The sequence below is a fragment of the Spinacia oleracea genome, chromosome 6 (assembly GCF_020520425.1).
Source record: "Spinacia oleracea cultivar Varoflay chromosome 6, BTI_SOV_V1, whole genome shotgun sequence".
Classification (NCBI taxonomy): Eukaryota; Viridiplantae; Streptophyta; class Magnoliopsida; order Caryophyllales; family Amaranthaceae; genus Spinacia; species Spinacia oleracea.
The window spans coordinates 133749741-133821829 of NC_079492.1; the positions used below are offsets into that span (position 1 = coordinate 133749741).

General features: G+C 35.3%; 2 protein-coding genes across 4 annotated transcripts; both read right to left on the reverse strand.

Annotated features, from left to right (window-relative positions):
- Positions 1-5103: 5103 nt before the first annotated feature.
- LOC110785341 (protein RRP6-like 2) lies at positions 5104-18586 on the reverse strand. The gene is made up of 14 exons (XM_021989779.2): positions 17715-18586; positions 15671-15826; positions 13721-13879; positions 13500-13583; positions 12578-12657; positions 12432-12482; positions 10272-10380; positions 8776-8858; positions 8603-8648; positions 7920-8007; positions 7640-7809; positions 6714-7007; positions 6509-6607; positions 5104-6170 (listed from the first exon to the last, which is right to left on the reverse strand). The coding sequence occupies exons 1-14, from the start codon at positions 18405-18407 to the stop codon at positions 5373-5375; spliced, it is 2910 nt and encodes a 969-aa protein (XP_021845471.1). The 5' UTR covers positions 18408-18586; the 3' UTR covers positions 5104-5372.
- Positions 18587-34784: 16198 nt separating this feature from the next.
- On the reverse strand, positions 34785-55984 carry LOC110785340 (uncharacterized). Of its 3 annotated transcripts, none has more exons than XM_021989777.2 (28): positions 55621-55984; positions 51286-51380; positions 50794-50872; positions 50198-50302; positions 49842-50004; positions 49453-49573; positions 49057-49101; positions 48893-48973; positions 48615-48709; positions 48362-48512; positions 47056-47142; positions 46799-46918; positions 46598-46726; positions 46422-46519; positions 46210-46333; positions 45799-45906; positions 45493-45634; positions 44192-44302; positions 44043-44106; positions 43856-43931; positions 43164-43346; positions 42962-43072; positions 41033-41191; positions 40789-40947; positions 39578-39802; positions 38695-38865; positions 35602-35711; positions 34785-35515 (listed from the first exon to the last, which is right to left on the reverse strand). In XM_021989777.2, exons 1-28 carry the CDS (start codon positions 55781-55783, stop codon positions 34972-34974), a joined length of 3819 nt encoding a protein of 1272 aa, XP_021845469.1. In that variant the 5' UTR covers positions 55784-55984; the 3' UTR covers positions 34785-34971. The 3 variants fall into 3 exon arrangements, with proteins under 3 accessions (XP_021845469.1, XP_021845470.1, XP_056689939.1); XM_021989778.2 differs by having other exon boundaries at positions 35602-35708; positions 55621-55979; XM_056833961.1 differs by lacking the exon at positions 55621-55984 and having other exon boundaries at positions 50794-50868; positions 51286-51367.
- Between the last annotated feature and the right edge of the window lie 16105 nt (positions 55985-72089).

Below are 72089 nucleotides of genomic sequence, written 5' to 3' on the forward strand. Positions count from 1 at the left end.
AGAAAGAATAAATAACGTAATAAATAACGCAGAGAATTAATTTAACGTGGTTCACTAACAATGTGTTATCTATGTCCATAGGCAGAGGGAAGGAAAGTTTTATTGATCTTGAGGAGTTCAGATTACATAATACAACTAGGTTATGACCTAGAGAGTTTATATAGTACTCTCTAGACAGATGCGGAAAAACCCACAAAATAGGCCCAAAACAGATAACCCTAGTCCAGAATAACAGATACCGTAAAGTTAGCGAGATTCCCGTGATGTGGCGTAGCAGTAAGGGGCTTGACCGATTCAAGGCATTATCTAACATATTCCACTTCTTCGAAAGTTACACTTCCCATATTTTTTCAATTTTCATGTTAACCAAACGGCAACTTACTTTTATACAAAATACTTTATCCGTTTATGAATAAAGTATCACATGAATTTTAGGCTATTCATATCCAAATGCATGTACTTTGACTTATTTTTTTTTACTAATATATACTTCCTCCGTTCCTAAATAGTTGCAACATTTTTACTTTTGACGTTATTCACTTGTCTTGCTTTGACCTCAATTTTCTACTAATAAATAAAATTAAAAATTAGTATACAAAGTATTATTAGGTTTATCTTAATATATATTTTAAATATATCAACTTATAATTATAAGTATTGATGGTCAAAATTATGCGTTAGAAAACGTAAAAGTCAAAAACGGTGCAACTATTTAGGAACGGAGGAAGTATACAAATAAAAACCATATACCCTGCAATATATTGTTGAATTAGTTACAATATATGTGTATCTCATATTATATCACTTCTAATAATAGAGCATTCACATGACATGACACGTCGTCATTTTACTTGCCAAATCACAGTGACACATGACAACGTGGCATTCCTTGCTTTGGAGATTTAATAATAGTATAGATGATTTCTATAAGAATGACATCGGTGACCAATCCGATAACCATATGTCCATATCGGTTAAAATACCCTATGTTCTAGGTGGGATATTTGATCAGATTTTGGGTTTGTACGTACTTTTTTAAAACCCACTTTGTAGCACTTGTTTTACATAAATCTACTCTTATATGCACGCGATACGTACGAGAGTATATAAACAAAAAATTAATTATTGTGTTACTACAAACAATCACCACAAATAACCGTAAAAAAAAATTGTTCACAAAATTCATCTAAATAAAAGTTAAAACTAGTATTGTTTGCAACTAATCTTGAAAAGTGAATACTACCTTTTTAGTTTATAATTTGATGCATTATAGTACTTTGTATTTAATCTTAATCTTGAAAAGTGAATACGTGTATTGTTTGCATTTTTTACAGAATAATTGTTGTCACTAAATAATCTTGCTTCGACTTTTTTTTTTCCAATTAGATTGCTTTCCTTAGGAAAGTAGCATATATAGGTTGTAAATTTGCATTGAACTTCCCTAAATCTTGGCATTAATTACTAATTTCTTTATTTAGTACAACTCGATTAATTAAATTGTGAATCAGGGTACTATATACTCCCTCCATCTCTTTTTGTTCTTTACGTTTTCCTTTTTGAGTGTCCCGAAATGTTCTTTACATTTCTTTTTATATTGTCACATAAATTGTTTAATATTCTTCAAATTTTGTGTCAATGATTATTTTAACCAATTAAATTCATTGGGTCATTTAATCTCTCACACTTTTTCATTGGGACATTAAATTTTTCTCCCAATATCATAACTTTGATAAAAGTGAAAATATTATAAATAAACGTAATTTGCCTTGTTTAAATTAAAAAAAATAGAAGAATCTTAATGCACATTAATTAGTCGGTAAAACGCGTGCAATGTACCAAACATAAAGAACAAAAAGAGACGAAAGGAGGAGTTAAGATAAAGAATGGGGTCTCACCTTTGCAAATTTTCACCGTTAAGGACCCAAACATTTTTTTTTAACCGTTAAGGACCCGTAAAGTATATTCCGGCCAAAATTAAATAATAAATATGAAAGTTTAGTCCCCATGGTTAAAAGGTTAGTACTCATGGTTAAAAGGTTAGTACTCATGGTTAAAAGGTTAGTCCTTACACGTGTCAATATATTATTTGCGGTATAATAAACAAGAAGCCAATTAATTCTTGACACGTGTCACAACAAAAGGTTGAACTAAATATTTCTTTTATCTTGTAATTATAAATTCAATTAGAAAATATAATATAATAATATATTTTAGTGTAAATAAATTTTAATAATGGAGTAATATTATTTGCTACGGAGTAAAATTCTAATAATATATTTTACTTTTTTTTTCTAATAATATATCTTTATAATCTTAACGGACCAACAATCTTAACAATCTAATTTTAAAAACAATTTACTTATTTTCTTAAATCATCAGAGTCACTCGTATTAACTCATCGTCATCAAATCACCTAAGTAACTCATATTAACTCATCATCATCATCATCAAATTGAGGATTTGTCTTGTTGTTGGTTAATGGTTGTTGTTTATGGTTTTTATTTTGCTTTATATTTTTCTTATCATTTATTTTTGGCTATTGCTTGTACTTTATTTAAAGGTTTTTGCCTCTCTTATTCACCAAAAAATTAAAAATTAGAAAAATAAAGTTATGGCTAAATTTTTTGTGTACAAATGGAAAAAATATGACAGAAAAGTGAAAATTAGAGTACATATGTACGTTCTTTTGAAAAGAAAAAAAAAATCATACGAAGTATAAGAATTAAGTGAATGTACTTCTTTTAAAAAAAATCTTATAGAAAATATATATATTTTTCAAAAATAAGTAATTACATACGGAGTATTGTAATTTACAAAGTATGATATTAAAGATTTCCTTTCTTTTTTATTATTTCTAATAATATTGTAGAGTATATGTTAAAAATCTAATAATTTCAAAACAAATACAAATTACAAATGTAGGAAGTATTAATTCAATGTAAACTTTTAAATTTTATTTAAATGCTTTAAATTGTTTTTATTTTATTTTTATTTTTATATTATTTATGATGTGGTTAAGGGTGAGTTAACTTGTCGGAAAGTGAAGTTGAGGTACCAAATGGTGGAAAAAAACAGATGCAGGTCCTAAAGGTTGAAAAACTCAAAAAGTGAGTCCCCAAACATTAGTTTAACTCACGAAGGGAGTATTATTCTATAGGGGACATCAAAATATCATGTACTATAATGACCTCAAGAGTTCCTTTATAGAATAGAGATGAAAGTAAATAAATAAATTCTTGTTTATATATTGATGTATAGTAACACATAATTTATTTGTTTTTACTATTGTAGTCATTTTATAAAGTTATTAAGTAGGTTAATTGTGTTATAAAAAAATTTAAAAAATTAAATAATGTGAAAATCATACTCCGTAATATTTAATCTTGCTTTAAGTAACATATTACATAAATTCTAGAAAACCAAAATTAACACAACAATTATTCTCATCATATATTTTCAAATCAGTGTTAGTATATTATTTTAGATTCTCGTCATAATACGTGGAATCAAAATACTTTTCATCATATATGTTCTATTACTCCCTCCGTCCCGGAATACTCGCACCGTTTTGACTTTTCGCACTATTCACATAATTCACTTTAACCCTATTTTATTTCTAGTATATAAATACAAAAATAAGTATATAATATATTGTTGGCTTCATCTTAATATATATTTTCAAAATATCAATATTTCATAAGTTTTTGTAATATGTAATTAAAGATATTGATGGTAAAAGTTGTTGTAGGGGGTTGTTTTTCCCGCATCGTGGTTTTGTTTTCCCCTACGTGTTTTGTAGATTTTGAATTTCGAAGGAGTCGCTACCAAACAATATTTAAGGGTCCGGTTTGGAAAGATCAAAATTGGCTCCTGTGGATAAGACATTGAATCTCAGAAACCGAATGGGTGAGATTCGGGCACGGGAACGAACCGCTTATTTGGCAAGCTTTAAAAGTACATTCGAATTCAAGACAAGGATTGTTTTCGAGAAATCCTAATGATGACACTAAGTTGGTTGGAGCATGCATATTAGAACATAGAAATTGCTACTTTTATGTGGTCACTTTGCTTTAAAGTTAATTAAAGGAACCTAAGGCCGGTTTGTCCAAGAATTATCTTTGTTAAGCGTGATGTAACCTTTTGTATGTTGTAGAATTTAGAATGTGAGGTGATGAAAGCAATAAACATGTAAAGCATCATCACAAGAAATAGAGGAATTATTGAAATGCGTACAAAACCACATCACCTTAAAAAGGTGAGTAAGGAATGCGAAATTGAAATTGCAAAAATAAAGGTGCGATATTGAAAGTGCGTTATTGACAGTGCGATATTGAAAGTGCGATATTGAAATTGCGTATTGAAAGTGCGACATTGAAATTGTATTATTGTACTTGAGATCCGAACGCCAAACAACTACTTAGTAGTAATACGGCATAAGTAAATTTTACTCTAAACTTTACTTTTTTTACTAATATATTATAAATAAAATATTAATATGTGAAATGTTATTAACATAATTTTTAATGAATATTTTCAAAATATAATTTCTTTTTTATTTTGAGAGATTCAAAATATAAATTCTTAATTATAGATAATTAAAAAAAACAATGGTAAAATGTAGGTATTTTTTTGGTAATTAGTAAAATATAGTTGTTGACAAGCGTGAAAATCAAAACAATGCATATATTATGAAATGGAGAAGAAGTATATTTTCCATTCCATTGATAGTATTTCCTGAACATCTTTAGATCACAACAATGTAAGACGTTGCTTGTAGTTCTCTTTATACAAGAAAAACATACGGAAGATGAACAATTTTACTCGAAAAGGAAACAACACACAATATAACATAAGGTAGATCATGACTTTTGCAATAATAATCCAAAAATAAAAACAAAAACTCGTATGCTAAACTTGGAACATCGACACATCGTTCATGCCACACACTAGTTTGAACCTCATGACTCCTGTATAAAATCTGGACACAGCTTTACGGACAGCTTGACCTTAAAAGAGCATGTAAACTTGCAAGTGAAACTGTGAAATACTACTATACTAGTCACAGTTTTGTACACATATCAACTTTCAGCAGTTCTCTTACCCTAAAACGTAAAACTTCAATCCTTCCTTGAATCAATTGGGACTGTCAGTAATCAGCTGTGATAAAGTGTAGTCCAATAGCTGAAATGTTGGGAATTTGAATTGATTCTTATTCCCTTTAAAAAATAAAATTATATAAAGGTACAACACATTCTCAACTGAAATTTTACTCTTGCATATCTTCGAGTATCCAACATTTGGTCTAGATTTTACAAATCCAACTATATTTACCACATTCTCCAATCACAGGCCGTTTTAGATAAGGAGTAGAATTAAGGAGCCTTAAATGTTGAACTGCGATTCCCACTAGCCGGGAAAGCTTGACGTCTTTTACCTTGGGGAAGCAAGTCTTCATCGTTACTGCTTCTACCACTAGCAGCGCTTTTTTTCTTCCCAAAGCGATTATTATTATCACCAGTTTTCGCTTCTTTCTTTGCAGCTTCCCCAAACTTCACCTCTTTCCTAGCAGCTTCATAATCAAATGGCTTAAACTGCAAGCTACCTGTTTCTTCAGACATGTGTTCTTGTTTGCTGCTACCTTGGTTCTCATTTACGGGTTGCAAACATTTCTGAAAACTGGAGGATAAATCTGAAAGAGAAATTGGCTCATTATCCTCATCTTCATCCTCGTCCTCATCCTCATCCAGAACCACCACCTCTGGTTGATAAGCTACTTGATCATCATTTCTGCCATCATGATTTTGATCTTGACCTAAACTATCAGCTGGTTCTTCATCATCACTGGAATCACTATCCAGCAATATAATATCATTTAACTTGGTGTTTGACCCTGATGCAACAGGGTGCTCGTCAGAGGGTGTAACTTCGGTAGTTCTATTTGATTCTTCAGATGCCTGGATCGACTGTTGATCACCATCCAACAATATTACATCTTCTGATATGCTGCCCAAATCTGGTTCATATGAGGGGTCCCCAATAATCTGAGCATTAGATATTCTGTTTGCCTCTGAAGATTGGTTACTGGCTTGTTTCAACTCTTGTTCGCTAGAAGAAAATGAGTAGAACGGAAGATTGACAGACGACTTAATCTGCTCCAATTTGTCCTCATCCTGCAATCAAATAAGTATTCTGAAGATGGAAACAAGCGGCAATGGCCCAAGTGAACAAGTGGTAAAACTTATTGTGTGACTTAAGCAATCCAACTATACAAACGCAAAAAATTTACCAATCGCAAGGGAGTACAAGAAGGTAGAGTATAGATAGCCATGGGATTGTACACCCACATCCGTAAGGATACCAACAAAAAAGGATACCTTTTCCAAAGGAAAAAGATTACAGAAGGGTACAAGTCTACAAGACAAATGGAGCACATAAAAAACAAACATGCACATCATTATACTGCAACCATCTGATGATTTTAGTTCACAATATCATCTACACAACATACCTTTTTAAGATCAATTTTCTTTTTGGAGGCAGAATTTCCAAGAAGTGCCCCGAAAGCACGACCCGGCTTCTTTAACAGCTGGACAGTAGTTTCAGCGACCTGAAAGAAAGAAAGAAAAAGTAAATTCTTCACAACAAGCACACAAGGGAGAAGAAATTGATTATGCAACTTCATATACAATCTTCCCAAAGGGCATGACACTTACATTTTTCTGACTAGAAAAAGCCAGCTGTTCTCTCTGAGACTCGAGAGTAACACTACCATTAGTGTCCTTTGTCATAATCCCGTTCTGGCGAATATCTTTTACCAACACCCCACATCTATCCTTGCTTAGGTTTGGATCATGGCCAGTGAGCTTCAAACCTTCATCTTTCAACTGCACATGAACTGGTGCATGTTTATAATGGCTACCATCAGAACCTTCAATGTTATTGTCACTTGCAGTCTGAGCCTCAGAGGGCTCAGAGATGTCAGTTCCTGCATTATTCAATTCAGGTGCCTGAAATGAAACATGATGTCACAAAATATGACAAGAAAAACTTCAGAGTTCAGGTACACTGAATTTTAAACAGGACCAGTTTCATCTAAAGCTCCTCAGAAACAGCAACCTCATTCAAAATTAATCATAGCTACCATGTTCAACAAAGCGATAGCTATTGTCAGACCGGGATACCAGTCACAAAGCACCTCCACCACCCCAAAATAATAAAAAAAAAAACTGCTTCCCACTAATGTACAAAGGAAAATATCACGCCCATCTGCATAATAGAGCAGAGTTTCCTAATTACATGAAGAATACCAAAATTCAGGCTAACCATTTTGAAAGCTAAGGCCCACACGTTTAGTAAATTATTGTACATGCTTGGCTAAATTAAACACAAAACTGTCACTCACGAACTTCAGAGAGTAAACCCACAATAGTTCAATGCTTCAAGCACTATGCAAATTCAGTGAAACATTTTCATGAAGTTAAGAACAAAAAAATAGCTAAATTAGTTGCAGAAAGTTGCAAGTCAGTAGAACATTTAGTTCTAAGCTTTAAAAGACAATCACAAACACACAAACAGACACTCATTAATAATTTGCCAAAGATGTACATTCCCATCTAATCTTCCACTAATAAGACCTCACCATCTGAATTCGAGCCTCTTTCAATTGTTGAACTACTGCTTCAAAAGAAGAAGAATTCTGAACTGAATGCCTGATGATGTTGACCACAGAACCAAGATTGCGCTCCACATAAGGGTGCTTAGATTTAACCAAATGTCGTAATTTGCTAGTAGTCAAAGGCATCTGCTTGGCTTTTCCATGAAAAAATTTAAGAAGACCAAGTCACAAATATTTCAAGCATAATAGTTACCCATACACAAATTGAGCAGATTGGTAAATATCAAAGTGTGCTTTCAAATACCTATTTCCAAGAGTACTTTATTAGGCAATATATAACCAGTGCTTTCATCCTCTGCCCGGGCAATGGCATCCCTCCACTCACAAAGACCCTGCAAATAGATATCCAATTTGAATTAATACATTACAAGAGGTTGAAATGCTTTTGGTATATTAGCAGCTCTTAACTAGGAAAGAGATAACATTCATTACAACTAAAAAAGGTGCTTTCTGGATGAAAAGGTGCCTAAATGCATGGGTATAAAAATAAAAAAATAAAAATTCACATTGGTTCATGCAGGGAAGTGCAGCAACAGGGAACATAATTTGCCTCTGGGATTCTTTTTTTATAATTTCAGATACAGGTTAAAGAGCAAGATATTGATTGGTAAGATGGTACAGCGTATCTTTTCACAGGACACCAAAAGGAGGAATGATTACATGGCCTAGATCTTTCAGATTGGTGCCTTCAGCGAAACATATCTCGACTGATTCACTAAGCTTATCGTTTTGATGGGTAATTCATTTTAGTGCATGGTGAAAGCCCTTCAGAAATTATATTTCACACCTAGAAAACCGTACAGATCAAACTCCTAAGAATTTTTCTTAAATGCACTTATTTAGGATTAGATTGTCCTAGAAATGACATCAAATTAGGATTAGATTGTCCTAGAAATGACATCAAATTACTATGCTACTCATACTTACGGCGGCAATGGAGAGCTGCTGAGCATTTAGATTAGCTGCCTGCACACTGTTCATCAACATATACAATAATTAAGCCACCAAAAATCAAATTGTGCAAAATTTATAGCTGGACCAGTAAGATCTGACAATATGCATGTTCTTAAGTTCAAACTTCAAAACTACAAGAGACTGACCCGTATATGTAAAGATATGAAGTTTCTGTTAACAGCTCCTTCTCATAAAGTTGCATGCATAGGTCGTAACTGCGCGTGTAAACCTGCAAAATTATAGCATGAAGACCACAAAAGCACGAGAAAATATTTTTACACAAGATTTAACTATATGACAGCAGACCCAAAAGAGGGACAAGTTTGTATCGAGAAACAAATTGCATAATAATTAAGAATCCCTGAGACCGACCTTCCAACTAACAGAATCCACACACCCTGATTTAACTATTCTAGAAAATTAATAAAAAATCATATAGACATTAGAAAACAAAGAAAGTTAGAAATTGGACAGGCCATAATTGGTAAATAGCAAGATAAATAGCACATTATGTACAGGTAGAAGTATTCGGTAAAGTAGGAGTTCTCAATTTGCGGTTTACTTTTCTTTGTATAAAATGACACATAGGGGCGTGTACTTTCTGATGTATACAGTAGCACAAGATAGGATAGTTAATATTATGAAGATTAGTTGGACATGCTCCTCTTATTAGCATATTATCATAAAGTATACGCACCATAATCTACATTTACCCGTACACCACAAAAGTAGGTTGAATAATCAAGTGTTATCTCTGGCGCTCAATCTACTCTTAACCAAATACCCACTAAAAGAGACTAAAAAATGACGTGAAGCTCTTGTTCCAACTTGAAATCCATCACAGAGAGTGCTGACTAATACAACTGAAGATCCACAACTACAAATTCTATGTAAGAAAGCATGTTTTAACTAATTGGAAGACCATTACAGAGTAACCTCCATCAGATTAAGTTGACTATGTAAGATTGCATGTTTTAACTATATCAAAGAACAACTTCCCGATTTAAAATACAGCAGCTGTAGACCAGAAGTCAATGCAGGTTGGGAAATGCAGATCATTCTAAACACCGCCAACAAACATATGGTTAACACCATAGAAAAAAAACGCGGATGCGGTCCGCCTTCGAGGTAACGGTCACGTTGTCGCGGAAACCGCTTGTAACGGGTGAATAGAACGGATAGCGGCTGACGCGGTGTGATTTTTTTGAAAAAATTTACATTAGCATGTCTAAGCCTAATTATTACATTTTATGTCCAAAAAGTATTATATTTTGTTAACAAACAAGCACTCGAAATATCATGTTTCATAAACCACATAACTAATTACAAAAAAAAAAAAAATTGGTCAATTTGTGTAAAAGAACGGTGTCACGGGAAAAAAAGACGTCTAACGCGGCGAGTCAGCATTACATAACGGACGACGCGGGGAGAAAGACGTGATTTTTGTCGCACCATTATGTAACGGGGTTTCGCGTAACAGAAAATCCAAAACAGGTTACAGAACGGCCGTTAGTAACTGAACGGCGGAGTTTTAATTCCATGGTTAAGAACTAAGACTGTGGAGTATACCACTAACTTTATACAACCCCAAAAGTTAATGAACTACATATGTCCTGGCTAATACCTCTACAACACGACGTACCTCTGAAATAAGCGCTTTAGAGTTTTCAGGATCAGGACTTTCTGAAAGCAGCCTGATTCTCATTAGATCATATATATATAATAAGTAGTGGGTGTCTTCTCTGGCATACCTGTGACAAATAATGAAAGAAGAAAGATGTATAAAGAATCAGTTTGAGTACAAGAAAGCTAAAGAATCAAGATAAAAGAGAAAAGCAATATAATATAAGCAAATCAGCTGACGCACCAATTTTCATTTACACAATAAGAAATATGCACCCAAAACGTTAGGAGAAATATAAATTTTGCTACCTATTTGGGATCTACATAATGCTACCTGAAATTTTGAGAAGAAAAGGTTGCCTCTCTGCACCCAGGAAAGTTTTTTTTGGTTTGATAAGTTCTCCATCCATGATAGGAATAACAAACTAACAAAGACTAAAATCATTGCTAAATGAAATAATTTTAAGGTGCTAGCATCTATGTGTCTGAAAATTGCTAGGAGTCTGGCACCTCAAGGAAGTTCCACGAACAACAAGTCTCTGAGTCTTTTAGACATTCTACTATTCTAGTAACTGAAACATGTTGGTGTCCTCTAAATAAACCGAACAAATAAAAATTAAAGTTAAAAAAATACAAGAATAGTTCTAATACGGTTGTGGGCTTGCTATGGCAATCTCTTATTAGTATAAACTAATTGATAAAGACAACTCCATTAACAAAAGTGTGCAAAGTTGATACTTCCACATAACTTTTAGTCCAAATCTTTGAAGGAAGAATGAAATCAGGGAATCAAAAGAAATCATTGTTTTTTTGGCAAATAAATTGATTTTATTAACCAAAAGAGGTAAAAGAAAGATCATAGTCAACAAAATCACAACATCACTGTAGCCTGTGTATTTTTTTGCAAAAACGATCAGTATGAAACTTTGAACATACTCCTACAACTTTTGTTCACATTATACATACTTGGGTATAATGTGTATACTTTCTTAGTTGGGTATATTTTGTTTAGACCAACCATACTAAGGTATAGTTCTGTAAACCCATAGTTCGGTGTTATTCTAAATCAAATTTTTCCTCGTAACTTTGCTTCCTTCTTGGGGATTGTCCTTGCTTTTAAATTTTTTCAGCTGTTAATAAATACAAATATTACATGAAAAGAGAAGAAAAAAGACAAAACCTATACAATTTAGGTTTTCCATCTTCGATTTAGGCAATTATTTAAATTGAAACCTTTTAGCTGTTAATTGACAGAGAAAGCAAATAGTTAATTACACTAACCCCCCACTGGATCTGCAAAATAGTCTTTTAACAAACTCACGAACATATCTTATGACGATTGTCTAATCCTAAATGATATGTTAACAATGGGACTAATCCTGGGAAATTCCCACCAACTAAATCAATAAGTCAATCTATTCCATTAAGAGTTTTCCCTAAAATTATATGCCATTCATTTGAACTAAAAGCTTCTGCTACAATTTGAGTTAGAAAAAAGAAACAATAACCTCCATCGCAAAAAATAAAGGCACACGGTGTGATTGTTTGATTTTTGGTGCCTAATATTGCACTTGAAATCACATAATTCCTAGATTAAATAGTATTTAGTACTTATCATCAGATCATATTATAGTGATTGGTTACATTTCTGGTGCTTTTTAACAACAAAAGTAAGGACCTACTTCTTCCGTTTACTTTTAGTTGCCATTTCGACATTTACCTATTCACATAGACACATACTCTATACTTCAGAAAAAACAGAATCATGTGAGATCTTGTTAGGTCATCTCAAATGTATACTTTCAAAATATCAACTTTTATAATTTTTGCATTTTAATAATGAAGGATGTTAAATGGTAGAAATTATGCATTTGCAAACATGACAATTGAAACGTTGCAACTAAAAATAAAAGGAGGAAGGAAGTATATTGCACTTGAAACTCACATAATCCCAAGATAAGACAGTAGTTATCATCGGATCACATATTGTTATTGGTTAATATTTTGGTGCCTGTAACTATATAAGAAACAAGTGTATTTCACAACTCGGATAAAGAAACTGAGGGGATAATACTTAAACAAATAACTAATACCAAGCTATATGTATTGCTCAGATTGAAGTATAAACTGCATTTTCTCAGAATTTTAAAGGACAAATTGCACAATATTCAGCATGTACCTAACCATCTCACGAGGAAGTGGACGCAACCTCCAATCAGCATTCTGGTATCTGCATGAGGTTAAGAAATCATCCAGCTCATGTTAACCTTCAAATGGAAATTTGTTTTTATGTAACTAAGGTCAACAAGGTTTGAAGTAAATTACTGTTTATTTGCAGTAACTCCGCAAAAATGCTGAAGAAGATGTTCCAGACTAAATCTCTCCATTTGCAACACTCTTGAAGCCTAAAATTAAGTCAAAACCATGTGGGCATTAAACAATACAAGAAACCAAAAAAGTGTGAAGGTAATTGATGTCTCACATGCATTTTACACTACAGAAATGCATTTGAAACAGGAAGAAGCTGATTGCAGGAAAAAAATGAAAACAGCATATCAATTTTGTGGCGGAGACGTAATATGTTGGATATTGCACATTTTCCCAGAACATTTCTCTTTTGTTCACAGCACGTCATCCAGAAACCAATTCCCCCTCCCCCCCTAACAGATAACAGGAGAATCTTAATTTTTTTATTCAATCAAAAAAAGATTAAGACATAAAACCCACACATTATCTCTCCGGTTATCTTTTTCAGTGATTACACAACACGAACCGACAAAAAATTTCATATCAAAGAATTGTTTATGTTTCTCAAAAAAAGATAAAGGAACTGTTTTACGTTTTCACTTAAAAATCAATATCAACACTTGTATCTATAAACATAAGCCCTTCATCCACGCAAATTCAAAGGGGTATTAAATTCGACACTAATACTGTCACTCAAAAAGCAAGAAGCATTAAAGAGGGCACAAGTCCGACTACAACCAAAACAATTATTAAAGTAGTTCACATAATTACTGATGCCAAGATAGAAGTACAAGGGGTGATTAAATTGTTCCTAGAACATTAGCAAACAGGAAGCAAACTATAGCAGCTCAGAGGTTTCCTACTCTCGTCAGAAATTGATGAAGTACTTTCAGAAGCTGTCAATTTATATTTAGAGGGCATGATATTCAGCCCTAATTTTGCTCAGGGTGATTCTTGAATGATGGGCTGAACCACAAAAATACTAATATCTGCAGCATACCTGTCCTGTGTCAAATAAATTGCATACGTAAATGCCAAAGTCTCTCTGAAGCCATGCAATATCCCTGTCTGCTCCATGCATAACCTACCAATTCCATTGATCCACCACTGATTAGGCTTACATATAATAGAACAGTCATCCATCATGAAATGCCGGATCACTAAAATTCAGGAAAACAACATAGGAGATCGTTGAAGGTAGAGATGAATGTGAAAACATACCTTTTTCTTTGAAGGATCCTTGAAGATTTCCCTCAGATATGGACCAATATGAATTCTCAATTTCAAAGTGTCAACAACAAAATCTTCAGTTCTGGTAGATATTTGCATTAAGCAAGTTAGCCCTTGAAAAGACCGGTACTGATTGTGCTCCAAATCAACCTAAAGTACAAATATGTTAAATAAACCGAGCATGGCATTTGACAAGTAAGTTATGTACAATAACACGAGAGCGTAAAGTCATAAACCAACGACACAATTTTTCTAAAATTAAAAATTTTGAAGCCAGGAAACCAATGCAAAAACACAGATAAAAGAAGCACACATTTCAATTAGCAAGAGAGCACCTTAAATACTCCTATAACCGTCCATCCTTATTGTTTTTACCTAGCTAAGTCTTCTCACTATGCGTTCAGGTGAAAATATGAACAGAGGGGCAAGGAGGAAAACAGAGAGGGAGAGAGGAAAAAAGATAGTGATTAACGCAAAGATCAGGAAGTAAAGGATGTTTGATGAATGGAATAATTTTACTATTTTCTAATGATTTTAGTTAGTCATTTAATTTAGGCCCTTAAGAGAGTTGATGACCAGATGAACTTGTCTAATGCCACGATGTAATCCCTACGTTCCACAATACTCGCAACACTTGTGTTTGTGCGTAGTTTTAGGAAGATTAGTGCTACAGATCAGCAAAGAAATCATCACGTGACTGTCCTCAAAAGAATAGCAAGCTTGAAATGAAAGCATTCATAGACATCAAGGAGTGAACAAGCTTGACAATAATACATGCCATCTCACAGAGAAGGTCCTCAATCAAGGTATCACAATTTAGACTCTTAAGGAAATTTTCAATGGTTAACCTTATACTACCTCCTTTTGAGTTTTTCCCATTTGCTTTCATTCTTTTATTCCAATGAAAATTTTCTCGTTCACCCTATGTACCAAACAACATGGGTCCACTTAATCTATATAATAATACTCGGTCTCTAATCAACTTTCTCTTTCCTATCCAAAAAGCAAAAACTGGGAACCACTTTCACTCACTCTCTAATTTCCCAGGGTTATGTTGCTACAGTAACACGACATAACTCAAACAAATAGAGAGGTGCTTTAAATTAATTCACAAAGTACTCCCAGAATCTCAGTGTTTCAAATATTCACAAGGTACTTTGAATAATATTTCAATCAGGATTCTTCCCTTTTTTTACTATCGGGAGAGCTCAAAGTAATGAACAAATACGCATGCAGCCAGTTGTTTTACGCTAACTCACTAAGCACACTACGGCTCTAAGTGCACTGCGAGAACAGCTAATTATGCGTCAACAAACAGGTTTAAAACATTTTTAAATTCTCTGTCAGGAAAATGACAGTTTGAACCAGTTTCCTTTGTGTCGCCTAAGATAGCGGTTTTGACATAAGCCAATTTTAGGCTGCAAAATAGTAAGCAATACGAACAGTGTTTTGTCAACCAAAGAAAACGGTTAAGGGCAAAAAAAATCTTTGAGAGGCAAAAGATGCTGATTCAGCTTATCATGTTCTCTTTGGTCAAGCAAAGAAAACAAAAGAGAACATTTCTGAGCAGCACACTACTTCTCATTTTCTTTCCTGGGTAAGGGGAATTTTATTACTTTATTGCATATTGATAAGTGTATAATATTGGTAAGGTGGAACACTTCTGGACTAAATTAACATAATTAGGTAGCGAAACGCATTCCACGTACCCGTTCTAAATATTAAAGGCATTAGAGCAAATCAGGTAACACTGATTTAGTCATTAGAGCAAAATAGATTTTGCTGAACCGTCTAAAGAGGCTTGCCACTTCTTGCAGTAGTGACATTTGTAAAAACAATCAACTTTAAACAGAAAAACATCTTAGAAAAACCAGGGGAGTCTGCTAAGAAGAAAACAAATACTAGAGCAACCACAGGTACTGTGCAGAAACATATACTTACAGCAATTTCATTTGCACTCCGTAGTTTAGCAGCTAACTCCTTTAAATCCTTAACTTCTTCTACCATTTTAAATGGAGTAGATTCCAGTGGTGGCGGCTTCATTGGCTCAACACTCTCAACATCACAATCCACGAAGTCCTGAACTGATAGCTTTTCCTACAAATCCAGGAAAACAAATAAAGATTGCTTAACATTTATCAATCAGTTTTTCATAGATAAGAAAGAGTTCTATGTAAAGGGAGACCAAGGCGCTGTCACATCAATACAAAAATGATGGCTAGAACTGAAATATACCATGTCCCTAGGGCATTCACAAGTATCCCACTATTAGAAAGATATCTATAAATAAAATACACCAATTTCTCAATCCACAGACTCATGCAGATCACAATCATCAAGCTTCACATCTTTAGCACCTACTACCTAATTACTAAAAACAACAAATCTACACTTATCAATTTCACAAACAAAATATGCACATTAGATCAAGATACCTTTTTCTATAACTTCCACCAACCCAAGAACACCTAAAACAAAGAGCAACTAGGGTGAAAAGAAAATTCCCAAATACACTTTCAGCCCCCTCACCCACCCCCCCCCCCTCCACACAAACACACACTATAGACAAAATTCAGGCCCTCAAACAAAAGAGTCAAGCAAGATTATCTTTGAAACTTATAACTGAAAACATGATGAAGTGCTTGACTCGGTGTACAAGATCCTCAAGAAATAGAACTTCAAACCTACCCTTAACAGGGGAAAGAATTAGCTTCCACATTTCTACAGTCCACTTGTCTTTTAGCCTCCTCTTCTTCCTAATACTTCTTTCACTTTGCAAGATTGAATCCAACTAATTCCAAATACATAAACTAGTTCGAAAAAAACAGCAGTTACTGCACCAAGGACTACATTATGCTATGCAAGGTCTAATTACTTCATTGAATGGGATCATCCCGTCACACCAACGAAAAACAAAGAAACATGCGCCTTGAAGAGCATGCGTATCCTCCAAGTGGTCTTGGTACGAGAGATATAATTAAACAATTGTTGTTGATACAAACAAGATTATATAATAAGAGAATGTGTAAAACACAATCCCGCACCTTTTGCTCTATCCCACAAGCCTTTGTAAAGCTACTTAATTTTAGAAACCCAGAGCTTTGCTTTTAAGGAGATAAAAAAGAGGAGAGCCAGAGTACACTGTAAGGAGAGAGCCAACCACACACTCAAAATCACCGGCTTCACCCACTAAAATCAACACTATCTTTTCAAATTGATTCAACAGGTTAACGCATTGTCATTTTCCCCTTCTCATTTCATAAAAAGCCTTGTAACTTGAGAAGTTTACACTCAATTCTTTGACAATATACAAACCTAATAACATGAGATGCACTAAGCTTTTTTGGCATAGTAATAATCAGAGTAACACATGCCTTCTTATTAGCAATTGATTTTTCCATCCTACATTTTATATTTCTAGTGTAGTTTCTACCTGTTTTCCTATCCTCTACACATTTATTCTTCAGACTTTCCATGTCATTGATGAAAACCAACCCCAGATCTCAGTTTATTTCACTCCTTTTCAAACTATAATTATTTTCCCTACCCCTTTTAAGCAAGATCATTCAGTAGCTAAGAGACCTCGGAAAAAATATGCAATTTAAGATTAAAAATAAGGAATTTCATCATACCAATCAATCTACTGATAGAGAGACCAATTTCTTGGAAAGATTCAGTAGCTAAGATTGTATGAAAAAGCGCGCAACTATTCACAACTTCACCCAATAAAAAAGGAACATCAAATATCTACATAGCACCTTATTCAAAATACTTCACAACTACACTTTTTGAGATAGGTGAATTTGGCATAATGCCCTGCCTTCTTCTTTTGCTTCCTTTCTTCCTCTGTCTAAGTTCATTTCCATTGTCGTACAAGAAAACACCGCCCAAGTTGAACTAAGCCAACAGTGAGCATCATGGATAAACAAAGGAAAGTACACCAAAACGGAAAATAAAGCAGAAACACTAAAGGCTTGAAACTCACCAGTGGGTGAATGAACTTTGAGTCGTCCTCACTCTTCTCAAGCCAGACGTGCTGGAATGGCGTATTCGAGTTATTAACCAATATGTTGTACTCCTCCTGTGGCCTCCTGATCGTCGATATATGAAATGGGATCTTCTGCTTCGGTCCTTCCGTCTTCTTATCTCTCTCCACTACTCGCACCGTCGGGGATAGCACAGTTTCTTCTTTCTCCCTCGTTCCACCAATACCAAGACCCTTTTTCTTCTTCCCACAAACCAACTGAAACCCATTCTCATCAATCATAGGTTTAGCCCTAGCCCCTTCTTCTTCAGCTTTTCGCAACCTCGAAAATTCGTCCACAGACACATCAAACTTCTCAATTACTTCATCATTAACATTCACAAGCCAATCATAAGCTTCATCATCAACATCTTGGGGAAACTCCATCTCTTTCCCACCCCACAACTGCTTCGCCGAATTAATTTGCTGAAGCATCGACTGAGACTTCGCACCAATTTCATCAATTGGACCTTTAAACTCGTCGAAATTGTAGTAGAAGTGGAAGTCCTTCTCCGACGGAAAAACCCTAGACGAGCCTGAAATTTTCGAAATCGACGAAGAAATTGTACCGTTCGACAGGGCTATTAAAGACTCCGATTTCTGCTTCACTGCGTCAGTGGTCTCCGACTGCAAAGGATCAATGTCCATGTTCATCGAATTTGTTAATTAGGTTAAATTTGGGAGCGATTTCAGATGATTCAAAGAGTTTGAATCCCCATGAAAGATAGATTAGGGTTTAGGGTTAGGGTTTTAGAGTCGCCGAGGAGGGTGTGAAACTCAAGAAAGGTGGAGCTGAGTGAAAAGTGCGCGCGAATGTGGTCGTTACTCTCCGACAAAGCTTAAAATGGGAGGAAAAATATAACCGCACTATTTTTCACACTAAATTTTTCGGTTTTTTATTTTGTTAAGTGGTTGATTTGGGTGACATGTGTTTATTGTATAAGAAGTTGAAATTCTTGGAAATGAAAATCTATAATGTAGTTTGGCTTGGCAAGTGAATTATAAGTTTAAAAGGATAAAGGTTATGTTTGTACACTTTTACAGACCAATAAATGCAACAATTGATTTCACGTACGTTTATATGTTTAAAAGGATAAAGGTTATGTTTGTACACTTTTACAGACCAATAAGTGCAACAATTGATTTCACGTGGGACGTTTATATGGATGTCAATGAGCCGATACGTTGGTGAACCGTTCGAGAACAAGCCCGGTCAAAGCTCGGTCAAAGCTCGTTCAATAAATAAATAAATAAGCTTGAACAAAAAATTTAAGCTCGTTTAATAAATGATACTAGCTCGAACAGCCTAGTGTTCGGCTCGTTTAGGCTCGCGAACAATTCGTTCATGTTCGTTTCCAAGCTCGTTCGTGTTCGTTTATAAGCTCGTTTAAAAGCTTGTTCAAGCTCGTTTATATTAAATTTCAAAAAAAAAAAATATGACAAATTTTTCTTTATAAGTAAATATAAGTTGCATTTATTTTGTTAGATTTTGATTTTTAGGAGATTATAATTTATAAACTAGTATTAGTTAGTATACCGTGCTAACTTTTTATTTGGGTATGGTTATGTTTTTATAATTTTTTTAAATAATATTTCATTTATTAATATGATCATTTAAATTCGATCTTGCTTGTTTATTAAGGCTTGTTTGTTAAAAGCTCGTTTGTTAAGGCTCATTTGTTAATAGCTCGGCTCGGCTCGAGCTTGAACTTAAACAAGCTACTCGTGAGCTAAGCTCGAACAACGAAAAACTTAAATGAGCCAAGCTCGAACAACGAAAAACTTAAATGAGCCAAGCTCGAACAGGGAAAATGAAAGCTCGGTTAAGCTCGGCTCGAGCTTGAACTCGGAAATTTCTTATCAAGCCTAGTTCGAACAGCCAAATACTCGGCTCGGCTCGGCTCGTTGACATCCCTAGACGTTTAGATGGTGCGACGTATAACGAGTAATCGTTATTGATAATCCTTCTAAAATTTATTAATAATCTCATCTATTCATTGCAAATATCTATGTTTATTAGTAATCTAATTTACCTTCAAAAAAAATTAATAATCTAATTTATTACTAATTGGTAAGGGTGGTAATTAATCTCATCTTTAACTCATGGAGTATGTGTATTGTTAACAATCTTAATTGATCGGAAATCTTATTATATATTTACCGAGAAAAACACCAAGTTACTTTCAAATAATAGCCCACTTTCTAAGGCAAACCTAGCTTAAATCACTTCATCTCTCCTCCCCTTTGGCCTAGTTGAATTTGGTATATATACGAATTAAATCATTTTATTTTGTTTTTGGTCTAAGTAATTTTAAATCTGGATAGGTTTTCTTTTGTCAATGAATAATTTAAATATTAATCTTTGATATATTTAACAGCTTGATCATGCTTGCATGTGCATTTTGGCTAATATTTCCAGATTGTCAATTCAGCAAATTTGCTTTGTTTAGCTTCATTTATGTTTAAAACTTTAGCAGTGTTTTATGTTGTCGTGATGCATTAAGTTTTTCTCTGTAACTTAATTCCTTTTATGATCTGGTGCCAAAAAGGGGTAAGATAAGGCGAGCTAGGCTTAGATCAAGGTAGTGTTTGGGGGAAAATCTCATAATGATTCTATGCAATTTACTATGTTTGCAAGGTGTGATGATCAAAGCACAAAAACAAAAATAACACAACAACTAGATCAAAAAGTAAAAACAACGACAATAGATAAAGTATGTACTGTATTGCGAAATGAGTATAATGACAATTAATATAAATCAACAATAAAGATAAGAAACGCAATAAGAACTTTGATCTAGCAATTAAATTGTCTATAACTGTTGGTCAAAATTGTCAAAAGTGAATAAAGCTTAAGTTAAATTATAATATTGAATCTCAAAAGTGCTTAATAAATTTTTAGCAATTCTACAAAAATTTCTTATTTATATCACAACTCTAGGTTTTATGTATGTCGCTTAGGTTGTCTAACATTCTGTCATTGCATGACTATAGAAGTCTTCCTTTTTTTTTACAAATGAGCCACAAGGGCAATAAATTACAAATGATGGCGGAGGGGTTCGAACCTTAATTGAGGCAGATCTATTAATATTATGTTCTTTGTTGATATATTTTTCTCATAGTTTCATTTTATTGAATTCATGTGATTATTATTAGTTTTGCTTATTTTATGATGATTGTATTCTTTTTCCTTGTATATTTTTTGGTTGACTTGCCATGTCACCTTTCTTTGTTTGACGTTTTGCTACACAAACGAGGCTAAATTGCAGCGTAACACGTAAATTCAAAAGTAAATATTACTTTTGTATATAGTTTTTCATTTAGTTTTTGTGTGCTCAATCTTTCTTTTTGTTTGTCTTGTTTTCATAATTAGAAAAGGGGAGATAATTATTCTCTTATTCTTTGATGATGTATAAACACAGGACTCTATTCTCTATTTTAAGTTCATGTGCAAGTCTTAGATGAAATACATAGATATGAATGATAAAGATATTAGACGTTCAAATTACAACAAATCAAGCATCACAAAGAATGTAGTATCTTAGTGGGAACACAAAGCTGAAGAACCAAAACTGGAACATGTCAAGTGCGACTTCATAGATGGTTTATGTGGGAGAATCAAGAAGTATATGAGCATAACCATCTTGAGGAAGAGTAAAAGTCAATAAAATTAGGAGTTAATTTTCATAAATTTTGTAAGTAAAAGTAGTAGGGAATCTGCTTGTCACAAGGTCATTTTAGAACTTAAGCTATATTCTCTTCACCTTATTCTTATTACTTATAGACCATAAAAAAATAAGACAAGGCTAGAAAAAAACAGACCACAATAGGACATTAATTTTTTCGGTTTTTTCATGAAATGCCCCTGAGGTTTGCAATAATGCACCAAATACCCCTGCGCGTTTCAAAATTCATAAAATACCCCTATTTTTTCCAACTGTTCATAAAATACACTTGGACTTAACGTCCGTTAGTCCTCCGTTAGTAGGAATTTACGTTTTTACCCTTATGTGACTTAAATCCCATTCATCTGCATACTTTCTCTCTCCCACTCAACCCACCCAAACTTTCTCTCTCCTCCCACTGAACCAACACCACTCCTCACCCCGTCACCATCTTCGCCCCCGCTACCGTCGCCAACCTCGGCCAGGGTTTGACTTTCTCTGTTGCACCGTCGATGGCATCGGTGACCCGGTCAACTCTCTATCTCCTCCATTGGCGTTGTCGACGAGTGAGATTTCATCAAGGTGAGAGGCATTGATTAACGGGAGGAGAAGACGGCGGGAGGAGTTGATCCCAGAGCGGAGGAGAGAGAATTACAAAAAATCGGGTTGGCGGAGGAAGAGGAGCTGCCACCATCGTTGGGCGGAGATGACGGAGGAGGGACAACACCAGAAACGTCTGTTGTTGGCGTGGTCATGGTGGGTGAATTCGGCGGCGATTTCGGTGGGAGAAATTAGGGTTTTGAGAGCGGTTTGATCTTGTTCGATCTTCTTGTGGTTGTTGTTGGTGGAGGGGGAGGTGATTGACAGATTGAGCTTGGGTTTCTTGGGGGTATGGGCGCCATTTTCAGGGGAGGGGAGAGAATCGGAAGCCATGGGAGGTGGGAGAAGAGAGAAATATGCTTGAAAGCCGCTCAATTTTTGTGAGGTATTGTGTGATGATGGAGTAACTACATTTGGGTTGAAAGGTATTGAATAATGGGAAGAGTTGATAGTTATCTAAATTCTAAAACAACAAATTAAGTATCAAGTATGGAACTATCAAGTTTTGAACATTAGAGATCTAAGACTGTGAAGTACGAGATCTGAAGGCAAGGGTTTAGGTGAATAGTCAGAATTAGCGGGGGTTCCACAAATGGACTGGGAAAGTGTGAAAACAACAATACAGGGCAGGCATTGTTGACTTTGTTTCTAACCCAATTATGCTACCAAGAACCTTACTTTTATGGCACATTGCATCTCAAATTCCTGAACATCATTATATCATGTCTCTGAACAACACTCTGAAGATCAGTCATCAGTTAAAGCTCTATTGTAAAGCTGGTGACATAAACACGATTCAGCTGCAAAGAGATTATCAAATGAAGGTTAAAGGCGGAATATTTAAAGTTATTACTTTGGTTTGCTGTTGGAATTGGGACTGCAAAACTAATTTGCGTTCTATTGGTGTAGTTCTTTCTTAAGGGTGGAAATGGCTCAAGCAAGGTAACCAAGAATGTGATGCATTGTAGTACAAGAGTGATTGTAAATGTTCATTGCAAGGGTATTATTACCGGCTTACTTTGAATTTTCAAGAGCTTTTATAGACTTTCAAATGTATATGGCAATGGCAATATAATCAGAGTTTTTGTAAAGCTACTCTGCAAATTAATCGGCTTTTTATGGAATATAATTCATATTTATTGCTGGAAATTTGTTACAAACTGCTCTACTTCATTGCTAGGAAAATTAGAAATTCAAACTAGCCGTTGGATTCAAATTCTGCAGTTTTAAAGGAATTTTGGGTATATGATGCAAAGAACTTTATAAATAGGTGTATATTATGCAATAACTTTATATGTAGGTGTATTTTATGAATTATAAACATGACTTAACGGAGTACTAACGGAAAGTCATAATAGGGGTATTTGGTTAACAGTTTGGAAAAAATAGGTGTATTCTATGAATTTTGAAACGCGCAGGGGTATTTGGTGCATTATTGCAAACCTCAGGGGCATTTCATGAAAAAACCGTAATTTTTTTTTATTAACCTTACTCTTATTACTTTTACTTCTTTTTACCATATTCTTAATAATGACAATAATAAATAATAATATTAATAATATAATATTAATATTAATAAAATAAATTATTATTATTTTAATAACAACAACAATCATAGAATACTAGACTAGAAAATAGAAAAATCTAACAAGACCAAGCCTTAATAGAGTCAAAGTACTTTCCCCATTTTACTCGCCTACAGTCCTTTTATTTATAAGGTTTTATCTTTGGCTTATCTATGTTCGTTAATCATGATTCTCACATAATTTTTGTTGATCATCATGAGCAACCCAAACTACCCAAAGTTTTTAGAGTATTCACCAAATGACCACAAAATTACTACTAGTAAATAAATAAAAATGAATAATTATATATTGGTGCCGGAAAGGACCATGACATGCTACTAAATCAAGAGGGGAAAGCCTAGTCTTCTTTGATGATTTAATATTGTAGTTTTAGGAGGATTTTGTGCATTAATGTGCCCTCCACATGAAATTAGATCCACATGTTGATTTGAATTCTTGGATTGATTAACCCTAAATTATGGGTATGAATAAGAGAAGTTTTCTAAAGATGGAAATTTTTATGGACCATCTACGGAGTATATTGCAAAATCTCATATGAGCCAAATTCACTTACTTCCTGTGTTTTTTAAAAAACAATTGTACTATTTCATCAAAACAACTTGAATGGACCAGGTTCACCAAAAATAAATATAACTAACTACGTACTGTCATATATATCATGTGAAATTAAAAAATGCGCGACCCATTTCTCATCCAGCTCATTCTCACACATTTTCAGATAGTCATCTATTACATTATACTAAAACAGACACCAGGAATGACACGTGACATTTTCTAGTGGATAATTTTTCCGCTAATTTTTTTTCTATTTTTTTCATTTATTTGTTTCAATAAATTTTTTTGGAAAAGATTCAGTATATTTGACTAAAAACTTTATTATACTTTTGAAAATCTGCCAAAATATTTTGTGCTCCATACTACTTTATTTCGAACAATTATTTGTTACTCAAATATTTTATAAAAAAATGTCAAATATATCAGTGGGTGCACAAGACCTTATCTAGTTCTTTACATATAATAATATATGGAGTAGTAACGTTACTAAAGATATAGTGACCTTATTTATTCGCATCTTATGTTTTATTAGAATAACTATATCAAAATGAGTAACTGTAACAAAAAAATATGGGGACTATAAATGTGAGAGTGATAGGTTGTCGTACACCCGTCAAAAATAAAATCCTAACGAAACCTCCTAACAATGTAGTAGGGTAAGCAGGGTCGAATCCACAGAGAGATGGCTATTTAAATCTAGCTTTCAAGGTATGGCGAAACTAACAATGTCACGAAATTTAGGATTCAATGTTTAAACTAAAATAAATAGAAAAATAAACTAAAATATCTAGGGCAACGGTTCACCATATTCATAGTTCAGAATCAATCAAAACATCATCAACAACTCAAATATTCAAATTATCTAGAGCACAAGTTAATCCTACGGTCGGGTCTTAACACTCTCAATTCAACATATGCAGTACGATCGCTAACATAATCAGAATTGCTAGTTGTAGGTAAGCCTCTAAAATTCGATCTTTCGATTCTAAATCCTATTAGCATGATTTAATCAAACAATTGATCAGATTGCAAAGATTAACAATATAAACCTAATCAACTAGAAATATCAATGAATAATCAAACCATCAACAATAATAATAAGGATTCATAATATAAACATGGATTTCCAAACCCTAGAAAGCGAACTACTCAATCATGAAACGAACAATGAAAATCAATTCTAAGAATGAAAACATAATTAAAAGCAATAAATAAAATAAAGAGAAAAATCAATTATACCTCAAAGAATTACATTGATGGAGTATGTAGAAAAACTAGGGTTCATGAAGAAGAAAAGAGAGAAAAAGAACGTGAATTCGAAATCTAGGGAATTGAAACCTTAGGGAAAATAAAGCATGAGGGATAAAAGCATTCCCTTGAAGTATTTATATGCTTCTCAAATTCTAAACAAAATAGGAAAAAATAACAATTACATAAGCTAAGATTTAATTGGACGATCACGAAGACCAAAACACGCGCGGAAATCACTTGGGCGCAGAAACCAGCGGGCCCGCTGGTTGGTCGCTGGTTTTCGCGCCCAAGGAGGAGAGTTGGGCCTGCGTTTTGGGCCGTAGGCGAATCGGATAGTCGAGCCATCTTGTTTATGTCATAACTCTTGTTCTACAATGCCTATAAGGACGTGTGACCTGTCGTTGGAAAGCTCTTGAAGTCTACTTTCTAGCCCAATCAAATTCGTCTCATTCCGACATGTAGAACTTGAGATATCATCAAAAGAGTGAACGCTTGTCCGTTTTGATGCTTAGAAAAATAGCGTTTAGCTTCGTTGTTGACTCAAAATTATCCCTAGAGACATGCAATGATCCTCGAGTCAACATTCCATCCGTTCATCATCCAAATCAACTCATAACACTCCGAAAGCATCCAAATGACCGTAAAATCACCTGAAACATTAAGAAAACACAAACGGGGCGTAATAGAGTACGACAACGATAACTTATGCAAATGTGATCCTAAATGCAACTAAAATGATATAAATGCCTATTAATGCAACCTAAATGCGCCTAAAATACCCTATACAAATATGACTCATCAGAGAGTAACTATAACAATAAAAAGGAGGTAATCATAACCATAAAAGATTACTATAAATTTGAAATAGTAATTATAACGGGAAAAAATAATTATATAATAACCATAGAAGAACTATAACAAAAAGATACTAATTATAACAAAACAACAGTAACTATAACAAAAACACGTACGACTTTTTCCGATTTGATCTTTTCTCCCCTTGGTGGGTTCCCTCAAAAAAAAAAAAAAAAAAAAAAAAAAAAAAAAAAAAAACTATAACAAGAAACGAATAACTATACTAATAAAAGAATAATTATAAAATACGGATATTTCATGAAATGCCCTCGAGTTTTTCCATAATTCACCAAACGCCCATCAAGTTTCAATAATTCATAAAATACCCCTCACAATTCGTACAAATACCCAACATACCCTTACTAATAACGGACCGTTAGTCTGCCGTTAGCCAAGTTTTCAATTCACCCAAATGCCCCTATTCTAAAACTTATTTCACCAAATGCCCCTATTGTGAAACTTTTTTCACCAAATGCCCCAAACTTAAATATAGCTATTTTGATGTTTCAGCGACTAGTTTTTGTGTTTGAAAGGTAGTTGTTGGTCACGGTCGACTATAAAAGCCCCTTTGCTGAATGGTTCTTGTAAGTTAGATGTTATTTTGATTTGCTTTGCTAATTTCATAAGATTTTTGTCATGAGTTTTCTTTCAAAATCATCATCCACACCCAATGAGTCCACATATATATTAGAGTACCTACCAAATTTTGTTATTGTGGTAGGAAATTTGTCATTCGAAGCTCTAATACAACACTCAATCCACAAAGGTTGTACTACAAGTGTGATCCTTGAAACAATCTGAGATGGTGAAAGGGAGTAGTTGAGCAAAAAAACAAGGGGCAACAACACGAAGGACAATGCGGGGGAAGCTTAGACGAATGAGAAAGTATTGAAAACAGGCGAAACAGTAAGATGCAAGAAGAATTGAAGCAAATGAAGAAGAAGCTAAAACAACAACAAAAAGTAGTCAAAGTTGTAATACAAATGGGGATATTGATGTTTGTAATTTTACTGTTTGTAATCACGAAGTAAACACAAGTAATGAGAAACAAATTCACATTTCATAAATAATTGATGTTGCATAATCTGCACAAAATACCAAAGTGGGAAGCATTTCTGTTTTTAGCTTCACTTACAAAACATCTTTGCACCAACTACATTTAATGTTATTTTCTACTCAACGAATATGTGCAAGATCAAAACAGATGTGCAAAAAACTACCCCAAAAAGCATTAGCAGCTATCCAGAAGAGCTTGTGGAACACCACTTCAACCTCCATTCCTACCACAATAACAAAATTTGTTAGGTACCCTAATATATGTGGAATGATTGGGTGTGGAAGATGATTTTGAAAGAAAACTCATGACACAAATCTTATGAAATTAGCAAAGTAAAGTAAAATAACATCTAAAATACAAGAACCATTCAGCAAAGGGGTTTTTATAGCCAACCATGACCAAGAACCACTTTTGAAACACAAAAACTAGCCGTCTGAACATCTGAATAGCTATATTTAAATTTGGAGAATTTGGTGAAATAAGTTTCCTAATAGGGGCATTTGGTGAAATAAGTTTCAGAATAGGGGCATTTGGGTGAATTGGAAACTTGTCTAACGGCGGACTAACGGCCCGTTATTAATAAGGGTATGTTGGGTATTTGTACGAATTGTGAGGGGTATTTTATGAATTATTGAAACTTGATGGGCGTTTGGTGAATTATGGCAAAACTCGAGGGCATTTCATGAAATTTCCGTATAAAATAATTCTTATTTTTCTAGTTTTTCAACTTTAATACACACTATGCTGACACTTGAGTCAGAATGCTAATGTTTTCATATAAGCTATTGAATCTCTCATCAACTTAGGTATAGCTAAATTTTATATTTATCAATATAAGAAAATATACCAAATATAACTACAACAATCATATATACAAATATTATTTTGACCCAAATTGTCTTCTTTCGCAAGTCCCCCTCTCTATCCTTGTCCTCTTCCCTTTTCATTCTCATTAAGTCATTATCTTCATTCCCCAAATAATCTTCTTCTTTCTTAAAATTTAACTTTTCTAACTCTTCGCTTCTTGATGATATTTACGGTATAGCAAATGTAACGATGAAATAGTAACTGTTAAAATTATATAGTCATCCTAAAATCATATAAGCACTGCTTGAATGATGATATAATCCCTACTAAAATCATATACTAAATGTGTGAAACATATAATTACTGTTAAAAATAATAAAATTAACATAAACGAAAAACTAATTTATTTTCAATAATTCTAATAAAAATATTTCATATAGTGATCACATAAGTAATATAGTCATTGTTTAAAGTTTATATATTCAACGGAGTATGAAATTAATAAATCATATATGGAGTCGTCATTATCTGAATCATATAGTTACTGAAAAATTTATATAATCATTAAACAATAAAACATTTTCAATTAGACAAAAACATACTGTAATAAAATAGCTACCTAAATCATATACTCCTTAGTTACTATATAAATTATATAGTCATTTTTAGACCTGATCAAAAGGCGGGCCGGGCCGAGGCATAAAAAGCTGCCCATTATGTCGGGCCGGGCCGAGCCAAAATTCGGGCCGATTTTAGTGCCCAAAACCCGCTATTTCTGACAAAAAATAGTGGGCTTTTCGGGCCGGGCCAAATTTATAACTAAATTTGTTGTTTTACGTTTCCCAAAGTCTGCAAATTTTTTAAAAGTCTGGATCGGGCCGGGCCAAAAAATTCGCCCAAAGCCCGGTAATTTTCGGGCTGGTCCATCGTTGATCAGCTCTAGTCATTTTACAACTCATGTACCCACAATTTTAATTATAGTAACTATCAATATCATATAGTACCTGCTTAAATAATATAATCGATCATTATTTGAATTATACACGTACTATTGAATTTTATATTCACTATATCGATTCTCAATAGTTATAATTTTTGTACTAAGTTACCGTAAAACTCATGTAGTTATTAATATCAAACATTTTCAAAAAATTAAAAAATACAGCTACATATTATTATAATGAAGTAGCAACCTTATAAATCGTATAGTTATCTATACTAATATATTAAAAGGCGTTGTGGAAAATGTATATGTGTCACGTAGTACTCTCCTCACGCCACATCATCCACTCACCAAGTATTATGTAATGGACAACCAAAAATCAATACAATGAGGTTCGAACACCAAACCTCAAGTGTGGATGATAATTCTCATTACCATCTTAACCAACTACCAATTGTGGTTCATATCTTCACATTAATTTATAAATAAATGTTCACATGAAATCTAAAACAAATAAATTTTTAAATGACTTTTTAATTTCTATGGACTATTTTGAAAAGAAGAAAAATTAAAGCATTATGACAACCATGAAGAAACATGATGTCATAAGTCTCATAAGAATCAACTATAGGATTGCCTTACATAGCTGTATATATATCTAATTTGGTGTTTATAAATTTGACGCACTTAGTTCCACGAGAAAACAAATTATACACATTGTAAGATGATATGATTGAAAACTTACTTGCCATGATAAATGACTTAGCGTGTCTGTATAGTTGATGAACTTAACGGATATTTTTCATTCTATAGAAGACAAGTATTTTGGTCAAATATTGAGCTCAAGAAAAATCTAAAACTTTAGTTATTCAATGGAGCATCCGGGGCATCGCCTGGGCCACACACTAGTTATTATTTAAATCATGTAGTCATTCTAAATCTCGGTAAAACACGATTCAATAATAATGAAATTTACACTCAAATATAGTCAATAAATTATTATAAGAATAACCAAATGTAAATTATATAGAAATATTATAAATCATATACTCCCTATGTTCTCGAATATTAGTCTCTTTTGGAATCTTGACAATATTCACAATTGAAGAGAATATTCTAACTTCTTTCCAATACGTACTTCAAAACATATTCATTTGAGAACTTATTTTGTTCGTCTTAATGTGTAGTTTAACAATATTAAATTTTTATATTTTTTCTGACATACGTATTTGGAGATATTTACGTTTAAATATTGAGTTGAAACGAGTTGAAAAGTCAAAAAAAGACTAACATTAATAACAGGTGGAGTAGTCACTCTATAAATCATAAAGTTATTGTACATCTCATATACGGAGTAGTCATTATTTAAATAGTAACCTTACGAATCAGTAGTTTCTATTTGAATTATAATGTCACTATAAATTTCAAGAAAATATGATTCAACAATCATAAAAATCTTAGTTCAATATAGTCAATAAATCATTATAACAGTAAATCAATGTCATAATAATCATCAATACCCATATAATAATTATTTAAATCACATAGAAATATAATAAATCACATAGTCAATTTTGAAATCACAAAGTTATTGTGAAACTCAATAATTATTATTTAAAAGTCGTGAAGTCATTGATTAAACTCACTAAGTTAAAAACGATATTACGACAAAACACAATCCTAATTTCTCCAAAACAACAAACATTTTCAAATCTAATATATATATATAAAGGGGAATTTTTTCAAGAGCATTGGTAGCTCCACGTAGGATTTCCACGTCATCACGTATAATTAAATCATTAATTAATTAAATAAAAAATATTAGAGTCTTGCCATGATTAACCACTTAATATGATAATGATAGATAATATGATAAAGATAGATTCCAACTAAAATTTATCCTACTTCTCTTCTACTTTTTGTATATATACACATATAACTTTTGTTGAGGATCCAAAACACTCACGGGTAAAATTCACAAAAAATCTGAATTGGCCGTGAGAGTAGAACAATTTCTGCATATTCGGATTTAAGAGGGAAAGAAAATAATGTTTTATCTCATTCCAGTTGTCATTTTATTCGTATTATTCCTCAATCCACTTTAATTATCATTAATTAAGTAACCATAGCTTAGATGGTAAAGTTTTGAGATGCAATAATTTATAGTAGACCTGATCAAGTTGAGCCCGGACCGTCGGCCCGGCCCGGCCCGGCCGAAATTTTCACGGGGTTGGGCAGAATTTTCCGGCCCGGCCTGAAAATTTTATTTTTTTGGGGGAGTTTGAGAAACACAAAAATACACTTTTTAGTTATAAATTTGTCCCGGCCCGAAAATGGCCCGAAAAGCCCGGTAGGCCCGGCCCGAAAATAACGGGTTTGGGCACAAAATTTTGACCCGAATCTTGACCCGGCCCGACATAACGGGCTGATTTTTTACGCTCAAGCCCGGCCCACCATTTGATCAGGTCTAATTTATGGTAGACTGCTACTCCTCAATTGAGGACAAAAGGTTGTCTTGGGAATATTCGGGGCGCGATTATGAAGCGTGATTGATAATATTATATTTAGATTTATTGTATTTGATACTCCTTATCTGTTGTTATTGATCATAATTTACTCCTAATTATAGTTTTTTCATAAGGTATAATTTTTTTAGATTTGTAATTTGTTGATATTACTCTGTTGTTATAATAAAATCTCTTTCTACTCTATTAGAACTTTTAGATTTGAGAGTTGGCATTGGAGAGGTTAATTGGTCATTCCATTGTAAATTGTATTGAATAGAATCATAATAAGTTCTTAAGCAACAATCAAAACCTCTAATGTATATGGCACATAATGTCTACCTCACTGCGAATTAGGCATCACCACAACCAAAAACATATCCACATACTACGTATATATTTGGTGGACATTAAATTTACTTATAGTTGGTAGGCTTTAAATTTGAGATCCTCATCATAGTCTGCTAAAGTTCAATATGGAAAGATGTGGTGCATCTTTATGTTTTCCTCCATCATAGAGATCTAAGTATTCAATTATATTATGAAAAGCTTGAAAGTATACTATTATAGTTAACCTAGAATTTTCATTATATTGTAGAGTAGTACATAATTTAAAGTTGTTCTACGTAGGTAATCTAATCTTTAGATCTTTACATGAAAATCGAAAAAAATATTATAGAGTATGTTTTTTAATCATAGACCGCAAAAGATAATAACTTTTTACTTAAGTTAGCTAAACTATTTTGAAATTTATGATTTTATTTTGTTAGATAATTAAATTACATTTTCAAATAAGACTCTTTAGAAGGTATTTGAAAGTAAGAAGTATACTTCTTTTTGTTTGATAAAAAAGAGTATGAGATAGTTAGTTCTAAGATACATCTAAGCTATAATGAGATAAAATTTTAACTGGATAGACATACTTTTGGCAAAGATATAAAAATAAGTTTGAGATAAGATATAAAACACTTTTTATTTGAAATTTTTTGACGGGAATTCAAAAGAAAAGTTTAATTAAAAAAATAATCATAGTTTAGGATAAGATATATTTCGTATTTAAGAGTATAAGGTAAAGTGCGTATAGAGAGACACAATTTAATTATCATGAAATTTAAATCTCAATCAACATGTATAAAATCCCGTGCATCGCACGGGCATAAATCTAGTTTAAATAAAAATAAACTTAAAATACTTTAAAAATAACGAACGAGACATGAATTTTACAAATTCTTGCATCGATTTGTGGAAGAGCGCAAACCTTTTCAATTACAGTCACATAATCATAAAATTTATAGTCAAACATAATCGATAAATCATTATAACATACATTAAGCAAATGTTATAGTACTAGCCAATATATATCATATAACTATAGTTAAAATCGCATAGAAACTCTAAAATCACATGGTAACTCTTTATATAATTCGGAAAATTTGGTAGTATTAATCCAACCTTTGGACGATTTTCTTTTATTAAGCCCACCTACGACATTTTTTTTTAATAATCCCACCTTTACTACCCAACCAATTTTATTGGGCCCGCCCAACGGGTCATAAACCTGTTGTAGGCGGTAATATGTCCCTACGTGGCAGTACTCTCTCTCTCTCTCTCTCTCTCTTCTCCATCGATATATTAAGTCATCATCATCAATTCATCACCATCTCGTTAACTTTTTCACCAGTTACCGGTCACTTAAGCCCAATAAAAGTCGTTGGGTAATAAAGATGAGATTGTTAAAAAATATATCGTAGGTGGGATTAGTAAAAGAAAATAGGTCAAAGGTTGGATTGATATTACCGAATCATAAATCGCGAAGTCATTGATCAAATTCGCAAAGTTAAAACGATATTTAGGCAAAACACAAATGTTAATTTCTCCAAAACAACAAACATTTTCACTTTTAAATAAAAATTGCTTTAAAAACAACGAACTGAGATGTAATATCTCAAAATTCTTGTGATGATTTGTAGATGAGCGTAAATTCCCCGATTTAGTTTCGGTATGACGAACCTCCTTCTTGATCTACTACTTCCTCCTTTTTTTCCTCTAGTAGATCCAATTATGAGAATTATAAGATAATTACGAAGAAAATCGAATAAAAGTGAACCCTAGAAAGTTGGGCAACAATCTAAGAAACATGGAGAGAAAATAAAAGATAGAGAAATGAACAAAATGCAGATCTGAAATTTTTGAAAAGTAATGCTCAAATGATTTTTTTTAAAGTATATATAAAGTGGACTGCGTAAAAATCGCATAGAAACTATATACTTCATATTTCACATAGTAACTCTTTAAATCATAAAGTTACTGTAAAACTTGTATAATTACTATTTAAGATCGCAAAGTAACGGTCACGTGACAGTTACACACGTTCCACAGTCAAAATTACTCTGTTGCCCTGTTCACATTAAGTTAGCGTGGGCCGCCTTTTTTGTAGAGTTTATGCTATTTCATTTGTCAAAAAAAAAGTATAAAAAAATTGTACTATTTTATACGGAGTATTAACCATTATATTGCATTATTGATATCCTCCTTAACCATCTTTGGTCACCTATATGTCCGAAAAAAGATCAATCTGTGGAATCTTGAAAAATTCAACAACAAAAGAGAAATCAAAGAACCGCAAGCCTATAGCAAACAACAAAACAGAAGCTAAGCTACTCAACCAGCTAGTCACCCCCAATAGGCACCAATCTAGGTCTAGCTACTCCACTAAGATCCTCCAAAGAGAAATCAAAAAACCGCAAGCCTATAGCAAACAACAAAACAGAAGCTAAGCTACTCAGCCAGCTAGTCACCCCCAATAGGCACCAAGCGAGGTCTAGCTACTCCACTAAGATCCTCCAATAAAACGTCCTGAAGATCCTTCGGGATCACCTCAATCATCTCGAACTTTCGATACATGCGAACACCATAATTAGCTAGCCAATCCGCCAGCACGGTTTGTTTCTCTATAACAATGTCTGATGGTAACTGATGGTAACCAATTGCCTGTTGGTTCCGTGGTGATTGAGGTTGAAATTGGTAGGGATGACCCATGTTCAACCCCCGCAACAACAATTGAGAGAGGACTGGAACCTATCCACTCAGAACTTGCCCCAAATGCGAATTATCCCTAAGGGTGAACCGGATGGTACACCCAAAAAAAACAAATGTCCGATGGTAACCTTCCAACCATGGCGTGCAATCTGTAAGCTGAACCATACGGTGAGCCCCATTTCAACCATGCATATATATAAAGAATATTCTTTCTATGGTTTATTGTTTGCTTGAACCTTTCAACAATTTCTATTTCCAAAATTGATATCAATGAATAGAAACAATTTACAAGCCATAGAATACTTGGACCAACAGTTAAATGTCTTTGATGAAAAACAGAGTTCCAGCATATTCATTTATGTAGCAGACTGCAGAACAGTAAGATAAAAGGAGTGGCCTGGAAAGATCCCAGAAGATTGCTTAGAGTCTGCATCAATATCACCCTCTGGGTGCATGGATTCCCAGTGTAATTGGTAATTAGATATATCGTAAGTGCCTGGTGCAAATACACAAATCTGAATGGGAACTTCGGCTGTAGATAATGGTGCCACCTTAATTCTGGTAGAACTTGATCCACACCATATAAATGGGGATACACTTTCTCCCGGCATTTGCTGGACATGCCGGGTGTTTTGGAGGGTATCTGAGGTGATCTTCGCTTCACCGGCCAAGGAAACATCATGCCATCCAACGCGATTTTCAGAAGAAACTCCACTAGAATTGCTTGGCTGGCTAGTGCTAGGGCCAGAATCGTTTGGATGAATGCGCACAGACACTGCAGCATCTAGAGAATTGTGGATACTTATCCTCAAATTTATTTCGCAGAAAGATGTATCAAAATTATGGTGAATCATTCTTGGTCCGTCCATCATCCAACAAAGAGGACCATTACTAGCAACACTACAGAAAAGGAAGTGGTATCAATAGGGAAATCATGAAAAACTAAATAATACACAAGGGGTCGTAAATCTTGGCTCAGATCTCACCTGCAAAGACACGCATGATGGGAAAAAAGGAGAGAATGATCCACAGACTCAGTGCTCATGTTATGAGGATGAGATAATAAGATAAAGTCCACCGTTTCAGCATATCTCTGCTGATGAGCCCAAAAGTAAACCACGTCAAATCATATGCAGTAACAAAGAGTGCAACATCATTAATTCCTACCTAAATCTTAACCCCAAACATATCTTCTAGGTCAATATATTTTAGCAAGGAAACCAGTCATAAGTTCAATAATAAAGTGCAGTTATAGTAGTACTTCTATAGATACTATATTGATAATCGAGCTACATCCATAAAAAAAAATTCTAGCTGACCCAGTTTACTTATTTTAAAATAATCAATTCAAATCCACTGAAGCGATTCTAAGCAGTTTGGTAACTTCAAAAGTTGAAACATACTTTTCGGCACATGATTGATCATTTGATAAGAAAAGCAAGATACTTTACTGCAAGCACCCCAACGCCAGTAATAAAGTTACACCCTAGTTTCAATGTGTGCAATGTCACACGTGGTGGCACCAGTGTAAAAAGTCAACTATAATAGTCAATGTTGTAAGACAACAGCCAATACTAATCAGTAGTCTCTAACCAATTACTTAAGAAAGCATTACAACACAGCTTTGGAGAAGTCCAAAAGAACATGTCATTGGTGGTGAAATTGGGTGCAAATCACTTCTGCAGAACCAGAGGTCTCTAAAGTGGCCTATAGCATCTGGGCTTCGATTTAATGGGTAGTAAGTTAAGAAAGAAATGACGAGGTAACAATACAATGGTTTGTGCCTGTGTGGTGATGGAGACAGGCGCAAACAATTGAAAATGAACAGACTCACTTGACCTGATTCTGAGAGACAAGAGAATAGAGATAGGGTATATGAGATAGGGATAAATAACAGAGCAAAAGGTCATGATAGATCATTGTGGACAAGTGGTGTTACAAATGGAGGATAAAGATTATGTCTTTGGTGGTGTAGAAGCTACAAACCCTTCTCCAGATATTTTATTTTCCTCCCATCAGATTCTCTCTCCCCTCTACTTCCCTTGGTTTCTATATTTCCTTGCTCATTTTCTTAATAAGTACTCCGTCCATTCTAAAGTAGTCATTACTTTTTCCTTTCTTGAAATTACCAAAATAATTTGTTTTATTTTTGTAGTAACGAGTAAAGCATTAAAATGTCGCTCAACTAAATAGGTAACAGCTACTCCCTCTGTCCAACTAAAATTGCCCCAAATTTCTTTTATGGGTGACACATTGCGTTTGCCACATAACCTTTCCTGAGGAGAGTGATAGAGATACAATCTAGGAAAAGGGAAAAACAAGAACCTCACATGCCAAAACTTCAACCAAGTCTAAAAAGTGAATTCTTCCCTATGGGGCAATCTTAGTGGGACGGGGGGAGTATAAGTTTGAGAAAAAATGTCAAAAGCACTTCATATCATATTCCCTCCACCTAAGTTCTACTCAGATAGCTCTAGTAACCAAGGAATATAGGGAAAGGGACCTACCTATGTGCCTTTTTGGGTATATTTGGGGGGTAAAGGTCAATTGGGTCCCATGTTATGAGGTATATATTCAAGCATAATCTAAAAATTATGTTCCAGAACTATACAGATACGGGCGTAATTTTCCCTTTTTGTCATCCTATGCTGCGATGCATGAGAAGCACGAGGAAGCACCCATGCAATACCACTTTCTGTTAAATTGCCATATGTTTCAACAGGTGTTGTACAAAAAGGCTTATTGTGCTATAAAGTAGATGTACAACAATAAGACAGCCAAGTCACCCTATACCCTGATAAAAGCCACTCCGTATGTTATTTAAAAGTCACCCATCCCATTTAAAGATCATCCATCAAGTCAACGCATATCCCATCCAAGATCAAACCAGACTCACCGCACAACCTTTTAATGCAAAAAACTGCTCAAATGACTATTAACCAGCCACCTAGAGAATGGTTCATATCGTGCTTATAAGTTATAAATTCCAAAATGACAAGTAATGATCATTGATGAAACACATGGCTACAACAACACAAAAAATCCTTAGAATAGAGAACGAAACTCTTGACATGACAAACCCTAAATTATTCCCAACAACTTTTCTCCTATGTACCCCACCAAATTACCAACGAACTTCCACCCATCCACAATCCATTTTTATCAGTCAATCTTCTTTCTACTACCAAGAGTCCAAGTCCAACACATCTTTGATATTACCAGGTTAAACACAACATAATCTCAAATGCCACAAAGGGTAAAAGGTAAGAGATTCACTAATTCTTTCTCAAGTTTGCAAAGATTGCACCCATTAATGGGACTAAGACTCCTCTTAAGAGAATCTCAAGCAAAAATTTCCCCTTCAATGCTGCTCTAGTGAAAAGGTAGAATAAAAACATGCTCTTTGAGGGTACACCAAAATTTATAAGAAAAGATATTAAATAAAGTACGAGTGGCAGGGCATCATCCTTAAAAAGGAACAAAAGGGGAGAGATAAAGCGACTAAACATTGTTGGCCACTTGTGGTACTTGTCCCTTGTTAAATTTGTTGCAAGTATGGAAATTAAGCCAAAAGTAACATTCCCTGGAAAAAGGTTGAGGTCCATTTTAGGTGGTTTCCACTAATAATATAACAAGTTATTTTTTGTTTCTTTTACAGAGCATATCCTTTTTGGGTAGTAAAAAAGAATTGTTCAACATATTATGTATATGATATTAAGAGTTTAAGACACCAGATAAACTGATCTTAATCCTAACTACCCTTATTATAATAGTTATCAGTAATAACAAAGCTAGGTTCCTCCCAGCTCCATTTCGGCCAGCATCCTGTTCTCGAAGGGAGTCCTAGATCGAACTACTCATTGCTGAGGTGGGGGCCGGCCGGTCTTTTGACCAGATCCCCTCTTCCACATTTCACTCATAGTCAACAAACTAAGCTAGTTTCCTCTTCCACAACACATTCGTTATAAAAGAAACTAGAAAAGCTCTAGTTGTTGGTGACCAATGAAACCTTTAGGCAATCAGTCACATGGATTTCACAAGTTTAATAAGGTAAGAAGGCAAAGGAGAGAAAAATTAACCTCGGCCTTTTCTTCATGTAATACTTCATGACGATGGAAATCCGCCACAGGTGAGGTAGCTATATCAAACAAATCTTCATTGTCAACCTGAGCACCTAATCTTACATGGTTTCCTCTATTATCACATTGTGAAATGACCTCATCTCCTCTGACGGTTGCTTTCCTGTCATTCTAAAACCAAGTAGAAGAAATCTTAAAGAAAATAAAAAATAACACACTCCTCTCTTTTAACTATGGTGCTAGATTACAATAAACAACTATGCATATTTTAGCCACCAATGCAGAAAATCCTGATGACACTATCAATTCTCAACAGAAAGCCAGCCATCCAGAAAATTAACTATCAACCATCGTCAAACGAAATGACAACTCGTGATCAAAGTCTACAGAGCAATAAAGCATGCTTGATTACATTGAACCAAACTATTAGTCACATGCCTAAGTGGCAAAAAGGCCTCCTGCCAGCAGGCACTCCCCAATTAAAGCCTGGGAAGGCACTCTCCATATTCAGGGGTTTGTTAATCCCTTTCTCCTACAGAACCCTTGATTGTCAAAAAAAAAGCATAACTTGATGTCCCCTTTACAAAAATAATTATCTTTTACAATTCAACTAAACTTTTAGGATAGAGACGACACAAAATAGCCTGAAGACAAGCAGCAATGGTACAAAAAACCTAATGACGAAAGTGAAAAGCAACGACTTGAATGAAAAACAGTTCACCGGAGTTTGGAGCCTGAGGGTGGGCAAGGAAAGGTATTGCCTTATTGGACCTGAATCGTTTTTTTTGTGGGAGGGGGGGGGGGGGGGGATAGTTTTCTCATTAAAACTGGACCAGCAGGAACAACGAGGTTGCATAGCATGAACCAGAAACTATTAACTTACCCGCAGCTTGAAAAAGCAAGATAAAGCTTGGCCTGCCATTATAGGAGATGGGATGTTCACAGGTTGGAGCATTGTGATGTCCCACTGGTCTCCTAAACATGACAACTGATGAATCTCGAAACTCTGAGAACTAGTTTTGTTAACAAGATCCATGTGCACAAGAAATTCCTTCAAGCTTGATGGGCAACGGCTAACTTGGAAAGACACATCCAACGATGGCAAGACCTATTGTACAAAGATTTTCTTATAGGTTATTTCATTTTCAGGCACTGGTGATCATGTGTTAAACCAAACAAATATGATGCTGTATTAACAGTCATTGACATGTTAACCAAACAAATATGACACTTTAGAAGAGAAGACAGCTGAGCCTGAACTTCCAAATTTTGGTAGAATGAAAATCTATCATTATTTTCTCACAAGTTGCAACAGTATATAGCTGGAATTTGAAAATAATATAGATAATGAAGCCTTAAAGCATGCAAATCTAACAAAACACGTATCTGGATATACATATATCCAACTTCAACAGGTTAGCTAGAGTCATAGAATTTTTAAGTTGGGCATTGCATTGACTAAATCAAATACGAAGTATCTAATAAGTTCCTTTTACTTCTCTCTAACCATTAACTGATTGATTCAGAATATAAATCTAATAGGAAACATCATTATGTAATTACGACTTCTCCTACCCTGTCTACGCCCTAAGATTCTAGGCATGCTTGGAATGGGAGTAGTGTTTTAAGGGGGTAATAAAAGTCAGTAAAAACTAAAAAAGATGAAGATGAATGCACGTGGTTGTAAGGAAAAATGAGGTAGTGATGGTGTGATTGCAAGGGGAAAGAGGTAATGATGGTGTGATGATAAGAGAGGGAGGGAAACTATTAGCCTCAATTTGGGGGTAATTGTTATCCTAGAGTGGTGGTGGGTAACTACTAACCCATTATGAGGGCAGTAATCTCGCCTCCTCTCCCTTTTCCTCACACCACCACTAACTTATTTCCTTATCACCACCTCATCCTCTTTAGCATCATCCAGTTCACATTCATTTTTCTTAGCTTGATTTTTATTACCCCCTTAGAAGATTACCCTCAATCCAAGTGTGCTAAGAAGGAAACCGGATATTACATCTTGTAGGGCTGGGACAAAAACTGTACAAGGTAGAGAAAATATGCACAACACAGCACGGAAGAAACAGAGGAGTGATATACCTCAAAAAAATGACACATACGAAGGGTTCGGTATCTCATGATGCTTGATACATCTCCCATCTCGTAATAAACTGTTATGTACAAGGACATCATTCCTGGTATAGCAGCTCTAAACCAAACAGGCCATAAGACTGGTTCTTCTCCTTGAATAATAAAATCCTGGAAGGTAGTCCACACATCAATAAATTTAGTAAACAATAATTGCTGATCAAGCATTACCCTGAATGGAACTGCTTTCACAGACCTCAGGAAATTCGAAAAGGGAAGCCGTTTCATCACTCTGAACTGCATGACCACACTTTTCATTATTATCCATCCGAAGACAAGCAGGAAACTCCAAACTCAAAGCTTCTCGAGTTCCAAGAGCAAGGAATCTAGGATGACTGATCCTCACCTTCAGATTCTGCAAGGCAAATAATATGTGCATAATATGAGCACGTATACAGAATTCAGATTACCCCTTTTTCTTATTGTTGTTGCATTAGGGAGACAACAGTAACACTAAAGGTCAATCTGTTTTGAGAGGGACATTAGCAAATCTAATAGTTTATGAACTTCATCAGAAAAGAAGGGGGGTACATGTCAAAAGTTTCATAACAATTCATTAAAATCTTAGGGCCTGTTCGGAATCAGTTTTGGTTTTGAGTTTTTAGAAAACAATAAACTAGTTTTAGTTTTGTTTCAAGTTTTTAAAGAAACTGATAAAAACCAAATTGTTTTCCTGGGACCTTCCAGCTGGTTCTTACCCCAAAAAATAAAAAAATTATACCTTGTAGCTTACTTCTACATCACGTGGCATTTATCTCTGCAAAAACACAACAGGTATCCTCACCAAGTCAGAACCACCAGCCGTCAATCGTCATTGTTGCATTACACTATCCATCTTCATCCTTGCAACTTTCTCCAACCTTCTCTCTTTCCCTCTCCAATCTTCCTTCATCCATCTCCATATCATTTACCCAATTAATTTTCCTTAATATTCTTCAATTGTTCTGTTTTGATCGAGTTTTAACCCAATTTGTTTTCAGTTCATATGGATCTTCAAGCTTTCATCTCCTTTCACTTCTTTGTATTCTCTTGTCTCAATTATAATTTATACACAATAATCCACCCGAACACCATAATGTTACCCAATAATCAATTTTTAATCTTTATCCTTCACCCTTAAAATTGTGATTATATTCTACAAGGATTAGCAAAAAATCCCAATTATCCAACAAGGTTCAGGAATATCATTGTAATTTGGCTGAAATATATTGAAAAGGACGGGAGGTAGAAGCAATCGAGTCTTGAAGAAGCAACACTGACAGGATAGCCAAAGACGATAACGATGGTCGACATTTTTTATTGGTATCTAGATCTGGGAGAGAGAATATTGTGATTTGGATGAGGAAGGTGCTCATTTAGCGTGAAGTTATTCCAGAAACAAAAAAACGAAAATCACAAAACCAGTAAAAGTGGTTTCCTCCATTCCGTTTTTTATTTGTAAAAACAGCAAGGAATTTGATTTTAGCGGTTTTACAGTACAGGCTTTGCTTTCATTCTTAAGAAGAAGAAAAACGGAGAACAGGAAACTTGCATTGTTTCCGAACAGGCCCTTAGTTTACACTCCACTGATACATGAAAATTAAAAGTCTCTTTATTTTCCATAACTATTCACTTACATAGAGGTTGATAATTAAACCTAACATTCTGCAACCCATGAAAACAAGTGATCCCCTGGTATTGTTTTCGTATTTCCTCAAATCCGAAACTTAAACATTCCAGGCAACAGAATTAATGTGTCTTAAGTTCTTAACTGTAATCTAACCTCTTATGGTTCTAAGTTCTGACTAGTACAATCTTTTTTCCTTCACTAAATCAGAACAAGTAGTTCATCAGTACATATTTTTGAGGCAACTAAACATAAAGCAGTCATAAGAACAACTTGACATCCACAAATTCCAGTCAATAAAACTCTGATTGTATAAAAATACTTGTCATGCAGGAAACCCATATCCAATCGCCATATTATATTATATTGCAATATTTTAACACCAAAAAGAATGAAAGAGATAGAAGAGTATCATAATTTGCATGATTAGAGAGCTCACCAAATTTCACGATTTTCATAGAAAATATAGCGCAGTTCACATACGAACCAAACCCAACAGTAAAGCTAGCACATGCATACCTTTACAGGCACCTTGGAGTGGTTTTTCAGCTCCAAAACAAGACGATGCAGCTCGCCTAAATAAGATTTTTTAGGCAGGGATCGAATGGAGCCTTCAAGCCTTGGTAAAGACTAACAAAAAAAAAATTACATGAAGCACAGTAAAAAAGAACAAGAAGCAAACAAATGTAAGGGAAGATAAGACAGCAAGAATAGTAAGCACCTTTATAACCGCGAATGTCAGTTCATTTCCAGAAGATTGTTTAGGCTTCCTTTTATTTGCATTCTTCTTCTTTACTTTATCAGATTCAAAAATCTGAAATCCAACAACAGAGCCTGACAATTTCCACCTCACCCCAACCACTTTCAGCATCCCTTCTACTTTGGGGGTAACAGTTAATTGTACCTAAAAACATAAATGAAAAGTGAAAATTTGAGACAATACCTAAACAAACTTTAATGTAGAGATCAATGAAACATGCAAATTCGACAATGACAAGAAGAAATTTGATTCATCTAGTGAGACTATATTAAATAGTTCAGCATCGTCAATCCAAAGAATTGAATAATCCAGCTTCAAAGAACCACATCCATCCCAAAATCGGGCCTTACCAATTACTCCCTCCGTTTTATATTGATGTTCCTAGTTGGAATCGGGGGAGAAACCAATGCAGCCCCCATGTGCTACTTTCTGTGTCTTAGAAGCCTAACCCCCATGAGCTACTCTCCATTTAAAAAAACAAGTATGGTAGTGCTCCCATGAGCGGCATATTAGGATGCACTTGGGAATAAAAAAATTATATGAGGGTAAATTGGGGGAATAGATTTGCAAAAATGGCAAAGACTCACGACAGGAACATCATTTTGAAACACTGAAAAATGGATCTTTGTCTGCATTTAGAAAGTAGAGCTTACAAGTAGTGTTTCACCCCCATTCAGAGAGAATTCAACTTCAGACAATGTATATGGATCTTTGTCTGCATTTACATCACTGCAACCATGAAGCAACATGAAGCAAATGTTACTTCCAAAATAAGTAAATGCTAGGCATCTGTAGGAAGATAATTAATCAATAATATGTAATAAAGATGCACACGCATACCTTCCAGCAATTAATTCCCTGAGCTGTTCATCATTTTGTAAATTTGTGGAAGAACCAATATTATCTGCAGCGATACCAAAACTCAACTAACTTATGCTGCAAATAAAAAAAGGTTCTACACAAGACCCAAAGTATACATATTTCCTTACCGCTTTCCATTTCGTCACTTGAAATGAAGTACTTGCATATCAGAGAAACATTTGAGATTAAAATTGGGATTTGAAGTGGGTTAGTGAACCCTATATCAATCTTTATTGCTTCTGCAGGATACAAAAGAGAATATGAGAAACAACTTGAGTTTATCTCTTGCACATAATCTATTACTGATCTAGCAGCCTCCTTCTTTTGTTCTGTTGGTTTAGTGCCCAAATATAACTCCACAGAAAACGGCAAAAATAAGAATGATTCCAACCTAGAGATTCCCTAATGCAGAATTCCAGCATAGCAAGGTTATTGCCACAACTCCATTGAAGTAAAAAACAATAAGAGCAGGCGACATCACTACCAGGACAAAAAAAAATTGCCATGTGACAACAGCGTTGTTTATTTAAAATTCTTCCTAACTTCACTTCCTGACCTTCCTGGAACACTATATTCCTCTCCTTTCTATTCTTGTCTCTCTAGCAACCCTTACTTCATTAAGGTTTCCCTAGACCACCAATATTCTCTAAAGACATCATTTACTGGGAATTTTTACTATATTTCCCTGAACTTTAACAATGTACCCAGGGTGGTTTCATATATCTCCATGTACTCCTGAACATCACATAATTCACCGTTTACCCCAATAAGTTATGTGGTATTCCCGTAAACTTTAAAAAAGATTCACAATTTACACTACAGAAGTTAGCGGCACGTCACTTCATGGGTTACATTGTGAAAAATGTTGACGTTCAGAGGTGCATATAAATAATGAAACCAAAGGCATACATTAAATATTGTGTTTAGTTTGGGGGAAGATTGGTAAACTTTCTACTGCAATACTGATGAATTTAGAAACTGTAACTACGATCACTAAGCCAGCAAAGGAATGAAATCAACAAATATCTGGCGCAGGTCATTTCACTCCAGCCAAAATATTATCTTGCTTTGGGCAGTGGTTTCTACAAACCTGCATTTTCCTAGGGATCTTAGGCCTCAGCAATGTAGCCCTTGTCACTCACTAAAATCCAGTTTTGCAGTAGATATGGGGTGAAACATGGCAATTATCAAGGGGATTTCCAATTATCCTCTCACCTATTGGCTGGTTGTGATCAAGGATGTCACTTCTGGTCATTGATGAAGGAAAAATAACCAAAAAACCATTCCTAAGTGAGGACGTAACTCTAAAAACCACCCATAGTTAACATTAACCAAAATTATTGTTTTCTTGTTTCTAGTACAAAAAGAACACACAATCAAATATGGCTGCAATTGCACCAAGTTGTCAACTACCCTGACATGCTCATACCTCCAGCGACGCAGATGTTTGATTGCTTGCACTTCTTCGGCACAAGCTTCGTATGTAATTCCAACCAGTTAGATTTGGCAGTCGTTGATGATGGAATCATGTCTTCCTCCAACGACTTCCAGATGCTTTCTCTTACACCAACCTAGATTTTGACAAAGCAAGAATGTCAAATCCATGTCTAGTTGGAACAGCCAAAAACCTATATTAACAGAGACCTCGGGAAAAGAAATGATATTCGAAAAATATACTCCGCTGCAGATTAGGAGACAGTTTCCATATTATTATAAAATGGTAATACTAACTCACAGCAGCAGGTGAAGCATATGTTCGATGATCCTCAAAGACAACTCGAAGTGAAGGGAGCTTGACAACAGGCAAACGAAGTCTGCAAACTTCAAATGTTTTTCCAGTTTTCTGCAGTGAACCAAACAGAACGTCAAAGGAGCTGGACGGTACTTGACCTGAACCCTCCTGAGTTACAACCACTCCGATAAAGAAGTCAGTCTGTTAATGTGCAACCAGGAGGAATTTATGCCTACAACTTCCAGATTAGGAGACAGTTTTCCTATTATTTTAAATCTACGGAATTGTAATGTTAAAAAACAGGAGATGACAAAGCCTATGGCTGCTGAAGTAGTGCTGAACTACTGAAATAATATATGCAGGACAATTAGGAAACCATCAACAAATCATTATAACTTTACTAAGGCAAACTACCTGAACAAGTTCAAGAAAATCCCCAAGGAATAACTCCTGAGCAGTTTTGGATTGATGGGTACAGGCCAGAATTTCTAGCATATGCTCAATTGCCACATCAAACGTTCCGAGTATAGCAAACCACCTGATGATCCAGATAAAATGTGAAGACTGTATCACTTATTAGTCACTCAATATTAAGGGCACCAGTTCACGTATTTCATTAAACTTACTTGCCAAGCTGGAAATGTATGTGATCTCTGATTAGACCCCAGGAAGTCCCCCTGAATACAGACAGTGCAGTTTTGTACGTCCGGATGGCATGCTTCATCTGATGTGTATGATAAAACAAAAAAGTTGAATTTTGAAACGAAAGTGAAAGTAACAATATAGCCTTGCTGAGATGTACCTGATCACACTTTCTATAAGAATCACCCGAAAGAATGAGGTGAAACCCATACTTCCGTAACATCTGCGGCACTGAAAATAAGTAGCAATAAGATGCTTGCTCAAGCATTACTGCTGACTGCAATGGTTCCTGAGGAAGTGATGAAAGTAAGACCTTGAAGCCACGTTCACGAATCAAGTTGCTGAAAGGAAGGAGCATTACCTCACCAGAAACACGGAAGTAAACATTCGCTGCCTCCTTAAACTGATCCCTTGCTTTCAACATTGCAGCCCACCAAAGACCACATCGAATGGCATTTTGCTGGCCTCGCAGTCCAAGTTTCTGCAGCAATTTAGCATTGTTGTCAATTTGTCACAAAAATGAAACCAGGCAATTAAAAGTAACATTTTCTTGAACTAAATTAAACCATTACAACCTAGAATAGGCGAATAGCTGTAAGAGAGAAGAAATATGCATACTAAGTATGTAGTGAAGGCACTTTCCATGCAGAACTCTGCTTCCTTTCTAGCTTGGTCTGTCATAAAGTATGCCAGCGCCATCATTTCCTGCAACCAACAAATTGAATATCGAGTGCAGGAAGAATATTAGAAACGAGGACACTGCTAGCTTGACTCCCTAACATGAAAAAAATTAAAAGTGCAGGTTTAAAAAAATTTAGTCAATTGAAACAGCCTCTAGTCTCTACTAGTCTTCACTACTTTTTTTCTTTTTCCTTTTTTTTTGAGGAATTAAATCTGATAAAAAGAATTCTCAAAGAATTCTTGACAATTAAATATGGGAGAACGTGTGCATCCATACAGAAAAGGGTATCCTCTTGACAATTAAATATGGGAGAACGTGTGCATCCATGATTAAAATTCTCAAAGAATGGCCTGGCAAACCCAGAGAGCGGCACCAAAAGGACAAAGGTTAAGAGGAAGAAGGTTAAACCCCTCTATTATACAAAAAACAACACTCTATAGAGCATTCATCCACTGTGGAAAATCTTCTTATTTGCTGTAACCACAAGACCCAAAGAATAGCTAGGCATACCGAACTAAGTTTCGACCAGTCCAGGTATACATATAAAACAACTCAAGCCCCAATAGCAAGATACGTATTAGATTGGTGTGCTGTTGTAGTTTAAACAATTGGGCAAACGGTATCAGACTCTTAGGCTCCATTTGTTTTAATTGAAAACATTTTCAGTGGAAAATGATTTTAAGGAAAAACGCAATTGTAAAAATAGTTCCCTTTGTTTGTTCCCTTGCAAGAAAATGTATAGAGAAAAAGGAAACTATAGTGGGAAGGAGAGAAAAAGAGATGTAAGGGAGTATAGAGGAAATGTGACATTCGTTCCTTATAAAAGGAAAATGTTTTCCAGCTGGGGAAAGTTATTTTTCACCTATGGGAAAATTGGTTTCCACCTCTTAACAAAACAAACACAGGAAAGTTATAGAAGACGTTTTCCAACAAAACAAACGGAGCGTTAATATCAAAGATGTCCGGAGTGCTAAAAGGAATCTTAAGCAGTAATAAGAGGGGGGGGGGGGGGGGGGATGATAGAAATACAGAGGTTCACATAGAACACAGTAACAAATATCAAGGAAACCCAGAGATGGATCATATTTGACATAAAGGCTTCAGTTTGTGAATTGACAAATCATAGAGCCGCCTTAATATACTGTGCATCGAACATGTCAAGCAGCTCAAATGCCATAGCTGGTACAAATATGTTAACAATGACCCCTAAAAATGACAGCGACGTATGAAATGGAACGCTACCTGTACACCAGCATAGCGTTTCCAGGATTTGTCAAGCTTATAATCCATGGAAATAAGTCGGTAATTTGATAAGGCAAGATCATAGTCTCGTAGCATGAAGGCATAATCACCCAACACTCGGATCTGTGATTCAATGGAGCTGAAAGTATACCTTTAAAAAAAGAGAAAAGAATTGCATGATTAAAAATTAATGCTAATTGCCTAAATCAATATTTACAAAATTACAAGTAAGCAAAGAATTAGATTAGCATACGCTGGGCCATCAGGGGTATCTGGTGTATCTTCCTTCCCTTTTCTCCACCATAAATTTTTTATTTGGTTCCTGAAACCTTTCCTCGTAGCAGAAACCTAAGCACACGAAAAATTCCATAACCAAGAAGGCAATTAATAACGGCTGAAATATTAAGGAAGCTCAGATTCAGGGCAATAAAATGAAAGAGCCCAAAACAGGGGGGGGGGGGGGGGAATAAAAAAGGTAAAGAAGAAGATGAGAAACGAGGATACAAATATAGCATCAGCAAACAAACAAACCTGCTGATTTAGAGCCCGTATTTTTTGCTCCATGTGTGGGATTATGTGTTTCGTCGTTAAATCTTGCATGAGGACCTTTATCTACTCAGTTCAACAAAAAATATTAAAAGGAGGCTGATGGATCTGAGCCAAAGTATAGTAAAAATTGACACAGAACCTATCACCTGATCAATGTTATCAGTGTTGAGAAAATGTTCCTTGTTTAATTTCTGCAGCAAGGATATGAAAAAAGTATTAAAGAACAAAAAAAAGAATTAAAGAATAAACAAACACCTCGTTGCTCCACCTTTGGTTTAATACAAACCATGCAAGGATATTTAAACCATGCCAGGACATTCAAACCATGTGCATTTGCATATCCCAATAAAACATCAGACACACTCTGCTCCAGACCATTATAAGTGTCTCATTTCTCAAATATATGCTTTTCACTAAGAAAGACGAAAGTGAAAGATAACATAAAAATTTAAGCAATGCACGTTGGTAAATAAGGAAAGTGAAAGTTCATTAAGGACATTTCACAGAATGACATAAAAATAAATTACTAAAGGTGAACTTACACAAGAAGACCATGAGTTCACTGGACTTTCTACTGATCCGCCCTGTGAAGAGTTAATGCACAGCAACTGACATTCATTTGACCCAAATGTGTTTTTCATCTCTGATAAAATCTTTGATGCCCTAAAACAGCAGATTGGAGGCACGCAATTAATATTCAGTATCAAACTTCGGGATGAACATAACATCACAAATGCATCTTATTTGAGATGACTTTGGCATGGACTTGGCGTTAAGCAACCGTTATAAGGATTTAATCTATGACAAAAAGAAACAACCTAGCAAACTGAGCATGTCCATTTCACTAAGATGAACTTCTTAGCCTAGAAAAATAAGTAAATGAATAAAAATCCACACAACAGAGAAAGTAGCCCAAAAAGGGTATACTTACTTCTCTGGAGGTCCATCTTGATTGTCATGCAATATGATATAGTGTTTAAGAATCTTAGGATCCATAGCACCATCATTCAGAAGAGAGGGCAACTTGTCTGTATTGAAAAAGTCAACAAATTTATTGATTGGCATTTCATCATTTGAGGAAACAACCAAAAGACCTGCACACAGATTAAGCGGAAGTTAAAGCATGATTTCACTTTAATAGTCATTTCCTTTTCTTTTTCACAGTTCTTAAGTCATTCAACTGCTAATTTTAATGTAGTATTGCACTAGCAAGTGTTCAAAAAGATGCACAAACAGACAAATGCCAATCTGGCACCTGCACCAGTAAAAATTCAAGAAGATGCTCACAGGCAACAGGATGGTCAAATGTTTCATGATCAGAAAACGATGAGACTTGTATCAGCTCTTGATTGAATATCTCGAACCACGACGGCAATGACTCTGACTCCGGGACTGCAAACATTGCAGGAAGAAATTAGTTATCAAGGTCCAATTCCCAATTACCTTCATCAAACAACTGTAAATTTATACACCAGCAGAAAACAAGAATGCCAAAGATTATTGATCATCAAAATCTTAGTAAGACATGCAATGGCTCCATAAGCTGCAAAATAGGATATACAACAAGCAGAAAAATCATCCTCCAGCTCAACCCTAGCAGGCTAGCACCCATGTGGCCATGTATGGGCATACAAAGATTTTGAAAGCCGACTCAGACTATCACTAACAACATGCAAATAATGCCAGACTGCAAAGCAAGAAATTAAAGCAAAAGAATTATTCTCCTGCCCAGATTTCCAATCAAGAGAACAGACACACACAATGTATTTCAGAAAGGTCAAGGACATGCTGCTTGCCTTCATAATTAGGATCTGCAGAAAAATCAGGTGACAGCCTTTATCTTTATACATCAGACAATAGATACCAGAGAAGAGCACACTCACTTGGGAGGATATCGTCATTCCTATAGCTCTCCTTTTCCCCGGCTTCAGTAACAACTTTGTTCATCCACGCTTTTGCTGTCTAGTTGAACAACAGCACATTCAGAATTCATACCCTTGAGACCAAATACGATACTCCTCTTTTGGAAGAAAATAAATAAATAAGAAGACAACTGACGAAAACTTTTTGCCAATTCCTTCACATACATGCTCTCAGATAAATAGAAGAAACCAAGAGGTATTTAGCCTATTCTATATCGATAGCCAAAAGAAAATATAAGATTGAAGCCCTCCTAAAGTTCCTCACAATTCCTAGTTTTGTGGCAAAATGTTTCCTAATTAAGAAAAAAACAACAATTATAAAAGATAACTGGTTCCCACAACATTTGCAGAATTAAAATAAAGTTATCCTACAATATACTCGTAAAAGATTTGACTTCTCCCCCACTTTGCAATTTCTAGTTAATAACCAAATAGACTAAAATGGAAATATACCTCCAAATCTGGTCTGCGAATATCAGAAGCATGGAATAATCGCAAATTAAACTTCTTAATCCTGTAAGGCTGGTCGTTTGCTGTCCGCACAGGAACTGCAACACATTAAATTCCAACATAGTAAATAAAATTTGTAATAAGCTTTTAGTTAGATGAGGTTCAAAGGCCTGATAACGATGTAATTGCAGGACCACATAAATATTTTTGTATCAGATGATATGGACTATTTCACCAACGTTTATTACCGGCTACTACTCACTACTACAAGAAAAACACACACACAAAAAAAGCACGGGTCACTAGAATTCTTCAGTCACATCTATATTGTTTTCTACATACAGAACTCATGCAACCAATTACAGTGACACATCTACTTGTAAACCTTCATCATATGAGACTCAAAAGCCAGAAATACAGAACCACATCACTGTTTTTAGATCAGCAGCATAGACTGTTTTACTTTTTGTTTACAGTTTCCCGGAAACGCAACCAGAGAAACAGACACAACACCGAATATAATTAAATACTTCACAAAAGCTATGCCAAAATAAATATATGCACATGAAAATGAAACAGAGGGAAAAATAAATTTATATGAGGGAAAGACAGTCCCTCATCTCCCTTATCCAATCTCGCCTCAAAGAAATTTCAGTGACTTTCCCTGTTTTATTGCCTCACAAAGTCACAAGTGTGAATGACAGGAAAGAGAAAATTGCAAACTCAAAATTAGTGAACAACACAAATAGGAAAGAGCTAAAGCGGGAAAAACGAGAATAAGTTTTTATTTAGAAAAATCCATACAAGCAAAGAGGATAAGCTGTCCGAGTGTCCTCTAAAACAGAAAAGGTAAATTACAGATTAGCCAAGTTCCTCTGAACATCCCTAACTGAGTAATCCTTGAAAGCGCCCGCCGCCTTAGCACATAAAGAGCCCAAATAAGTGACTTTCTCCCACAAAATCAGTAGACAAAGAAACAGTACATCACAGTTTCAACGCTGGAACACTTGAAGTAGTGAACATTTACAAGTAATTTTTCAAGCTATTATTGTTCCCTTTTGTTATTTTTAGTATTTATGAATGAACTTGATGTTGTTTGAGGATTGGAGAGGTTCTCCATCACTAACATCACCCGTAAAAACTACTTGAATACAAAACCGTTCACAACATTAAGCAACAATATCTGCAATGGCCTCATACCATCATGCCAATGGCTAACACCTAACTGTGGATCAGGCTAGTGGAAGTTGGATTATAATCATTCCTTGATCCACAACTAATGACATAACAACTTAATCTTCCTGTTGAAAAGTCAAATAAAATAATACTTCGTAATTTTCATGGTTTGAACTCCGAAGATCACTGATGACTGATCTAACCCAAATATAGCTAGTCATTGCAGTTATTCATTAGGAAATATGAGATATGCAAGCTAACCACAAATATCTAAACAAAACCATAATTGAAATATTGATGCGTGGAACAACACGGTTCTTCTTTGATTAGTATTGTGTGTATTTTAGCTCACCGATTCTTAAATGGACTTGCTCCACACTAAATTTATTGTAGACCATGACTCAAATAAGATCAAAACTTGTTTCTGATTTATTTTGGCATGTTTATTAGGATTATTATGAAAAAAATATCAAATTGATGTTGTTAATACATATTGTTCTTGAATAATGTGATTTTAAGTCACAATTCACTTTTAAAAACATAGGGTTACTATGGTTTAAAAAATGGTTACTATATGAACAACAATATTATTGTTACTCTATGTATGTAGAAAAGGTGCTAGAGAAAATCATGGGTTTTGGGTCCACACTAATATTATTGTGGACCTGGTCCACGCAAGAATAATCCATTTTAGCTAGCACGTTTTTTACACTCATTTGAGTGAGTTTTTCGTGGTTTTAGATCGTGGTTGAGTCATGAATTGGTTTTAATGATTTCGGATTCCTAACTTGTTTAGGATTTTCATTTTGTAATTTTCAATCCTCGGTAGTGCCAGGATTTTCTTTTCATGCAATTCAACTCCTAACTCTTTATAGTTGGTGTTTCGTTATTTTCACCCCCAAGTTTGTTTAGGAATTGTTTTAATTTTGTTTTCAGTTTCTAATCACTTTAGGATTTGTGTTTCCGTTTTAGGATCAAGTTTGACTTGTTCAAGACTTTGGATTCCAACTTGTTTTAGGTTTCTTTAGTTGCGTGTTTTAGTAACCATAAAAGTCTTTTTGACATGAGTTTCTAAGCCTTTTGAAGGCCACAAAATTATGAACAAAAAGAAAGGCGTTTGATAGAATTTTGTGAGCTTATGCCATCTAGGTTTGGGAAGTTAAACCAAACACACAACCGCGACTTGTGCATCCCTCGGAACTGCGACTTTTGAGTATTTATCCGGTAACTTTGATTAATTTGTCACGTTCATAATCTAATTCACATGAAATCCAAAAATTAATACTTAGATCCACATCAAATATGTAAAGTCGAGACCTAGGTATCCTTCAAATGCTAAACACATTGTATGATTAATTGATTATCTAAAATCATTGTAAAACCAATCTGCCACAGTTTATATCAACCCACTTTCCATTAAGCCATTGAGGTTCTTCTCAAGATGAAACCTACATCAAGTATTCTCGATATTCTCTACAGACATCTCCCCAAGCCACCCTCACAAAAACAACAAATAAAAAAAACATAGGCACCCAAAGCAAAGTTACCTCTTCAAGCAATAAGGTTTAACAATCAAATAAAGGTCACCTTTTATCTTCATGCTTATAGCTTATCTTCACCACTCATTTAAGAATATCCAATATAAGAAGTTGATTATCTCAACAAAAATATCAGAAATTGATAAATAAAGAAAACATCTGACATATACTCTTGTGATGCTGGTTTTTTCCCACTTCTCCACACTTCCCAGCGAAAAAACACCAAACCAACCTCGTCTAAATCCTCCACCAAGAAAAAGCCATGTACCCTACTTTTACCATACCTGATTGGGTTGGGCCACCATTTGTACCAACTCCCAAATCAACTTCTTTGACAATTGACATACAGTCTACTGGGATTAGAAACAAAGTTCCAAAGAGACAAAGTTCTCCAAATCCATAGAGCTCCTAACACATACTCTCTATATAACAACATATGAACATTTTCAAGGTCAACCTTGACTGTTAAGTTCTCTGAAAGCCTCTAAGTATACAGATAAAAGTTATAAATTATCTTTGGGGTGCATAACCTCTTGTAAAGGAGTTGTATTTTGAATTTCCATCCATCTTTCAGTTCCACTTTCTAAGTACAATGCCATTGCATCAACTGTTTAACTAATCTAAGGCATCCTACAAAATTTAGGAACTTCCTAAATTTGCAAAATTAGAAAGTAAACTGATAGCAATATAAATATGTATTAGGAGGTGGCATATAATTTAACTCCTAGGGCAAGAAATAATAGAATAGTGCAAGATTCGACTTTTGGAGGGAGGAGGAACCGTGTAGGATGATACCATCTTGCAAACATCATCATACTCAGTTACTCACTCGGAGTGGCTAAATCAACATGGGCTTCCTATGTATTCAGTTGCTCACTAGTCTTCCTAAAAATGGGTATCTTCCTGACCAATTTCTATTAACCTATTTCAAACCAATAATAAAGAGCTTTGTTGCCATGCCGATGTATATTTCTCAACATCTCAAATCCTGCTTCTCAATTCTACTTACACTCCTTAAGGCTATGAAATGAGTACAAACCCCAAATGCATTTACCCAAGCAACCTTGAACCTAGATCAAACAAGAATAAAGAAAGTCAACCTAGGGGAAGACCCTAAGAACCATCACTAGAACCACTAATAGTCTAATACCAAGGTAAGACAACGCTTTCAAATCAAGTAAACCTCCGTGATCAAGCTCATCTTAGTGCGACAATGCTCTAAAACTCCAGAAAATGGTTCTTTAATCGTTTCTCTGATTGATCCCCTGTAACACGCCATAGTAACTTCTCCACTCAAGGATTATTGATCATTAATGAAAATCTCCCTTGGCCTAACCAAAGAAGATATTTTCTCCCTATACCCTTTTCTCAACAATGCTGCTCATAAAATCGATGATTCAGCAACAGTGATGTACAAGTACATATAATATTTCCAAACCAAATACCCGAATTGCATAATTACAAATACTCAAACCAAGCTGATTCTACTCTCCCACAAATTACAAATTAAATTCCTAACAAAATCGCAATTAAACATTCCAAAAATCAAAATCGAATTAAATCAACGCATTATACCACAAAATACTTACGATTCATCAGAAATGCAGGAGAGAGAAAGACGTACCGTCAATGTTGTCGAAGGCCGAGAACGGAGAGAGCAGATCAACGAAAGTAAGACCATTTTTTTGACAAGATTGTTCAACAAGAGGGGTGGGAAGCACCATAACTACGGGAGTAATGTGCTCCATTAACATCTTTCCAAGCGTTGTGTTTGCAGGATCCGCCATTTTTCTCTCTCCTCAAAGCTTCGAATCGCAATCCAGATGAGAAGTGGTAGTAGATGATGATGGTATGACCGTATGAGAGGGTGCTGCCCTGCTCAGCAACTCTCGCCTAGTGTTAATTTCTTGGCAACGCTAGTGAGTTGCGTTGCGCACTTCCGCAGATCAGATGAGCGTGAGCCCAATTACACTTTATTTTTAAGGAATTTTCCAAAAAACTACGTTTACATTTTTTTTTTTCCACCTTTAAAAATGCACATTTTTGTACGATTCACGTGAAGTAAAGACGGTTGTAACTAAGGAGACTTTCAGTCACCTCTGTGAGAAAATCGATAGGCGATTAACAGGTTGGAAAACCAAATATTTCTCACTTGCGGGCAGGATTACTCTAGCAAAATCAACCCTCTCAACCATGGCCACCTACTATATGTAGACAGCTAAGATCTCCAGATCAGTTTGTGATGAAACCGACAAGAAAGTTAGACGGTTCATATGGGGTGGTAACAATGAAAATCGTTGCACACACCTACTTTCCTGGGAGAACCTTCAAAAGCCTACAGGTAGCGGGGGTATTGCCATTAAATCTGTCGGACAAGCAAATGTAGCATACCTAACAAAGCTAGGTTGGCGTACTCTCACATAACCAAATTCACTTTGGTCTCGCGTGTTGCATTACAAGTACTGCAAGGGTCGTTGTGATGTAGATATGTTCGTCCCAAAAGTTGGAAGCTCTAATGTGTGGGGAGGTATAACTGAAAATGTGAGAGTCCTCTGTGAAGGCATGCGTGTAGCAGTTGGAAATGGTGCAAATACCCTATTCTAGGATCACAAGTGGGTTGCACCCTTTACTCTAACCTCAGTGGTCACCCAACCCATTCCTACAGACATAGAGGGAGCCACGGCGGGTGAGATGTGGTCGAATGATGAAGGTTGGTTATGAGACAAATTCGCCCCTTATCTAGACCAACAACACCTCAAGTTAATCAAATCCTTTGAGTTAAAGGCAGACCCGGAACTAGCTGACCTTGTGTATTGGCAAGGCAATTCAAAGGGTAAGTTCACCATAAAATATGCACTTCAAATTATGAGGAATGAGAGTGATTCTATAGATGATGAGTGTTGGAAATTAGTATGTCAGCTCCAACACAGCAGTGTATCAGGGATTTTTTGCGGCTCGTATCTCATGATCGTTTATTGGGGAACCTGAACAAATTTAAGCGAGCAATGACAGATGAATCAGGGTGTGTTATTTGTGGGGCGTATGAAGAGTCAACCATACACATTCTACGCGATTGCCCAATAGCTAAAATGGTGTGGAGAAGAATGGGTGGTCCTACAGACTCAAATCAGTTCTTTCAACCTCCAATCAAACAATGGGTTCAAGACAACCTTAAACACATTGATGAAGCAGATATGCCATGCTGGTCTACCTACTATGGAGTCACAATCTGGTGGCTATGGCATTGGAGAAACGCATTGGTCTTTGGGCGATAAGATGATATCCCTATTGACTATGGAGCACTTCTGAAAATTAGGTATGATGAGATTCGTAGAGCATTGGAAGGCAAGGATAAGATGTTAAACAATCACTTGAAGGAAAAGGTTGAAACCTTCATCAGGTGGACTGCTCCTTGTGATGGGTGGTATGCACTCAATGTAGATGGTGCAACGAAAAGTTCACTAGGGCCTGCAAGGGGGAGGAGCTATTACTCGCGACCATAGAAGTGTTCTAGTTTCAGCTCTATCAGCAAAGTTTGTGTACTGCTCTTCGTTTAAAGCTGAAGTATTGGCGTCGTCCAAGGGGTTAGAGTTAGCTAAGCAACTGCAGATTGCAAATTGCGTTCAGATGCTGCAGAACAAGGATATTGGAAGAAAGAATGCACCCATCTCCTAAGCTACTGCCTGACAGGCTAAATCGCACTCCTATCAAAGATAAACCTAACGTTCACCAACTAAAAATATAGCAAGGGAAGCAGGGATCGTATCCACAGGGAAACAGGCGTTCTTCTACTATTAATAGACTAATCTAGACTACTGGTAACAAGAATTGGATTGGTTTGTATATTAAACTAAAGCAAATAATCAAATCGGAAAATAACAATATTAAAGGAATCTAGGGCAGCGGTTCACCATAAATGCAGACTGGGATTGGAAAACGGACAATAACAATCAATTAACAATCATAACTAGGAAAACATGCATCTCTCGAATCTTATGAATTCCTTAGGATAGAACAACTAGCGGGCTCTCGCTACGTACTAGAAATAATTCCTATCTAATAGCCACAGACCAAAAACATCAGATTTTACCTCTCGGCGCATAATCTAAGGTTAATCAAACTCAAATCAAAATAATCCGGCCGAACAGAATTGACGAGCAGTAATAATAAGCTATAGAAATTATAACCAATCAATCAATAATCAAATCCACAAATAATCCCAATCATGCATTCATGGATCCCCTAAACCCTAGAAATTAAACTACTCACTCATGATAATAAATAACAACGCAATTAACATAATGGAAAACATGATTAAAGCAATGAATTAAATTAGAGCAAGAAATAATACCGAATTAAAGGACAATGGAATAATAAAGCTTGAATCTTTGATTTAAAATTAATTAAAACTAAGTGTTTGGAGAAAATAGAGAGAACTAAAATAAACTAAGTAATTGGAAACTAGAATAAAAGATGTCATTAAAAATATATATAAGGGGCTAGTATTTATAGTTTGCCCAAAATAGAGCCCAAAATAGAGCCCAAAATCGGAAATAAAAACTCGCAAAATACGCTGGAGGTTGGCGTAGCCCGATCGGGCGACGCTTCGCCCGATCGGGCGATGTGCTCGATAGTCGGCCCGATCGGGCGAAATTCCGCCCGATCGGGCGGTTGCAAAATGTCCAGAACAGCGCACAGAATGACCGCCCGATCCGGATCGGGCGAAGCCCGCCCGATCGGGCGCGTGTTGAAACTGCACGATCCTCTATCTTCAAAACGTCATATCTCCTTCGTTATTCGTCGGAATTAGGCGAGTGACCACTTGTTGGAAAGATATTGAAGTCTAGAATCCAACCCAATTAGAATTACATCATTTAGAGTTATAGAACTTGAGTTATGCTTAAAATAGTGGACTATAGTCATTTTTGTACTTCCTTCGTTATTCGCTTTGCTTCAAAACTCTTCAAACTTAATGTTTGTGCTCTCGAAAGTACATAATCTCTTGTATTGATTCAAATGAGTAGGAAATGCACAAAAATATGCTAATTCCTACAATGATGAACCTGAAACTACAAACACACTACAAGGAGCACATTAGTACTAAAAATCGCTCCGAAGAGCTCATTTGAGATCAAAAAGTACTAAGGGACGGGGTAAAAACTCTATATAAAACACACATATCACTGCCTCAAGCTCTTGCAGTGTTCGAATTGGAAGATTAAAGTCATGCACACGTATAGAGAAGGAAACCGAGCAGCGGATTGACTTGCAAACCAAGGCGCATCTCAACACAAGAATATTTATGTTCTACATAGTATTCCATCAGACCTTGGTAGTATTGTAAATTAGGATGCTAGGCGTGTGGCTCTGCCACGCCTAATTCCTCCCTAGAATTTTATGCTTTCTAGACTGTAGTTTTCTTTATTTATTTTGGTATTCATTCCTCACTTGAATCAAAAAATATGGAGTAAAGACGGTCGACCCTTTTTCGATCAGCGAACTTTCTTTCTCTCTCTAGTTTTCCTCTCAAAGAAGGAAACCCACACAAACCAAAACCCTAGCCGCCACCGCTGCATGCTTGCTGGTGGCCGGATCTCAAGGCTGTCGGCGAGCTTTCCCAGCCACGGATCGTAACCTCCACTCTTTTCAGTGGTGGTTCAACCGGGAGAGAAGAGAAAGATGGAGCCAAGTTTTTGCCGGTGAACGCTTCTCCCTCCTCTTCGTGTGCCGCTCTTGTCACTAAAGTTAGTGTAGTAAGTAGTATCTTTTGTTTTACTGGTTAATCGGCTTTGAAAGGTTAGTCGGGGAAGTTTGATATACTCACCGGGGTTTCATCGGAGAGGTGTTGTCTCATATCTGATTTCCCAAGCCTTGTCCAATCGTCGTCGCATAGTGTTTGAGGTTGTGACACTCGTTGGTAAAGGTAAAGCTTGGATTAAGGTTAGGTTTCGAATTGGGGATTTTGTTGATCTTCAAATTGAAGGGTATCAGTTCTTGATTAAGGGGAATTCGGCAATAAATCATCAAAAGTCAATCTTTCCGCCGCCGTCGGAAGGTATCCGGTAAGGATAATCGACGGTAAAGGTAAAGGCTAGGTTGGGGCTTCCGTTTTTTGTGTCCAAATAGTTGAATTTGAGGGACTTGTAAGTGGTTTCCTTTCCTCTTTTTCTATTTGTGGTTCTTGGTGCTTGGTTTATCATTAGTAATTAGTCTCTCCTGTTAGTTTTGGTCAGTTGTTTTAATTAGTCATGTTGAAGTTGTTTAGTGTCATGTGGGTAGTATGTTTGTTCTTCTTTAATGTCGAAAGTTTCCCATATAAGGTTGTTTCTTGTGGAATTTTTCTTTGGTTTTATGAAGTGCAGGGTTTAATTGGACATCCTATGTGGGATGTACAATGTTGGAAGTTTGTTGTAATTGTAGAGTGGGGAGTTGTCCTTTGGTATAGGGAGGTTATGAGAATTGGTATCCTTCATCCGTCCAAAGAGGGTGTGATGTTGTGTTTTAAGGAGTCAAATTCCTTTGTTAGGAGTCTTGGAGGTAATGGTTATGTGTTTGTGTCAGGGGAAGAAGGTATGTTTGGAAGGGGGTTTTATTATTCGAGAGTCTTGGTTGTGTGTTGGTCGATGAGGTTAATTCTCATTTTAGGTTAGCGGTGAGATTGATTCTCATTGCTTTCAAAAACTTTTATCTTAGCGCTGCTTCCCTTTCGGGGGTTTATAGCATGCTTTCCGAGTTACTTTTAGTGACTCTTTGGGCTTGTGAGGAAATCACAAGTCGTTTGCAACCATATCGGGGTATTACTTCTCTTTCGCTCTTTTCTTTGGTTTTCAATTAAGCTCCATAGGTTTTCTGTAATCCCCCGTAAATTTATAAATTTTACTAATATATTTTAATGTATAGTTATTTATATTTAAATAGAATTTATTAATTTTAGTAATAACTATATAATTAATGTATATTTATTTTATTTAATTACATTCTAAATATTTTAACGATTTATGCAATCAAAAATAATTTTTAGAACCATAATTTGAAAAGAATTTGAATTACGAAAACACATTTGAATTTGGAAAACACTTCTAATCGGTTTTGGATTCAAACACTAGAAGCAATTCTAATCCTAGCCCTATTAGTAAAGCCCACAAGTAAATAAAACCCAAACCCCAAATGTTTACTCACAATTATTCTCTCTCCTCTCAACTCAAACCCACAAAAATCATACACTCATAATTCTCTCTCTTCCCCTTCACGTACTTCACGTGAAACTCTCAAAATCTCAAACCCTCTCCTTGCTATCAGCCGCCAACCACCACCACCAGCCACCGGCACCACCTCCGACTACTCCCTCCTCCTTCTTTAGCCGTCGCCTGGTCGTCATGTTGTTGCGCCACCGCCCCCTCCTCGATCGGTTCTCTCCTTTTCTTCCCTCTTGTTCTTCTTTCTTTCTTTCTTTCTTTAGTGTTTCTCTCCTCCTCACTCGCTGTTTCTGTTTACTCGACCAGCACCACCGCGCCTTGTTGCAGCCGTCGCTGCCCAGCCGCCGGCCTCACTTCCTCTCTCCCTTCTCCTTCGTGCAAGTACTCCTCCTCTTTGTTCTTTCTTGCCCCACAAGCGTTGCTCACGCCACCACAATCAGCCGCGCAACCACCTGTGCCACCAACTGTGACGCCCTGTCGACGACCACCCGCATGATGCCGCGCCGCCACTGTCGCCGGCCAACACCTCCTTTTCTTCTCTTTTTGGTTAATTCTTAAACCCTTAAAGTAATTTATGTTTTAATTATATTTTATTAATTTAATTTATGTTTTCTTGAATTAAATTTATAGTTTTTATGATTTAATTATGAATTTCAGATTATATGTTTTGCATAATTAAAGTATTAATTTTCAGATTATATAATTGAATGGAAATAAGAATTTTAATTATTTAAAGCATGAATTTTAAGGTTTTAGTGGTTTTAAATCATGGTTGGATGATTATTTATTATTAAATTAAAGTTATGCCTTTTATGATTCTAAGCATGTTAATTTGGTTTTGGTGAAGTTTTAAACTAGTTTATATTGCTGGAAATTTAAAAAGGAATGTTTATTGGAGTTTGTGATAATTTGTAGTCATTAGTGAAGTAATCACTATCCTAGGAGGTTAAGTAGTTAAGTTTCGATATTGGGGAAGGTTCTAATTATGTTTAGGAAGGGTTTGAAGCACCCTAATGTTGCTGAAAATTCAATGTGAGTTGATATGAATCTATGTTGGTTGTTTTTAGGTGGAGGATTAATTCTCTACAGGCGACTTTTGAGATTGTTAAAGTGGCCTATCAATTTATTTACATAAAGTACGTACATACCTGGTGTTTGTGGATGTGGTACTATGATTGAAACCATGTTGAATATATATTTGAATTTGTTTATGTTGAAATCATATGTTCAATGTCGTTGGATGAATAAAATGAGCATAGAGTTTTATTATGAGAATTATAACATGTTAGATGGATGATGGGTGCAAGCATGTCAGTTTGGGAACTTTATATTATTTTATATATTGGTATAGATCACGTTTGATTGTTGTTCCCTTTTAGCATTTCACTACTTTATGAGGGCCGAGGACCTTGTTTAGTAAGTTGATACTTTAACCTATATAAAGGTGGCTAACCATTGATAAAGGTGAAGGAAATAATGTCCTTGGTCCAAGTATGCATTTAATGTTAAGTCTAATAAATGCGGTTCAGTAATAGTTAACAAGTTAATAATTCAGTGAGATTAAGTGAACTGAATGCCTAGCTAGAGGCCGCTTCAGTTCAAGTGGAATTAATAATATTAATCCATAACTTACTCTTGACTGAACACGTAGGGTCACACAAATAGTACGTGAACGGATCAAGTATTTAAGTGAATATATTATTCATTAAGTACTTCATTTATGATCATTCGGAAATGACGAATCTCGGTTCCAGTGGGAGCTGAAATCGTCAAAAGGCAAAGTAAAGAAATACTCCGGAAACGAAGATATTGCGTGAAACGGAAATATGGTTCATGACGGAAATATAAATATCATCCAAGTCGTAGATGTTGCCGGAAACGAAAACATGGTTCGTATCGGAAAATATTATCGGAAATAGAAATATTGCCGGAATTGGAAATATTGCCGGAAACGGAAATATTACCGGAATCGGAAATATTGTCGGAAAAGGGAATTATTTCCGGAATCGGAAATATTAACAGAAACGTAAATATTTGTTCGAAAAGGAAATAGATTCCGGAATCGGAAAACAAATCGGAAGCTCGACGAGCAACAAGCCGACAAGCGAGCCGGCCCATCGCTCGACAAGCAAAAGGTCGAGCGCATAACGATGAGCACGAAGCCCAGCGCCAGCGCCCAGCCGATGGGCCTGGAAGCACAGTGGGCCGCGAGCAGCAAGCAAGGCAACAACAAGCAAGCAGCCCGCCAAGGCAAGGCTGCAGCGCGTTGGGCCTCTGGCCAGCTCCGGTTGGGCCTAGGCAGCCACACGCACCAGCGTGGCCCATCGTGGTTGCGTTGGGCGCTTCGTCTTGGGCTCCAAGAAAAGTCCGATTATTAGTTGCCAAGTAACTTTAGGATTATATTAAGTATTAGTTTTCCTTGTCCTACTAGAATTGGTTTAATTAAGAGTTTAATTTATGTTACAATTCTAATTGGATAAGAATTTCAATCCTAGTAAGGTTGGTAATTCTTTTTCTAGTAAGACTCAAACTCCTTATTTCCTACCCTGTATATATGAGGCTAGGCCCTCATAATTATATACATCACAAAATAGAAAATCATATTCTTTACTTACTTTGTGTTCAAGGGAGAACATAAATAGCCTAGCCCGAATACATAAAACCTTAAGTAAAATCCTAGTTGGTTGAACCTAAGACGGATCCAAACGTGTTGTGGACTTTCTACGGAGGGGAAAAGTTTGGGGCTCTAAAGACTTGTTCGGTTCGGGAGCAGCTAGGGAAGGCTCTCATCACATTGTATATAACCTAAATTATGCTAATTGATTATGTGGCAATTAATTTGGATTCTGGCTTTATGGTTTTTCCGCATGAATTATATTATATTGTATTCATAACCTAACAAAAGGAAAGATTGAATTAGTTAGAATGAATTCTTGATTGAAAGCTTTGTGATCACTTATTTAATTCCAAGATAAAAACATTTGTGAATACTTGTTGATTATTTTATTTATGTGATTGACGAGTCATAACAAAGTATTAATTGGTAAATCATGTAAAGTGAAACTGAATAACAATAGCTTTAAGCTGTGCACGTCTGAAGTGACAGACAATCAGTAGTTGACGTTCATGGTGGTAGCCCATGGCTTTTTCTGGGACCGGATTGATCACCGCGTTCTATTTTATTTAAAAGGTTCCTCGATATCGTAGGTCATTGAGGTTACGGAGTCGCGCCCGTACCTCGTCTTCCTTAGTGAAGGCTTCTAGTTAGAAAACTCGATCCATTGACTATTACAATTAAAATAATATTAATGTATAAAAGTCTAGTCCAGTCTAGTCAAACGTGGTCTTCCAGTTAATATGATTTGGTTGTCCTTACTTATGGGACCGGATTGATCACCGCTATTATTTTATTTAAAAGGTTCCTCGATATCGCAGGTCATTGAGGTTACAGAGTCGCGCCCGTACCCCGTCTTCCTTAGTAAAGGCTTCTAGTTAGACAACTCGGTTCACTGACTATTACAATTAAAATCATATTAATGTATAAAAGTCTAGTTCAGTCTAGTCAAACGTGGTCTTCAAGTTAATATGTTTTTGGTTGTCCTTACTTATGTTTTATTAGTATCATGTTAGGAATATAATATTTATTCATTGATTTAGTATGTAGTACTCAGCTTTATTGATCATGTGCTTTGTTTGTGTGTGTTGATCATGACTATGCCTTATTGATCCTGTGAATCTGTGATGTCCCATTTTGGTGAGCAGTCTCTAAGGATCAATAAGCATTTTCCATCTACAGGTTTGAAGATGATGCATCATTGGGTTCGGGATTGGAGAGCTTGTAATTTAGTTTTGATTTGTTAAATTAACTTTGGTTTGTTTAATTTGACTTTAATCTTGTTGAATTAGTTATGTTGACCTTATTTTCGTTGGTTGGTTTTGCAGTTGATTTCGTAGTTGACTATTTATAAATTTAAAGTTAGTTTTATGTTTTCCGCTGCAAAATTCTGAATAAGCCGTTACGTTTTCACACGGGCGATAATACTTTGATAATTCTCTATATTTATATTTATTAAAAAGGTTATTCTAGAAAAGGGAGAATTGCTAGGGTGTTACATTTTCAGATGTTTCTCCCAATGTTTATCAATCCCGTTGCAATTCAACCTTCAATAAGGAAATCAATAGTAACAATGGCTCCGGCTAGTTGACCTATGTAAGGCTTGGTAAACAGAGTCATGGCAACAATCAAGGGTCGATATATGAATATCATGCTATTCCTTCAGTTTGTAATATTTTGTTGGTAGTTCAGTGTGTAAACTATGTAAGGGGTTGTAATGACCCTAATAGTTTAGGTTGTTTTAGTTTTTAGTAAGTTGTAATGTGTACACTTTATTTATTTACTAGATTAGATCCCGTGCACGCACGGATTTTGATTTTTTTTCACAAAATATTTAACTGAATATCTCTCAAACTACTGCATAGTTATAACATTTTGAACATACCCGTTTAAATATATTCATCTAATATGCATATTTAAAATGCTAATATGGTAATTTGACCAAAATATTGAGTGATATATTTTGCATTATTAATATAGCGATTTGACTAAAATATTACTAATTTAGAATCATTATTATTACGTCATATCTATTATTACCATAATTTATAAATTAAATTTTATTCCATACATTAAATAGTTTATAAAAAAGGTAGAGAATAAAATTAAAATAAAACATATTTTTTTTTTGGAAAAGTGGTTTTTGGAGGGAAAAAATCGCACCAGGAATTGACACGTGTCATTCCTGGTGTCTCTTTTAGTATATAGTAATAAAGTAATAATAGATGCAAATTAAGCTATGTTAAAAAAGAAAAAAAAATACACATTTCATTGTTTACCAACTTGGTTAATTTTTATTGTATTTTGTCACCCTTACAGACAAAAAGGTTGATTTTTTTAGCACCCACTAACGTTTTCCGTCAACTACTATCAGGTGGGGTGTTCCAATGGTTATTTTTAAATTCCCAACAATTTACAACGACATGTTATATTAGTGGTAAAATCCAATTGGTGGTAAAATCCAATTTACAACGACATGAGCCCCACCTAACAATTAGTTGACGAAAAACGTTAATTGGTGATAAAATCCAACTTTTTCTTTAAGGTGGTAAAAATGAAAAATACCATAAAAAGTAACTAAATGGTACTCCATCCGTATTTAATTAAAAGATACATTTTGACCAACGTAGTTTTATGAGATTGGGTTGAACTTATTAAAATAAGATAAAAGTGAGATAGTGGGTGAATTATTTATTGTATTAAAAAGATGATGTGAGTAAGTGTAGGAACTACAAAAAGGAGAGAAATATTAATATAATTGGAAGTGGGGACTATGACATGCCAAAAATGAAAAGTGTATCTATCTATCTATTACTATATACTAACAGAGACACCAGGAATGACACGTGTCAATTCCTGGTGCGATTTTTTCCCGCCAAAATCACTTTTCCAAAAAAGTATATCTGTTTTATTTTATTTTTATTCTTTACCCTTTTTTATAAACTATTTATGCATGGAAACAAATTTTAGTTTATAAATTATGATTTATGACAATGATAGATACGACGTAATAATAATTATTCTAAATTGGTAATATTTTAGTCAAATCACTATATAAATGATGGAAAATATATCACTCAATATTTTGGTCAAATTACCATATTAGCATTTTAAATATGCATATTAGATGAATAAATTTAAACGAGTATGTTAAAAATGTTATAACTATGCAGTAGTTGGGAGATATTCAGTTAAATATTTTGTGAAAAAAATAAATAAAAATTCGTGCGAGCACGGGATCTAATCTAGTTCTTTAATAAAATACGGCCGATTATAGAAAGTTTACCTTTTAATTAAATATGGAGGAGTAAAAAACAAAATGTGTATTTTTAAAGGTGATAAAAGTCAAAAAAATCCTTATTGTTTCGTAATGGTAAGCTAGGACATTGTAGCTGTTAGGTTATGATACATATGACAATTCATAAATCATGCGGAAAAACCATTTAGCCAGGAATACATATTATTTACACATAATCATATAACATAGTTTAGATGCATACTCTTTGTTGCGTGCCTTCCCTAGCTGCGCCCGAACCGAACAAGAACAAGTCTTTAGGACTCCAAGTGTCGTCCCTCCGTAGATAGTCCACAGCACGTTCGGATCCGCCTTAAGATTGACCAACTAGAATCGCCCCTAAGGTACTATAAATTTTCGGCACTTTTGAGCAAGATGTGTGTCTGAATTTTTCTCTCAAAAACTCACTTTGAATACTTGAATAACTCGTTATAAATTGTGAACCCAGGCCACATATTTATAGGGGTATGGAAAGAGAATTGGAATCCTATTAGGATACGAATTAATTAAATTAGAATTATAATAAAACTCTTATTTAATTAATTTATCAAATAGAATTAGGAATTTAATCATTAAACGAATTCTGCACGTTTTAGGTTTCGTATGCGAACACAAACACTTACGCGAGCATGACCCGCAAGCGTGCAGGCCATGCCCGCGCACAGCCCACACGGCCGCACGGCCCACGCGAGCTACAAGCCCACGCGAGCTGCAGCAATGCTCGCAGCCCACTGCTCGCAGCTGCGCGCGCTGTGCGCGCTGCCACGGCCTGCTGGGCCTGGCCTTGCGCTGGGCCTGGCGTGGCCTTGGCTGTTCGTGTGGCGCGCTTGGCTTGCTGGGCGATGGCCTGGCTTCGTGCTGGGCCCTCGTCCGGCAGGCCTCGTCCGATGCTTATTCGTACGATACGCTTCCGATTAAATTCCCGATTCCGGAATTTATTTCCGATACGAACAATATTTAATATTTTCGATTCCGGAATTAATTTCCGTTTCGAACAAATATTTAATATTTCCGTTTCCGGAATTATTTTCCGATTCCGATAATATTTCCGATTCTGACAATATTTCCGTTTCCGGCAATATTTCCGATTCCGGCAATATTTCCATTTCCGATAATATTTCCCGATACGTACCATGTTTCCGTTTCCGGCAACATCTACGACTTGGATAATATTTATATTTCCGATACGATCCATATTTCCGTTTCCGGCAATATCATCGTTTTCGGAGTATTCATTTCTTGCCTGTGACGATCTCAGTTCCCACTGAAACCAAGATCCGTCGATTCCGAATATCCATAGTTGGAGTATTTAATGCCATTAAATACTTGATCCGTTTACGTACTATTTGTGTGACCCTACGGGTTCAGTCAAGAGTAAGCTGTGGATTAATATCATTAATTCCACTTGAACTGAAGCGGCCTCTAGCTAGGCATTCAGCTCACTTGATCTCACTGAATTATTAACTTGTTAATTAATACTGAACCGCATTTATTAGACTTAACATAGAATGCATACTTGGACCAAGGGCATTATTTCCTTCAGTCTCCCACTTGTCCTTAGGGACAAGTGTGCATTTCCTAATTCCTTTGTCGCTCGATGCTTGCTCTTGAACATAAGGTAAGAGTTGTCATCCTTATTATGTCCAGAGGTGTTTCTCGGTTTCAGAGTTCAACTGATCAAATAAACAGATAATCATAGCCTATGATTCATCCGAGCACGGCCATGCATTTCACAGTTTCTAGCTCTCCGAGTGGCCTTGTACAACTTTTAAGCATCTCATCCCGATTTATGGGAGGACAATCCCAATCTTGTGATCTTGAGATTAGACTTCGTTTGATAGGTGATTACCTGAGCGTTGCCTTTATAGCCTCCTTTTACGGTGCGACGGTTGGTCAACGTCAAAGCAACCAGTTCTCAAACAAGTAATCTCAAATCACTCAGGTATTGAGGATTTAGTGTCTAATAATTTTAATGAAATTTACTTATGACAGATTTTCATCTCTTACAGTAAAGTTTCATAGGTCTTGTCCGATACTAGTCTTCCCAAAGTAAGTATCTATGCAAATGATTATGACATTGCCATGTCCACATAGTTCAAGAAACAGAACTACTAGTCATCTTGCATTCTAATCGTCTAACGTTTTCTATGCGTCCAATTTTATAGAAAACTCCGACTAGGGACCATTTTCAACCTTTGACATTCAAGTTCACTTGATAGACATTTCTTAGTCACAGGACTGGTCCTGACAGTCTATCTTGAATATATCGTCAAATTGAAGGGACTCATCATTTAATACTAAACCAAGATTAAATGGAATATGAAAATACATTTCATATATGATAAATGTTCAACCCCAACGTTTTACAACCATGGGCCTCAAAACCCATCTTTAAAACAGTTCATGGAATTCAAATCTATGCTTGATTTCCAGTGCTACAATGTGAGTGTTGCTTCTCACTTGTTGCATAGGTTTAGTTATCATGCTTTGCCAATCTTAATATCCTTTTCATCGAATGTTCTTCGAGATATGATGATAAGATCTTTTGAGTTTGTTTAGTATGTGATCTAGTCTTTCTTACTTCGATAGTGGTTCTACGCATTTTGCAATGAAGAACCATCAAGTCAGCAGACATGTGATCCAGCCAAGTTCAGTGAAGAACCTTTTTAATGTAAACAACTCAGTTTTATTGCTTCTTAGGCAATAAGTACTTCTACTTCAACTGTATAGGTTGCTAGTGATGCTTTGGTTTGGATTTACTTATCCAAGCAGTTCACGGATATGTGGAAGACTTTCCAGCTGTATCTTAGAACATAGAAATTAATATTTAATTTCCCACGCAACAACTCATGGTCTCCAATCCATGTTGTCATTTCAAAACACGATGCTCTATAGCTCGTCCTTATCAATGGTTAACTCCAAGGGAATCTTGCTTGATCCTTTGCCAGTGTTTATGCGTGTAGCATCAATATTTAGCATATCTTTATTTCCTTGAATCAAGAACTATTCCTATGTACCTTTTCAAGTACCATAAGTATTCTTGATCTCAATCTAGTTGATCTTCACTTAGATCAATAGAGATTGGTATATGTTCGTCATGCCTAAAGTCATACGATACGTTTTTGGCGATCCTCATATTATATCATACATGATAAATTCTTTTGCAGAATAATTCCCAATTGAATTCTATTCATGTAACTTTAACTCATTCAATTTCAGTAGATACTGAATCCAGCTAAATTCTTTGACATATAATATAGGTTAAGAATCTTACTTAGATCCTTTGATGTTTAACTTTAGTAAATGCTTATACATAGTTCAAACATTCTTTACTTAGATTTAATCATATGGGTCAAATGTCTCCAATGGAGACTTTCGTGTTTGATTTAGTAAATGCCATTACTTAATCCAAAACATTAATATAAGATCTTTGTAAATAGATCTTAATACCCATTATGTACTAAGTTTCGCCTTGGTCCGTCATTGATGAATAATTTCAAATCTAAGTCATTAGCATTTGAATGTCATTTTACAATAGAGAGATATGTGTGTGATACACATAGGACCAATTAAGTTTTATGTACTCCCACTAAACTTCTTATATATCTATAAGAATCATGTACATTTTATGAAACTAAAATACTTATTAGCTTCACTAAAATACAATTCCAATTCCCAATTGCTTGCTTAAATATGTACTTAGATTTCATAAGTTAGCATTCCTTTTCAAGCATTTATTTGGATCCACAAATCCTATGGCATGCCATGTACATAGTTTATTCCAACATTTGATTGAGGAATACGTTTTGTCATCCAATTGCTATATGTACTAATATGCAATCATTGCTTGAATTATAGACTTGTGCATTACGATTATGCATGAGGTTTCAACACAATTCACACCATGAATTTGCTTGTAACCTTTAGCAACTAATCTCGCTTTGTGTGTGAACACAATTTCATGTTTGATGGTTTTTATCCTTAAAACAAACTTGCAACCAATAGGTGTGAACCTATTCTTGCAAATCAACAAAATTTCAATTTTGTCATCAAAACATTGAGTATGTTTTATGGCCTCTAACCATTTAAAACATTTGAGTCTATATATGGCCTCTAACCATTTTAGGGAATCTAGGTTTCGTCATAGCTTTCTTACAAGTCACAAACTCATTAATCTACATGATAATAGTTTGACTGCAAGTTGTAGGTTTCTTCACTATTTAATAGAAGAATCTCATAGTTTCATTGACCTGATCTCTATGTTTCTTCACTATCTAATAGAAGAATCTCATAGTTTCAGTGACTTGAATTCTATGCCTACTTGGGTATAGAACATCAAACAATAGAATATCAATAGCCACTTGAAAGTCCTTTGAATATTCTGTTCTCCTTGAAGCACTTGTAAAGTCTTCTAAGAGATGTCTATTCTTTAAAGCCACTTCTAAAGTCCTTAAAGAATAAGTTCGGATTTTCTGAAGCACTTCGAAAAGCCTCCGGAATGTCCGTTTATGTTTGTTGTTCGCCTCGAAAACTTTCGAGGTCTATTTTCTCCCACTTGTCATTTTGGAAACGAATCTCCAAAAGGACATTATTTCGAGCAAACAAACATTATGTTCTCAAAAATTCGTGGTAGAAACAATACCCTTGTGTCTCATTTGAATAAATCACAATGAAACATATATCTATACTTGGGCCTTAGTTTGTTGAATAACAAACACTAAGCTCCCACTGAGTTTAGGAACTCTTTAGATATATTATGAAAAGATATTCTGAAATTACTTTTCAATAGCTTTGACGAATTTGGTTTAGTTTGGTGGTAGTTGAGCATTTTGTTTTAGAAATTATAGGAAAAGTCTTTATGATTCATCATTGATCGAATCAAGTACTAATTGACTTCGATCATTCCAACGTAGATATGCCATATCTTATGGAGCTAGATTGTGAAATTACAACACACAATCATTGATGATCATATTTGGTCTCAAGTA

Bases quoted from the DNA above. Each gene is read 5' to 3' on its own strand.
- LOC110785341 (XM_021989779.2), bottom strand. From the start codon at position 18,407: ATGAACATGGACATTGATCCTTTGCAGTCGGAGACCACTGACGCAGTG. The intron at 15,827-17,714 runs GTGAGTTTCAAG...CTGGATTTGTAG, and splicing joins CAAAGTTCATTCACCCACTG to GAAAAGCTATCAGTTCAGGA. The intron at 13,584-13,720 runs GTATGTTTTCAC...TGGAATTGGTAG, and splicing joins AGGATCCTTCAAAGAAAAAG to GTTATGCATGGAGCAGACAG.
- LOC110785340 (XM_021989777.2), bottom strand. From the start codon at position 55,783: ATGGCGGATCCTGCAAACACAACGCTTGGAAAGATGTTAATGGAGCAC. The intron at 48,710-48,892 runs GTTTGTTTGTTT...TCGTGTGCTTAG, and splicing joins TACGGGCTCTAAATCAGCAG to GTTTCTGCTACGAGGAAAGG. The intron at 46,520-46,597 runs GTACATCTCAGC...CATACACATCAG, and splicing joins CTTATAGAAAGTGTGATCAG to ATGAAGCATGCCATCCGGAC.